We start from the raw sequence: 70,473 nt of genomic DNA on the forward strand, positions 1-70,473 counted from the left end.
TCCTAGTTGTTGGGAGGGAGCTCATGTCCTTAGCTTGTATCCAACACAAGAAATCTGACACAGAGAACAGCAATAAGCAATTGGCTTGGCCATAAAGGCAGACAATGATGTGTCCAGGGTAATGGATGTGAGCAACATTAGAAGGCAGAAAGGGGTTTTTAAAGCTGTGGACCCACTCACAAATATCAGATGGGTTTTCCATGAGTGCCCACCCAGGAAGCATCACCATAGCTTCTCTGGAGACAATCACAATTACAGTGCTCCCACTGAGCATCCACCCCGGCACAACAATTCTGCAGATGCCCCCAACCTCTTCCTTACTCCCTTCCCACCTTCCCATCCCAGTTCCATGCAACACGAGCAGCAGATCACCCTTCTCGGGGCTGTTTTCCCATTTTTTTCCCTGTGATGCTCTGTTCTGTCATAAGCCCCACATACATGCCACAATTCATCCCCTTGGGGATGCATGGCATGAGTGGTACCAATGGGTGACACCTGGATCCTGAAAAGGGATGTCCCTGAAATGCTCCTGGTGGCAGTCCCAGTTCTCTGCCACCCCTCCCACACTGGGAGGATCACAGGGAAGGGCAAAGCCAGGTTTGGCAAAGGTGGCTTCATTCCCTTCTTCCTTGCTGTGAGCACACACAATAGCTCCATGTCTGAGCCACCAAGGTGAGTGTGGATGCAGTACCCAGGTAAACGGACCCCGGAGGGGGATGAAAAGGCTCTGGAAGCCTTCAGAAACAGAGTGCTCCGGCTGGAAAACCCAAGTGCACCTCTGTGATGTCGGATGACAGACACATTAAAGGCATCTATTTCAGCTCCTTGGAGCCAGATGCCTCCTCCTTCCACTGCTGGGCAGAGAGCCGGCTCAGCATGGAGTTTTCTCTCCCATTTCCTAGGGATGTCAGTCAAAGCCAGGCTCTTGGAAGTTCAAGCGTGGCCAAAAGGAAGCAGATTTCAAAACACACCCCTCCCTCCATTCCCCCCTTCCTAGGCCTTTTGTTTCCAGTTCCCCCTCCTCCCATCAAAGAAAGGAACAAGAAAAGATTCTGGAGTCACCAAGCCATGATCTATCATTCTTTCGGGGGAGTTTCTGCTAATATTAATCAACACAAGCCTCTCTCCCCACCTCCCCTGCCCCAAGGGAGCAGTGGGCTTGGAAAGCTCAAGCTGGTTTCAGATGGGACTTGCGGCAAAATTCCTTAGTTCTCAGTTGGAGCAAGATGGTGTCGAGGCAGTTGCCAGGCTCGCTGTGATTCTTGGAAGATAAACGAGAGCCACTGCCTCTTGCCTAGTGCTGTGGAGGCACAGGACACCCAGAAACTCCACTGTTTGCGGCAATGCAACTGGTGGCTTCATCCTGTGAATTAGAGCCAAAGTTCCCACTTTGCTGCCATTATTCCTAGTGAAGGAGATGAGGCTCCAGCTGGGAGCTGATGCCACCTTCTCTGTTTTGCTTTTCAACCCTGGACTGGATTGCAGAAGCATAAAGTTTATATCCTACATATGTCAGCTGCTGACAGACCTCCAGGGGTGGCTTCCCAATGGCGCAGAGTGAGAGTACATTTTCTGAGGCCACTTTTTCCCCTTCGAATCCCTCCCCTTGGTCTCTTCAAGGGGTGGCAGCAGAATGGCACAGGAATGAGTAGTTCCCCCCCTGTGCCCAGTGGTGACAGCTTTGCACTGGGACATCAGGAAAATTCGGGCTGTTTGGAGGGTGCAAAGGGACTGAAGTGAGGAGGAGAATTTGCCTCATCCTGCAGTTTGTCCTACCAAAAGGCACGAATGCCTCTGGTGTTACACTGCAGATGAGCCAAAGAATGTCTTTAGTGGCTGCCAAGTGGGACACTCCTGTCCATGCAGTTCAAAATGCTGGCTGCTTCCCCCCAGGCCAGGGCTTGGGCCCCTTGATGGCAAGAGGCACATAAGGAGCTCCCAGCTCCTCCTTACCCAGAGGTAAAGCAGGTGTCCAGTCAATGTTTAATCTCCTGGGGAAGAAATAAGGACACTTTCAGGTTTCTGAGTAATACTAGAAGAGGCTCCTCTTCCTACCTCTGTACCTGGCTCCCATGTCACACTCTTGGCTGGGGATGGATTAGTTTTCTGCTGTTCCCACCACTGCTGTTTTGTTCTGTTTTGCAGAACATCATTTGAGAAACCTCACACCCATGCTGTTGATGTAATAGTAGCAATAGATTTACTCCAGTCCTTTAAAAGTACAGTGAAGGTGCTCTAATCTTTCATGAGTCCTTGCAGGCTCTGCTGAATTCATGGACCCTGCCCTCAATATCCCTTTGACTTTTCTTTTGTTATTTAGTTAATTTAAGCATCAACAGCTACTGAACAACTGTTTTACTAACCCTCCTGACAGCCTTAAAAGCACCAGACAAAAGGGAGAACAAAAAGGAGCCTTCCAAAACCCTGCATGGGAACCTGTGTGCCCATGTGTAAGTCAAAACAAGCCACAGCAGAAGAAAATGCTGAGGAAATAATGTGACCTCCTGAACACTTTGGTTAAGACGGCTAGTCAATCTGACAGATGATGATGGTGACCTGAACTTCCGCCACTACCAAGAGTAGGGACTGCCTCTAAGACATACCCATGTTAGGGCTCAAAATGACTTGCAGAAGTCTCCTCCTGATGGCAGATGACCTCCTAACAATGCCTTTGATATATGCTACCAGCAAAATAGCTGTCCTTTGTCAATCCTGATCTTGAAAACACTCTTACCATATTTAATTCATTTGCCATCTCAGTCTAAAGGATGTTCATTTCTTACTCCGTGATTTCTGATTTGGTGAGATACTGGCACAGGTTGCCCAAAGAAGTGGTAAATGCTCTATCCCTGGGAGTGTTCAAGGCCAGGTTGGACAGAGCCTTGGAGCAACCCGCTCTAGTGGAAGGCGTCCCTGTCTGTGAACTAGTTGAGCTTTAAGGTCCCTTCCAACCCAAACTATTCTATGATTCAATGATTTTCACTTTGATTGTTTAATTATTTAACCCTGCAGGCATTCTTTTCTTAATTTCTTTTCCTTTTTTTTAGCAAATATTCAACTAAAGAGTCATAAATACCGACAGGATGTTGAGGACCACGCTGGAATTGTAAGTAGCCCATTCTTCTCCCAGAGATCAGCACTGCCAAAGAAACGAGTGTAAAAAGGATAGTGAATATAACGTAGAAAGGAAAACAAAATGGTATTTTGAAATGCAGTGCATTTCCAGAACTGGAAACAGTATTTTTGTGAAACAAAAGCTTTTCAAGATGTCTGAAATGATCTTAAAATTCTGCTGCACTGAAAATCATAAACATATTAGTTTTCATTTTTAGTTTAGGCAGAAAGGCAACTCCTCGGTGACGACATCTCCTGTACGAGCAGCACTGGGAGGCCGAAGCAGCCCTGAGTTTGTGTCTTTAAGAAGGAGGGATGACAAGGGGCTGGCGTGCAGCGGCTGTTAGCATTTCCAAGATGCTTTGTATTATGGCAGGACAGAAGAGTTGACAGTCTCTTCTCAGTTCTGTGGTTAGCTGGCTACAGGCATGCAGTCATTACTTTATATTAATGTGAGATGTGAACATTGTTTTGCTGGTTATAATTATCCTCCGAGTGGTACAACCTTAAAAATTACAGCTTTGGAGGATCTCTTTCTCTGTAGTTCTTCCTGGGAGTCCCTGCCTGGGTCGGTTCCCAATAATGAGATTTTCTAAGGGGGCTGGGAACTGGATTGATTGATTTATTTGCTTTTGGATGCTAATTAACTTTGATGTTCTGCAGCCACGCTCCTGGCTGCCATACTGCATGCAGGGGAACAGCGGGGCTGGGCCTCCACTTAGGAGAAGGACCCCAGCGGGGGTCAGATGGGAGTGACTGTCGATGGTTTGTGTTGCGTTTTGCTCCTGAGCCAGAAGTAGAAACCTTTCTGAAGAGCTTTTCTATTCACAAGACACCCCAATGGACAGGAGGAGCGACATCCCTGCACACCAGGTGCTTCTAATATGGCCAAGGCAGATGGAGATGCCCCAGTGTGGGGCTGCCCTCCAGCACACTGGGAGTGGGAACTGCCCAGTCCCCCATAGAGAGCTGTGCCTTCTGGCAAAGGTTGTCCTGCAGCCGCCATGGCCCCTGGCTTCCACCCGGCCAAGAACAAAAGCAAGGCACAGACATCTGAAGCAATTGCTTAAGCAGTGATGAAAGGGATCAGCCTCCCTTTATCTCCAGAAAAGACACTGTGTCATCAGTCTTTGCACCATATTTCAGCACTATCCTCTTCACTGAGCCTGCCAGAGAGGGGCTGTGCAGCCGTACAAGCAGATGCGGTGATGGGTTCAGCACTGTTGAGTTGAAGGCTTGGATGGAGACCAAACTGCTCCTCTCACACAGGAAAGAGCCATCAGCAGCGATGACCTCTGGTAACACTCAGCTCTCAACGGGATCTTAACCAGAGCCTTCCCCTCTGTCACCAGAGCCCCTCAGTGCACATTGAAACAAGGTGCTAGAACGCTCGCAAGCACACCCAAGCCCTGCTTTGGGTTCATGCTCCTGTAGCACGCTGATCCTCAGGCCAGCAGAGGGAATTTAGGAAGGAAAATGGCTAATGGCATGCACTGATGTTCTCTCCTCAGCCCAATGGATTGTTAGCCATTTGCGAACATGGCAAAAGTGACTGGCCTTCATCTAGGGTCCAGAATGTGCTTCCAGGTCCAAGTGAGGCTGCAACACCCAAACTGTTTGAGTGCTGGAAGTGCAAACCCATCTTTTTCTCCTTTACTACTTCCCTCTTCTCTCTCTTTCTGTTTCGTCTCAGTGCACAGCAGGGCAAAGTGAGATAGGAACGGAGGGATAGACTCATTTCTTCTGGTAATAGAGAAGAGAGATGTTTTGCAGAGGAAACACAACCCTGTGCTTACAGAATGCCATTTTAAGAGCCCTACCATTAATGTTTACATGATTCTGCATCTACTGGAGTGACACATGTGATACCCGCATTTATGGTAGCAGCCTCCTCAGCCATCATTTTGCCACACACATCATAAGTCAGCGAGACCTCCTGCATGTTGCTCATGGAGCTTTGGCTTTGTGCATCTCCTCCAGCCAGTTTGTACCATACCCTGAGTATTTAGAAACTTGCCACAGTGCAGAGCCAGGACATAAATCCCTTATGAGGAGCCATGCTTTAAATGTCCACTTGGATCTCTACTCTGCCAGGATGAAGCAGGATGTCCCCTGAGGAAATCAGAAAGCAGCCCCTTCCCTATCCTGGTACTGGAATCACCCTTAGACTGGAAAGGACTAAGTGCCTACTGATGCTGCTTAGAAAGGATCTCTGTCTTGAGTATGGTGGTGCATTCAACCACAGGACACAACATGCTGCCTTTCATTTGTGTCCAAAACTCTACTTGGCCTCAGGTGACATAATAGGTTTGAGGTCTGAACACAGCTTGGTAGCTGCTTTATGATCTCACATCTAGAAGCCAATCTGTAAATGATGCCAAAGGAGAGGTGAGTGAGGAGAGCCCCAGTAAACCTGGGCAATTCACCCCTGAGTAGGATGCAGAGAGCCTCATTGAACTTACAGTGAGATGACAGCAACTCTACGCCACTAGGATGGATTTAGCACAGGTAGGTGGTCCAACAGAGCAAAGTCAAACTGTTTTCATGTTGCAGTGAGAGGTGGAAAGATGAGAACGGACAAGAAAACCCATGGGGACACCCATTCCTGCTCATAGCATGGAAGCAGCAGAGAGCTGATGCTGCTCATCAGCAGGGTGGATGCAAGTATCCCTCTAGACAGTAAGCAACACGGTGTAATCATTCACTCACAGCAAACTGAACGTTGGGCTCCTGCTCCCTCTCTCTTTCCAATCCAGGCCTCAGTCGCCCAGGATTACTCAAATATCTGACTCCTTTTTAAGCTGCCATGAACTGCACTAAAAATCCAGCTATTGGCCAACAGTCTGAACTGTCTGCGACAGATGACTGGGTGCTATGGGATCATTCTCCAAGCTCTCAGACAATGAAAAGACTGCATTTTTCCCAAAGCCTCCTCACTGACTGCCACATTTAATGAAGATACATATTGGGACAGTCAGCACCTTAGGTGGTGAGACCATCAGTTGTCTTCTGCAATGAAAGGGGCTCTTCTTTCACTCTTCTACTTACTGAAGCTTATTGAGAGAGACTGCAAGAGATGAATTATCCCAGCTGCAAAGTCTGGGCCTGCTAAGTCTCGTAGGGTGGCTAGCTGGGCAGTGCTATTGCAACACGAAGATGACTCAGCCACAGAGCATCTTCGTTGGCATCCCATTAGCTGCTGCGGAGACGGTTATTTCTCTATTGCTAAACAGAGTCTGTCAGTGGCTTGGGGCACTTCTGTAACAGAGGCGGAATAGTAATTCAAAACATGCCAGACCAGAAAGCTAGGGCTCATCATATCAGACTCCTTCTGCCTAAAAATCAACCAGTCCAGACTGTTCAGGGTGGGTGAACCCATGTCACAGATGCTTGCGACTTCAACCAGAAGCAGTGCATCCTTCCAGGAAAGCAGGATCCCCCTTCTCATGCAAAAGGCCTTGCAAATACAGAAGCAGAAGGGAGCAGAGAAATTCTCCAAGTGGGAGCTACATCAGCAGAACTGACTCAGGCGAGAAATTTTGCTTTCCCAAGTTTTCCATGGGGCGTCAGCTGCTCTTTTGGGTGAAGCGATGCTAGCAGGCAGCGTCCCAGTTACTTTCCCACTGTGGGAACCGAACCCTTTTAAAACTGTTTTGACTGTAACCAAGGAATTAGAGAGATGGATGAAGCCAGCCGAAAGTGTGACAATCTCCTAAAGGCACACAGATGGTGAGCAGACCCTGGAAACTGATTCACTTTGAACGATCACTTTCCTGAAGCACATTTTGGACAGTTTTCAACCTCTCTGAGGACCTGAGGAAACCCGTAACTTCTCCAAGGCAAAATGAGGGGCAGGAAGGGAGAAAGGGGAAAAAAAGCAACATGATTTTTCCTTGAAGCGCATATTCACACATAGTTAGTTATTTATGTGCCCTTTGACATTGAGAGAAGCTCATCTCTCAGAGAACGCTCACCCGTGGCTCAGCCCAGATGGAGGTGGGATACAAATCTCATTGCCAGGGCTAACCATGAAAAGATTTTTCTTGTTTTACCAGAAACCACAATCTCCCATAGTTCCCAGACTGCTCAAGTGATGTATAGCTTGGTAATTGTCCTGAAAGATAAGGGGAAGCCTCCTCTGTGGTTGCATTTGATATTGGCCTGATGTATGGGATCGCTCAGTGCTGGCTCGGTGGAGGGTGTCTAGAGACAGCGTGGAGGATGCCTCTCTGCCTTCTTCTCGCTGGGGAAACTCTGCTGGTGGCAAGCAGGATCCTGAGGGTTGCAAATTGCTTTCCCACATCTAACATCCCTTTCATAGCAGCCTTAGTCAGTTTTTGGCACGAGGAGGAGAATTAAAGGGTTGTTTATAGCTGCTCTGGAGCCTCCTCTGCAGCGTTGCCACCCCTGCGGTACCCCTGCACCAGGGACTGGAAGGAGCTGCTGAGGCAGCTCAAAAGGGTAGTAGGGAAATGGGGTATAGGCGGGGAATCTTGCAAGTGGAAGAGAGAGAAATAAAGGAGAAGAGGGAAATGAGGGAAAGCTTCACCCATGGCAAGCGGCAGAAGCTCCTTCTCTTGGGTTGGGGTTAATGATACTTGACAAACCCTTAAGCAATTGACTATTAGAAACATGGGTTGCGGTGAATCCTTCTAACAGACAGACCCTGACGCAGAGACCTTTCAGCTTGGTGCGGTATAGAAAAGATGGACCAATTCAGATTTTCAGATATGCAATGCTTAATTTTCTACTTTCCAGAAAGCAATGAGCATCGTGTTCAGAATCTGGGCCAAGGTTGTCCAAGCAATCAGGACAAGCAGCCACTAGATGGCACGTCCATCCTTGTCCGAACTCCATGAAAGTCCACGATTATCCCATGCAGGCACAGCAAAAGGATGAAATGTTATCTCAGCATCTGCTCTAAGAAAACGCTGGCACACTTTGCAGTTCTTTGGCATGGGGGATCTGCAATCTGATGAACATTCCACTGTGATTTTGAAAGGATTTAAAGCAAACTTGCTCTCACTGGTTTCAGGGGAGATGGACTAGGACTGCAAAGCGCATTTATGTGCAAAACAGCTCGTAAAAGGAAATATACAGTGCTTTGTTCTCCCACAGGAGGGCTAGTGAATTGTTTGGGTAGAACCCACAAGAAGTAAGAAGTTATTGGTAGATACAATTTTCCAGATCCTCAGCTGCTGTTATGTGGTATACTTCCCCGTTTATACTAGCTGAGAGTCTAGTCTCTAGGTCTCCAGATCAGAATGAAGCAAGACACCAAGAGGTCTTTGGAGAAAGCAGCTTTTATTTGAGGGGACTGCCAAACATGTTAGATTTGGACTACTTTCTCTCCCAGATTCAATCTCAGAGGAATGGCAAACCAGAAAAGGCCCCAAACCAGGAGTGAATCAAGCACATTAAGGCATTTTATACTGTAAACCACAGCGTTTTGCATGTGTAGCAGCAAGCATTTGAGGTCTTCCAAAGCAGAAAGTTCCAGTGCAGGTTTTGTCATTTAAAACTAGCTTGCACTATACAAAAATTGAAAAGGAAGCCACATTTATGGACTTCCCTACTGAGTCAGTCTTATGTACCATAAAGAAGTTGGATTCTGGTGCAAAAACGCTTAAATCACATCACCACCCATACATTTTTTCCACTATAATATGAAAAAGCATTAGAAGTGTTGTCCAAGGTTGTTTAAATTCTCCTCATCTTCTCTGTTTGTGCACAAGGACAAAGACTGTGCTTTGATTTAATGTTCCCTTTGAAAAATGCTATTATTTGAATTCACCAAAGAACACTTCGCGTTTCAATCTCATGCCTGTAAACTTCTCTAGTACTTCTTAGAGGGTGAATCAAACCAGCCCCAGCTGTTTGTAACAAGAATTAGACCAAGTTGGACAACAAAAGTGCTACTTTCATGGAAAAAAAAAAACAAACAGAATAAATATTTGATTTTCCTACACACATTTAAAACTGATGGGGTTTAAATCAGGGAGGGGAAGGAAAGGGTGGTTCACACTGTGAGTTCTCTGCGGTGCTAATCCCTATAGACTGGTGGTGCCCCACCTAAACTTTGGGATACTTCTATGATGCAAATAACAACCAACCATCCTCAGGAGAGCTACTCCGGGGATCCAGCCCCAGATTTGAGACTAAAGAGAGACACCAAGTGGAAGAAAGGGACATGACCGGCTGCAAGACATCGGAGGGCCTCAAGGGTTTAATTCCCACATGCGGTTCAATGCAGGTCTGTGTGCATTAATAGGCGATGTAGGGGCGCATTAGGGCACCTCACTGCTCATGTGGGCATGGAAATGTGCATTTGGGGGAGAAAGAGCAGGCAGACAAAGGTGCAAAAGAAACTGCTTTCAACGCAAGGTTTAAATTTGGCTCCTGGATGCCTTCATGAATGAATCTGAAGGGAGTTAAGTCTCTAAATACTTTCGTGGATCTGAGCTTATGTAAGAAGTATTAGTGTCATAGGATTGCTTATTCCACTCGCCTTGCTCCTTCAGGTAAATTGTGCCAGAGCTGCACACATTGCCCTGAGAAATATCCACTCTGCCAGTGCCAGCTCCTGAGTGCTTCCATTTACTTTGGCAGACCTTGAACTGGGTTCTCCTTCTCTGGGTTTTCTAAAGTGCCTCTGTTAACTGGTTTGGAAGGAATGACTCCTCATCAGCCTCCATGGCTGTGGGGCAAGGAATTAATGCTGCCCAAGCAATAGTATCTGTTCTGGCACATCCCCAGTGCAGAACTACAGGAAGTTTTCCTCATTGCTGGCTAATGCTCTTCTCAACCTGAAGTAACAGGCAGCTAAAAGAACTGTCAAGAAACAGTTGAGTGTTTCAACACACTTATTCAGCCTTGTATCACAGACAGAGCTTGTCTAAGTCAACATAGGTGCTAGAAGTGAATGAGATCAGTCCAGATGTGCCTGTGCTGTTGGAACTACATGATCTTAAGGTCCTTTCCAATCCTAAGTATTCTATGATTCCATGTTTCTCTGGTGCCAATTCTGTACTTCCTTTTTGAAAGGCAAAGGCAGATCCATGAAGCTTTGCATTCAAGTTATCATCTTAAGAGGAAAGTAGTCTTATGATCAGTGCTCTGGCTCTTTCTTCCAATGCATATACTCATCCAGGCAGCCTAACCTTGGAAACACTGTTATGGAAAGATATTATGCAAAATAGCTCAAAACTTGTGGGAGGGATCTCATTGTGCTTTGGCATTTCATAACCTCCTTATGGAAAGCTGGACTTAAATCCAGAATATCACTTCAATCTGTAAGAACTAGATCAAAACAAGGTTGTAAGTGGAACCTATTGTGCTCCAGCAGGCTGCCTTTAGAAACAAGACCCTACTTGGTTCCTGGAGGAACATCGGATATTCTTGCTGCCCTCTGAATAGAAGACTGTGATTCAACCAGAGACGTGTAAGGTCTTGCCTGCAAAAGGCACAAACAAGATGCCCTGTATTTCCAAGGAAAAAGAACACACTGGAAGAAGCATAATGCTCCTGTGTAAGAGGAAAAGAAAGATTTTGGTGTCTAACATGAAAGTCTCAGGAGTAAGATCAAATTCCCCAGGTGTTCATCCATACCTACAAAAGGTAGGTTCCTAAAAGGACTGACCCTGAATGCTGCCTCTTTAGAATCAGTTTCTGGTTGCCAAAGATAACTGCAAAAGGCACAAATTGATTAGAAAATTGGGATAAAGCCAAGTTCCACAAAGTCACACTATGGATGTTAGCCCAGGTACTGAATAGAGCTCAGCAACACAAGCAACGCCTCCTTAGTAACTGGGATGCTTTATTGAAACACATTTGGCTTTTTCTGCCTTATATGACTCAAATGAGCAAGCCCATGGCAACAGTCATGGTCTCTTCTCAATCTGGAGATGTCTGTGACCTGCTCACGCTCTGCGGAAGGCCTTTAGATACTTGTTTGCATGAGGATTTAAAAAAGGGACAGCAAATCATGATTTCCAGCAGATTTCCTAACCCAAAGGTCAGACAGACATCAAACTCAGGAGGGAAAATGCTCCCATACTTGCTAATGCTCAATAGATCACGAAAGCTTAGAGTTCAGAAGTCCCAGAGTTAGTGCCTAGAAGACACATTCCCATGCGCTGTGTTTTCCAGCACCCTTCAAAGTGGGAGCAATATTTCCTTGCAAAATACTGAGTTTGGGAGTGCAGTCACCTCTGTAACAGTCAGCTGTGAGGGACTCCTACCCGGGTCCAAAATAATCAAGCAACAGAGGAATCTGCTTCCCAGTTACGTGGTACCTCTGGCAGAACAGTTTATCCTTTGGCTTCTGTTAAGTCTGCTGCTGGAGAATCCCAATTGCCTGCATTTCTCATTGCAACCAGGGGAGGGCAACTGGTCATCAGGAAAATGAGCTCAGTTTACTAAGGCTGACTTACCAGGTCACAAAACACAGAATTAGTCGTGAAAAAAAAAAAACCCCACCAGACTAAAAACATACCTTTTGGTAAGCATTTCTTTTCCTAATGGAAGTTAAAATAGACAAGAGGAGCACTGCAACCCCTGCATTTTCATTGCTGTTCCCTCTAACCGTTACTCTTTGTATATGATTAATCTGCTAGTAAATCACAGCTTTTGGCAAATAAAAGAGGATTCCACTTACAGTGCCATGAAAGCACTTCTGTTAAATTAGGCTTGACAAAATCTGTAATTTTAAACCATGCATTGCGTTCTATTTTATACTGTTTTATTAAACAGACACTAAGTGTGAACAGAAATACAGCAATTCTTTGCTCTCTTTTTGAAGTCTTTCCTCCTTATAACAGGGATTGGAAGTATTTTTCTCAAAGGCAGTTTGTATTGATATATTACAGCACTTATCACCACAACGCTTCAATGTTTTGGCCCTGTCAGTGCAGAAATCCTTCCCCCCTTCAGTCACAGAAACGTGTGGCCAATTCAAGGACTTTTTTAAGGGAAAGAAATATGCAAACGTTATAAATCCACGTCTTCCTTTTTCTCAGTTATCCCTAATGCCAAGCACTCATTTCCTGCTCCTGATGTATGTAAAGCTGTGCAGCAACCTGTGTCAGCTGAACCTTAGACTCCTTCTCAGAGATGCTCTGAGCTTAGAGAAAAGCAGTTTGGTCCCTCCCACTCTGCAGCTTGCTGCAGAACAACCCTGAGACCTTCCATCCCTGCTTCACAGCGAGATGTAAAGTGCTGCCTGTACTTAAAATGGTGGGAACTTGCCTGCTTGCATCCCACTGCTCCAGGATGGCTCTTACCAGCCAGGCATGGTTTTACCAACAGAGGATGAGGGAGTTGTAGCTCCCTCCATCATTAGAAACTACCTATCATTAGTAGTAGCTGTGTTTTTCATTGCAAAGCAGTGGGGCTCTGAGGACTGTGCAGCTTCTGGCAATCGAGAGCAAGGCTGCAAACGGCTGTAGAGGTGCAGCACAGCCAGCTCTGTGCAGGGCATTAGTATTCCCCTGCGCCCGAAGGAGACAGAGCTTGTGTACAAATGAAGCAGGACCTGTACGAGGCTGGATCGCAGGGACTTGGACTCGTGCACAGACTTCTCATGTTTATCCACAGAATAGGCCAGGACTTGATTGGGTAAAGAGATTAATTCCATCTCAAAAGAAAGTATTCATTTGACAGGGAATGGTTGCTGTGTTTGAAATGAAGATGGCCCAAGGCAAAAACAGATTGCTTGGCTGAGTGACCTATTGGCTGGTTTCTGACTGCCTTTGAAATGGTATTCGGTCTTCAGCTTTACATGCCACATAATGGTGGGTTTCTCCAGCCTGAGTGTTTTCTTACAAGCACTTTTGTCTAATCACTAGCTGAGAATCCAGCCTACTGTGTATGTTGTAAAAGATGCTGTTTATATTCGGGCTTTTAGTTTACCATCTGTGCACAGCTCAGCTGCAACATCTCTGCAGATCTGTTTCTCCTCTGCTGCCAAGTCCCTGTTGCAAGCCCTCAGAAGAGCATGATTCACTTCAGACTTCTAATAAAATTCAGGCTCTTTGGAAGCTGTCTTTAAAACCCTACCCCTTGTTCTCAGCAAATGCAGTGCTATAGATTTAATGCTTTTCTACAGGCTCACTGATTCATATCCGAGTGGCACCGAAGCATAACCAGTTATACATGCAACCACTCATGCATATATACCTCCACACTGCCCTGCCTAAAGTGTATCCCATTCTCAAAGCCATTGACACAAATTCATTCAGGCACCGGAGCTGCTGGCACATACACAATCCATTTGCACTGCACCTTGTAATCACTTTTCATTCTAAATCCATTTTCTTTATGAAACAGCCTTTGCACTAATCCTCAGGGGGAATATTTTGAGCCCAGGCTTCCTTCCTCAAAGTAGGACACTTTCTGTAAGAATCAGAAACAAGCTACATGCTCAGTACCTATAGGCTTGGATACTCTCTCAGTGCACAGATGACACAGACTGAACATAAGGACAGGTAGACACAACTTCACTGTCCCACAGAGCCTTGCATCTTTACAGGTAAGCATTCTGGCTTACAGACTATGGGCATAAGCCTGCCCAGATGTTTAAATTAATACCAAAGCCTGCCCAGATGTTTAAATTAATACCAAAGCCTATTACAGAGAGAGAAAGAGGGAAGAAAAAGTACTTCCAATATTCAGTTTGAGAATAGGAGTGTTATAGTTAGTGTTAACTGAAGGTTAATTCTACTTCAAAAAGAGATGCTGGGGGGCTACTGATTTCCAGAGAGAAACAACTCCAAGACTGGTTGTAAATGAGTTTTCAGATGCTGCCTCCAGTAACTCTGATGCACAATTTGTCCTCATTGTAGACACTAACAACTGACCTTACAGCTCTTTAGGTAAGAGAGAGAAGCCTGGGCAAAGTCAGGTTTATCAGACAGTTTGTAGGCCATGGTATTGACATGGGCAGCTGCAGAAACAGGATTGGTGAAAGCACAAGTGCAAAAGCCCCTGTGCAGAATGAGTCATGGCACTTCCACATTACGGTCCCTGTTCTGCTTCAGCACCTGCATTTCAACCACCTCTCCCTGGCCAAGCCCACATGGCAGCTGCCGCTGATGAGCCTGTAGTTAGCTGCTGTTGGCATCCTTGCTCTTATTATGTCTTTAAACTGAAAGAGGGTAGATTTAGGTTCAATACGAGGCAGATTTAGATTAGATAGACAGAAGAGGCTCTTCCCTGTGAGGGTGCTGAGGCGCTGGCACAGGGTGCCCAGAGAAGCTGTGGCTGCCCCATCCCTGGCGTGTTCAAGGCCAGGTTGGACACAGGGGCTTGGAGCAAGCTGCTCTAGTGGAAGGTGTCCCTGCCCGTGGCAGGGGTTGGAACTGGATGTGCTTTAAGGTCCCTTCCAACACAAACCATTCTATGGCCTTGTGTACCTGAGGGTGTTGCATGCAATTTGTGGCACTCGGTGAGTGGTACCTGCTCTCCAAGTGCAGCCCCCTCCCATAGCCCCTCCTGTCTCATGCTATCCAAGATGCACAAAGGAGGACTTGTTATTTGGCCACTGTTCACCCATTACACGAACACATGCTCATCCTGCCCACACTATGAGATGTCTGTAGGATAATACACAGGCTAGAGGGAAAGCTGATGAGCACCGCTGCCGCAAAATGGGAGAAGGATGTGTTTAATCCTGGTAGCAGAGAATGATGTTCCTCAGAAGGGTGAGGGACCTCCTGACCTTCCTTCATTTTAGAATAGGCTTGTCTGGTTTGTTTTTAGTACCTTTGGAATGGGGATTTAAAGAGGATCACATTATTATTACTATCAGATTGCCTTATTGCGATTATTTTTATCTCTGTTCTGCCAGGAAAGAAGAGGCAGGATCCCATTGTGCTGGTTTATGCCACAAGCCAAGAACAAAGAACCGGTGCTGTGAGCTTGCTGCCCGCTGCGCGGAGCGGATACACTACACAAAGCAGGGAAGCCTGGGGAAACAATGCAATCGCATCGGTCAGCAGTCACCCAGAGCCTCACCGTCCTCTTGTTGCTGTAATCAGTGGGGCAAACAAGAGCTTAATCATAGAATCATAGAACCATAGAAACAGCCAGGCTGGAAAAGCCCTTCAAGCTCATCCAGCCCAACCGTTCCCCAGCACTGCCAAGGCCACCACTGACCCATGGCACTGAGGCCTCGTCTCCACGGTGTGTGAGCACTTGCAGGGATGGTGCCTGCAGCCCTGCCCTGGGCAGCCTGTTCCAATGCCTGAGCACCCTCTGGGGCAGGAATTGTTCCTCAGCTCCATCTAAACCTGCCCTGGTGCAGCTTGAGGCCGGTTCCTCTTGCCCCATCCCTTGTTCCTTGGGAGCAGAGCCCAGCCCCTCCTGGCTCCATCCTCCTGTCAGGCAGTTGTAGGGAGCGATCAGGTCCCCCCTGAGCCTTCTCTTCTCCACCTGAACCCCCAGGTCCCTCAGCCGTTCCCCATCGCCCCTGTGCTCCAGGCCCTGCACCAGCTCCATTCCCTTCCCCGGCCCCGCTCCAGCCCCTCAAGGTCTCTCTTGCAGTGAGGGGCCCGGAGCAGAGCACAGGATTGGGGTACAATCGGGTGTGCGCAGTGCACACTGCAGCAGCCCTGCTGCTGTTTACAGGGTTCACCGGGGCAGCCCCGTTGGAACAGCGCTGGAGTGGGTCATCCGGCTTGCTTTCATCTGGCAGAAAGGCACGGTGCACACCTCACAGGAGCAGTCTTAAACACCAAGTTCATTAACCCCATGGCAAAGGGGTCGGAACCGGATGATGTTACGGTCCTTCCCAACCCAAACCATTCTATGATTCGAAGTTGATGGGCTTCAAAGGCAAGAAGAGCTTTAGGTGAGGCAAACACAACAAATGCAAACGGCCCCGGAGCAGGGCCGGGTGAAGTGACCCGGGACTGCAGCGATGAGGTGGGCAAGGCGAGGGGCCGTGAGGAGCCCAGCGCTGACGGGGAGTGCAAACCGTGTCATTCGCTTTACGGGGCGAGTACGAAGGGGCCATAGCGGGAAGCAGCAGCAGCCCCCGGCCGGCAGCGCAGGCACGCACCCAGCCCGCCCGGCCACTGGCGAGGTTCCTCCGCTCCGCAACCAACCCAGCGGGGGCCGGTGCCAGCCGCCCGCGGCCCGCCCCAGGGCTGGCTTAGCGCAGCCGCCAGCTCCGCCCCGCGGGGTTGGGAGCAGAGCCGGGGCCACATCGGCGAAGGGAGGGAGGGAGGCAGCGGGAGGCTCGGCGAGCGGAGCCGGACGGAGCAGGTAGGCGCTGCGGCTGCCCGCGGTGCGGGCTTGGCCTGGCCTCCTTCTGCTGGGCCTGGAGGCTCCGCTCCGCTCGGCACGGGGGGCTCGGCGGTGCGGTGCAGGGCGCTGGAGCCGATCCCGGTCAGGGTCTGGGCTGCGGGGTCTTCCGAGGGGCTTTCCGCCGAGGTTCTGCCGCGGTTGGGGCAGCCGATCTGTGGGCAGCACCGGGAGACCCCCGGCTCCTCTCCTCTCCCTTCCCCTTCTTTCCGTTCCCCTTTGCTCTCCTGCCGGGGGGTGGCTGTTGCCAGGGCCGCGGGCAGCCTCTCTGGGGCCATGTCCCCCTTGCTCACACGTATGCCCGTTCAGAGTGAAGCTGGTGGTGAGTTTTGACCCTCTTGTGTAGCTGGTGTATGGCCTAAAAGGAGCGAAGTAATCATTGCCAGGTGCAGCACACCTGGGGCAGGATGAGCCCCGCAAGCAGGGTGCCATATCGCTGTAAAGGGCTTTCGGCAGGCTGTGTGTGCCTTAGACCGGGCAGTGCTGCTGCCTTCATCAGGACTCTGCCTTCACTGATGCTAAGATGTTTATTAGATGCTTCTGTAGCAGTCTCACGCTTGTTGCAGCTATAGAAAGCTGGTACTTGCCCATCCTGCTCTGTACCTCCGCTTTTTTCTCCCTCCCTTCTGAGATGCTGGGGAAGAGAAGAGTTCAGAGTAGTGTTCCCATTTCAACAGCTGGGTAGGTGCTGGCTGTGGATTGCCTTGCAGTGTGACTGCTGAATCTGTTGATACAGGGATAACAGCTTGTTAAACCCAGGCATGCTGTTTCTGCCCCAGAGCATAACAGCTCTGCTGTGTATGCTTTAATGTGCAATTGAGCATTCACTACGAAAAAGCGGTGGGGGGGGGAGGAAAAGAGCAACCATCCTGGAATCTAAATGTTGTCTTCAGTAAACTGTGAAGCTGGTTGAGGATGAAGTGTTCCTACGTCTTGGACCAGCTCTAGCATTTCCATCTTGTGCATGAGATGAGAGTTTGAAGCTAACTTACTGGCTGTGCAAGGGAGGGACAGGCTGTCCTGCTGCGGTGCTTTGGGAGCTGGTGGCTAGGGAGAAGAGCAGCTCCTGGAGATGTTTGTGCTGCTGCTGTAAAGGCTTGCAGGGATATAACCCATCCCCAGTGCTAGTGAAGCCTCACCAGTGTGATTCTGCGCAAGCAAGGATGCACAGCTGGAGAGTGCGGTCTCGGCATCTGACATCAGTGATACTTCCTCTTTGCAAAAGATGGTTTTTTAAACCCAGGACAGACTTTCTCAGGCACCTTGGGCTTGAGAAAAGCCCTCTTCAAAGCCTGACGTGTGAGCCTGCTGCTGTGAAGCTTGCTCGCTGTGTGATAACCAATAAGCAGAAGCATGTGGCTAGGATCCTTTTGGCGAGCCACAAGGTCCAAGAGTAAAAACATTGCTCTGAAAGTCTAGTGAGAGGAGCAGTCTTGATGGTGTGCTGACGTCAAGCATATGACAAGCTGTAAAAATGACACATTACTTGGATCTTACGAAATACTTCACAAGAACTAGGTGGGAAGAAAGTGTTAATGGGGGAGAAGGGCACTGTTGGTGCAGTCAGTGACCTCTTCTGCAGTGTTGCTGCATGAGTAGTGGCAGTCCTGCCAGTGTCCCATCACCAGACCTCTTTGTGGTTGGTACAGTGGGGTGGTTTTTAACATTCACACTTGTTTCTGGTCATTTGGCTGCAGCAAGAACTCCCACACATACAGTTGTGCTGCTTTTAAAAAGAAAAAGAATCCATTGCTCATACTGGGCTGCCGCATGAGTAAAAAGGACCTTTGCCAACTGCTCTGCAAGCCAATGTGTGGATTTGGAGTGGTTTAGGGAAGTGAGTAGGTTCTCCTCATTTTATGTCCCTTCGTTTAACACTCCTTTCATAGAAGGATCTTGCTTCCAATATAGCTTTACTCAGTGGAGCCTCTCTGGGCTTGAAACCCTCTTGGCCTGGGTTTCTCCATCCTTGCTGAGGGCTCTGGGAATGGCTGGGGCAACATCTGTATCCCTGTGCTGCAGGGCAGGGGTGGCTCGGTGACGCCTTGCAGCATTTGCTCAGCTTCTTACCTGCCTGTGACAGAAATAGAGCAAGATGCAAGCTCAGTGCCTGGAGAAAGCTCTCCCCCTGGGCAATCTCTGTCTTGCTGCATGGAAGCTCCTCCCTTAAGAGGATTTAGCAGCTTTAATGGTGCAGCTCATCTGGACTCTCTTCATTCCTGTTATTGTCTCTATTTTAGTTCTCAGGGGGGACAGGCAGGTGTAGTGTGACCTACAACCGTAAGCTGGTGCAGGAGATGCTCTAACAAGGCCTTCCTACAGCTCCATGGAGGTTTCCTACCCCCAAGACAATCTCTGCTTCAAACTCCATGAAGTGTTTGTGTGTATGATCATATGAAATTCCTTATCTGACTGTAGCGGAGGAAAGGTTTTATCCCACTCCTGTATCTCCGTGTCCTTGTGTCACAGCTGTAAGGCAGCAGGGGACCATCCAGGACTGCAGACGTTCATCCAGGAGATATTTAAATCGGAGAGATGTAGGTGGGAGTTTTGCAGACCTCTGGTAACCACAGACCCTGAGGTGCTTTCCCCAAACCATGGCTGTGGGTCCTGGTGCCCCCTGGCACTGTTACAGCAGGAAGCACACAGCAGAGGCTAAAAGGCACCGCTGCAAAAACCTTGGGCAGCGATGACACAGGATCTGTTACAGGAAAGCCAGGGTGATGCTGGGAGGTGGACCATGCCCCATGCTATCTGAAGTGCTAATTACTGCTTCACTTCAATGGTGTGGGTGGTGTGTCAGCCACTTTCTTCCTGGTTTCCTTTTTGTTTCTGCTTACTGGTGAATGGGAGGACTCAGGCCAAGGCTGAGTGGCTTGGAAAGCTGGAGGAGGTAGCAATGCTTCAGCAAGGGATGACCGGAGCCTCAGTTCTTCACTTCTTCAGTTTCCTCTTTGGAAAAACTTGTGTGCATCAAAACTAACTTCTTATTGCCAGGAACTCTGGCCCTCAACCAGGGTGCTTTAACTTCACCTCTCTAAAATAGGAGCATGACATCTGCATCCCCTTCTTTTCCTTCATTGCCTTCATTTGTTTCTGAATATGGATCATGACATCCTGGGATCTGGGGTCCTTATACACGGTAAAGGATGAGCTGGGGCCCATTAACCTTGCCCCCTTCCCACAGTTGTCGGCTTTGGTGGCCTAAGAAATAAACTGTGCTCTTGTACTGATGATTCTGTGGGAAGAATGTGGGATTGGAGCTTTCCGTGGACAAATGATTAATGACATGTGCATGAAGGTAGTGAGCTGCAGTGGTTACCTAACCCCTTCTGTCTCTTCCTGGCTCATCTGTATTCTTTTAAAGAATGAAATGGAGGAAAGCCTAAAAATCGCAGGCTCCCTTGGCATGGCAAAAGGAATAGCACAGGAGATGTAGCCAGTGCCAGCAGTTCCTCGATGGTTGGTCAGAGCCTGTTTGCTGAAAGCCCTCTGGTTCATCAGGGATTGGAGATGCTGAAGCAGTTAATGGCCGACTTGAACCTAGACAGGGTAATATGTGAAGCACAAGGAGCTGCACGCTGGAGAGTGCTTAAATCACTGCTTGCCTGCTCTGACAGATTCAGAGCAAGCCGATTTTCTGGAAGAAAGATGAAGCGTTACTGTGGGCAGCTCTGAAAGGGACTGCCTGGTAGGTGACAGCAGAAAAAGGGAATAAGACAGGAGCCTGTTGGGATGGGGACAGGGAGCAGATACCGCCAGCTCATTGCCCAAGCCCGTGTCCTCTTGGACACAGTAGGGGAAGGGAGGCTGAGTGGTTCGGAGCTCATTCAATATACGGAGGAGAAAGGGAAGGAGACTGGGCTGAAGGCAGGCTTTCTCCTGCGGGAAGAGGCACATACACGGGCTGTCTGGCTGACTGCTCTAGTTCTTTTATCTCCTTGATGGAGCTTTAGAACTGGGACAACACCATTAAAAGCAAGTTAAATCAAAGCGTGGTGTGCGTGCTTAATTTCCAAGGCTTGCTGCTGAGACAGGAGCTCAGGAGCCGGGAACATCTGTCTCTCCTGTGCCACCAGGAGCCCTGCACATAGGCAGGAGACTGGTGCATAAGGATGCTTCTGGACTGCAGCTTTAGTTTCTCTGCAGCACAGTGTGAGCAAATAGGTGCATCACAAAAACGCTTTACCTTTTACTGCAAAATTGCTGCTGGGCTGGAAGCACATCACTGATCTCTTCCAGTATGATGATAATCCCAGGCCATGTGTACTTGGGAGATGCTGGTCTGGGGCAAGTTATCCACGTTAAGATATCCAGTAGCCTGGAGATTTGAAATTATATAATGGAGAGTTCCCCTTGTAGGCAACCCTCATTCTGCTTCAGGGAGATTTCCTGTATGCCAGCAAGGGAAGGGATGAGGCATCGGCACTGCAGCTGTGGACCTGGAGCCAAGCTGAGCTGCCCATCACTGGAGTCAGGGACATGGTCATTTCTGCTGCTGCTCCCATCCATGCCAGGTTGGGAAAGAGGAGGGAGAGGACCTAGCTTACAGGGATTTGCATAGCAAGGCCCAAATTTGCTGTGAAGTAGCTTTACCTGTTGGGAACAAAGGAGACCATTTCCATGAGCTACCCTGGAGAAGCACTTACAGTCACTGGATGTGCCTTTGTCCTCCACCAGCAGCTTCCTTTGGCCACTACCTCTGTGATCCATGAAGTTTATGTGCCCTCACTGTTACGGGGTCGAGGGGCCACATGGACGCTCTATGCCCTCAGCTCCTGCTGTCTGTCTGGTTTGAAAAGCAACCCACTCCAGGACCTTGCTTGTGCTTGGGCTGCCATGGCCCAGGTTCCAGTGAGGTTCCTCTACGTGTTTTCTGCATCAGGATCATCGCCTGTGCTGCATTGGTGCAGGGCTTCAGGAGCAGCACGTTGAGCATGTGTGGAAGTGGCATCCTACCACTTGGCTGGGACTGCAAGGGCTGCTGCCATCATTGCCTAATATGAGAATATGCACAGCCTGGAGCTGGCATGTCTCCTGTGGTAGATGATTAGCAGTTTGGTTGGGAATCAGTTGCGGAGTCTTAACTAGAGGAGCTCCACTGTTGCACGGAATGGCTCAGTGCTCTGGTTAGACCTTTCCAGGGAAGTTTCTCTACCTTCCGTGGTATTTCAGTTTCTAGGTACTCGAGTCTTAGATGCTAAAATATCTATGTTGGGAATGCCTTACTCCCTTTCTACTAGATTTTTGTTCCCATTTTCTCCTTGGTCCTGCAAATGGCTTCTTTAACTTGGAATATATATGGAATATATATGGACAGAAATTGAAGAGAGGTTCTGTATTCAGCAGTGTCAGGATCATGTGATTTTTTGGACTTTGGACCCCAGAGCTAACGTGCCTACTTTTGAAAGGCACCATGTGGACTGCTTTGCTCCTCTCCTTTTTGCTTGTAATCAATTTGTAGAGTATTCTGCCATTCTGTCTCGTGTGATGATAGAACATCACCTCTCAGTTATAATCATGCATTGGTTCTGGAGCTTGTTTCATGCTGGTGGTGTGGTGCAATCAGAGCATCCTGTGAAGCTGGTCATGTGTCTGTATGTGTGTCAGCCTGGACTGAAGCTGCTGGTGATGAGTCAGTCTTGAGTGGCTTCGCTGGAACGTCCTCAACTTCCCAGTGTGCTTTACTGAGTAAACTCTTGTCTCCTTTCCCCTCGCTCCCACTCTTCTGTGTCTTGTGATCACAGAGCTCGGCTCCCTGGTCATACAGAAGTGTTGATCCAGAGTGCTGTGCTTGGCTTGGACTGAGGACACTGCTGATTATCAAGGCTGTTTCCTCTCTGCTGTTGCCTCAAGTTTTGCATTGCCCAAGCAGAGATTGGGAACTATTTTGCATCATCTGTACGCTTGAAGGAACTGGGGCTTAAAAGGCAGGCAGCAGTTCTATTTATGCTCATCTCTGAAGTCTCTCGGAGGGTGGGGGGAATGAAATCCACCCAGACAAAACCCAGCTGTCTGGATTGAATATGCTTTCCCAACAGTCTAAGAAACTGCTGGGCTCTTCTTTGCATTCAGGTCCCTTTCTAATGCAGGCTTGCAGAGACACTACACATGGAATAACTGAAGAGCCCTCTGAGTCGTGCAGTAAATCTGCCTATTCCCGAAGGAAGCTCTTTTAATTAGAGAAGACTTCTGCTCCACAGCTGCTGTGCAAGACAGTGCTGGACCACTGCTGTGTGTGAGAAAAGGTAAAGGCACACAAGGGGTTGCTCCCAAAGGGTTTGCTGCACTTCCCTTCGGACAGGAGTGGAAGGGGAGGCTGCAGGTATAACAGAGGTCCTTAGAGGCTGGTGATGAGGTAGGAAACCCCAAGCATCCTGCTTGCAAGCCCCATCCCCTCTGTGGGACTTTCTATAGGAGATGGCTGCTCCCTGACACCAGAGCTGATAACACCTTGCCTGAGGGCAGCTAAAACAGGGGTGGTTGTGTCTGCTCCCAAGGGGTGGGAGGTGATACCAGTACCTGATGTGAGGGGAGTCAGAGTTTCCTCTTGCCCCTGCTCCCTGGGGGTGGTGTTGTGACTTGTGGCTTCCTGGAACAAACCCGAGGTGGCCAAAATGCTGCTGCTGAAACCACATGGGAATTCATGTCAAAGCTGCATCGAACAACCTCAGCAGAAAAGGCTATTTCAAGGGAGGGCTATTTTGAGGAACAGCAAGCTGCTTTAATGGCCAAGACCTCAGAGGCTCCTTTGCTTTGATGCTGCAGTCCTGCTGGTGGTCTCAGAGCCTGGGTGTCTGCATTCATTTCCAATCCATCATGCTACAGCTTCAGAGGCTGCTGTGGCGGTGGTAAAGCAGTAAGTTCCTGCTTTGCATAGCTTCAGGCAGATGGGAAACCTCTTCCTAGCCCAGCTGTCAGCTACAAGCAAGACCTACCAGCGTGTATGCAAGTGGATGGCCATGCACCCGGTGTTGTCCCATGGGAACCTAAACAGTTGCTCCTTGTTTGCCCAGAAGAGAGACAGCTTTCTCCATGGGGTGTTTGCTGTTAGGAGGAACAGCCTGTGTGGCAGTGTGAGCTGAGCCAGGTCAGCACTTGTGTTACTGCAGTGCTGGCTGATGGCTACTCCTGTGCCCAGGGTCTCATGAGACCTTCAGTGTGTGGCTGTCTACACGGCATCCATCCATCAGAGGAGGAGCAGGCAGTGGGTCTTTGCAGGGCTGGGCTTCAAGCTGCTGCATAAGGGGGTGAGCACGCATCCTTAGGGTCAAAGGAACCCTTGTGTCTCAGCCATAACCTGCTGAGGTAGGATGCATGAGATCCCTTGCTGTAATTTGATGTCATTAGTAAATATGGCTTCATTAAAACTTGTAGAACTGATGTGATGTAGAAATGGTCTCTGGAGGAGAGGGCTGTGAGGGGAAAGAGCACAATGTGGTGGGACAGAGAAAGGAAAAAGAAGTGTCTGCAGCCCTGTTAAGTAATCTTAGCTTGAATCGTGATTTACTGATTAAAGGTGATACAGCCCTGCTCTATTTCCTCTCTGAAATGGCAGCATTTATCTCTGCACTGAGGCCTATCTTTGTAAATCAGTTACTCCGGCTAAAAGTTCTTTCTTATTAAAACAAATACCTCTGAACTACTCCATTGCCATCTCATTCTTCTAACATCGCTCCATCAAACAGTCCCCTGCAATATTCGTGCTCCAAGGTTAGAAAAGGAGACCCTTTCAAGAAGGTAGAAGAGGCCACCCAGCCTGTTTGGTCCATGTTCAGCAGAACCCATCCTCCAGACCACTGTGCGTAAGTCTCTAGGCTCCAAGGAGACCTCTCCTGTTCCCAAAACAGACCCAGCTTTTCAAAGTCTTGCTGTCTGTTTTAACTGCCAGATTCCTGGGGAATGGATCCCATATGTCTGTTCCTCTTGGCTCGAAGCAGCCCTGTCCATACCCTCTGCATGTGGTGCTTGGAAGGATGGATCGATTGTTTTCCTCTTTTTTTGGATGGTGGTTGGTGGAGGGGGGATCTTTACTGCAGATGGCAGGTCTATAAGTGACTAATGTTATCCCATTGCTCCAATTAAACCTGCTGGGATTACCTCCACTGGTAATGGGGCAAGTAGCAGTCTGCCTTGGCCTCCTCCTCTTCACAACAAGGAAACCGGAAGGTTTGGAACTTCTCTTCCAGCCGGATAAGTGTTTTCTAGAGGGACCTTTTGTTTTCCAGCTTTGTCGGCTGAGATTGTGAATGGGAAGGAAGCTGGGAATGAAGTGGCTTTGCTGTAGCTTCTGTAGCAGCTTGTGCTGTGTTATTCCTGCTCCTCGCAGTGCTGCCCTTTACTGCTGTACAATGCAGCTTTATTTTCTTCCTCCTGTAGGAAGAGGTTGGAGTAAGGAGACTGCTCAGCGAAGGTGGAAGGAAAAGGTGCTAGACAGTGCTGTCATACATCTCTTAGACTGTACAGCAGCTCTGTCTGGGATTGACTATTCCAGAGGAAAGCGTGTAATTGCTTTTGAGTTGCATCCTCATGGTGCTCAGACCAGCAAGGGATTTGGCTGTTGTGGCCAGGTCCTGCCAATCAGCAACCTGGTCTAGTGGAAGGTGTCCCTGCCCATGGTCTTGGAATCCGATGAGCTTTAAAGTCCTTTCCAAACCAAACCAAGGTATGATTCTGTGATATTGGAGGGGGAAGATGTGGTTGCAGGTGGGTGGTTTTTAGTAGAAAGGAATGACTCAAAACATCTGTGCTCGAAACTCTTGTACTTAAGGGCTTTTCTTCCCCTTCTGCCCTCTCTATGTCATCATTTTGAAAAGAGAGGCTGCTTGAGAACAGAGTCTGTTTCTCTGAAGCTTTTTATAGCTCTGGCTTTCCCTTTTCATTCATGCCCACTGGTAGAGTCAAGTGGTAACTGTGGTGTGAAACTCAGGATGTTGTGAAATGCTCATCCTCAGACTGTGACAGTGCTCATCATGCCAGCGAGCAGACCAGGCTCCAGTGGAACCCGGGGATGGTCTGATGGGAAGTAAAGCTTCTCCTAGGGCAGAGGTTGGGTCCGACAGTAACCTTTCGTGGCTGTGGCACTGCTTAGTGTGTGAATGGCTCCTTACCATGGAGTACATTGGGTTTGGAGACCCCTGGCTTAGCCATCCCCATCTACTTGTAGCAAATGGGTTTGCTGAGTTGCTTTCCTTGTCTTCTGTGATATTTGTGTCTGAGAGAGACTCTGAGATGCTTTGTGTGAGGATGTTGCAGGAATCCTGTACTTCTGACTCCGGGTACTGGCAGATTGTAGAGCGAAGGGCCCATGGTTATGGTAGGGCAGACCCTGTTGAAGAGAGGTCCCTTCCAACCCTAACAATTCTGTGGTTATTACAGCTGCTGATCTGTGGTCTTTGCTCCAGAATTCCATGTAACAGTGCCAGCATACTAGCAGGGGAACAGCAGTGGTTCAGTAGCCACAGGCATACAGACAGCTGGTAAACGGCGAGGGGGCTGCAATAAGCAAATGCTGTATTTGGCAAAAACAAGATTCCTGGGATCACAAATAGTAAAGGGGCTGTTTCTGTGAGCTGGCCAAAAGGTGCATCCCTTTATGGGCTGAGGCATTATTCTGTGCCAGAAGGACTTCTGTGACTTCCCAATCATGCTGGGTCTGCAGTAGTCTTCCAGCTCTGCTTGATCTATGGGGCTAAAGGGTCGAAGCCTCTGCTTCTTGAGATCAGTGCCTTGTTATCAGCAAAGGAACTGATGCAAAGCATGATTAAAGTAGACAAACGGCCTGTCTAGTCTATTGTTTGAGAAAGCAGACTGAAGTCTACATCTTCACAACCATTTGGAGTTACAAACCAGAGGTGTCTGCTTTGTGGTGTGAGTTGTGGGTTGTTTAGTTTATTGGTTTTCCTGTTGCTTTTCTTCCTTTCTGCCACTTAAAATCCTGTCGATGGTCCCTAGGGGGAACAGGCCTTGGAAGGAGCCCTGCTGCCAGAAGACACTTCCATTCTGCAGTGGGCTGGTGCCCAGCATCGTGGGACTCCAGTGCTCTGGTGGGCACTTGGCTTGGTGTCTGCGTCCAAAGGCTTCTGGGAAGCATGAGGGAATGCTCGTCCTCTGATGCTCTTCTGGCTAAAGGGATCTCTAGCACTTGGCTTCTAGCAGTGTCTAGCTTCAGCTGTGAACTACCGGAGATCCTGCTATTGCTGGGAATGGTGGTGGATAAGCCTAGTTGGGTTTGGCTTCTTTCCCTTGCTGTTTGCTGGCGCCTGTGATCTGCTAGGCCCCATCTACGTATCTCTGGAGAAGGGTGTGAATTCCTGGAAAGAATCAAAAAGGAATAGGAAACTTCGTTTCCCGGTTCAGGCAGATGCTGTGACTTTCAGAAACACGTTTGGCATGGGCGTGGTGAAGCTGAACGCCCACTGGTGACGTGCTGTAGCATCCGAGAAAATGAAAGTAACTGAAAACCAGTTTGTTTTGAAAGGGAACTTTGCAGGTGAAATTCCTCGACCTTGACCCCTGGTATCTCGTGGGAGGAGGAGATGGAAAAGATAAAAGAGATAAAAGTCAGTTATACTACCTAGTTCCTACCTCACTCTGGCAATCTCTGATGCTGTCTCATAAGATGGAAAATCCCCTTGTGTTAAGGCTTGCTTCCTGCCTGGATTGTGATAACCTTTGGGTACTTTGGCGGGGGGGGGGGGAGGCTGCTGGGCCTCGGGGAGGTATCTCCAAGCCCAGTGGCATTGGGAGGGTTATTGTGCAACTCCTTGGAGGAGATTTGTTGACCTCCAAGGCATTGCTTGCATGAGAGGCTTGGGAGCCCATCCTGTGCGTGTACTTGTACTGTGATTTCCAGGCTGATGAGTCTGATAGCAGTGACAAAGGCTTAGTAGCATCCTCTGCGCACTGCAGAGAAGCTTACCTGAGTGCAAGCAGGGTGCTGCTAGTCTGTGCTGGCCACCCTGCTGCAGTTTGGGGTGCAGGTCCTGCCTCATGGGCTTTGCTCCTCCATGGGGAGGTGCTGGGGACTGCCTTTGACACACAGGCAGGGAGGAATCCATCTCAGAGGTTATGTTTACAGCCCAGCAGCTCTAAGAGCAGAAAACAAAGCTGAACCAGTCTCATTTTTGGAGCCATTAAAGAGCCAGCGTAGTCAAGTGACAAGAGTTGCCCAACCAGTTTTGTGAAAACTATGCATTTTTACTGAGCTGGGTGCTGGTTTTAGGCAGTGTGGAGACTTCCTTCTGGACCCTACCTGCACAAATAACATTCTAGTAGTACGTGGTAATCCAAAAGACAAAAAGTCCACTAAACTGTACTTTTGGCTCTTTCTTCTGTCTGCTATTTCTGGTAAGTTGTGTGTTGTGGGTTTGTTTTTCTTTAGGGGGAGAGGAGACACAAATGGCTCTGGGATAGGTTGTGGGGTGCTTGTGGGTTTTTCTTCCAGGTTTTCCGTTGGCAGAGCTGTACCTCTGGTCTTGCTGCATGGAAAGAATTGCTTAAATGGGAGAAATACTGTCCTGCAATGCTGCCATGCTGTGCAAGTATGAGTGTACAGACTGAAAACAGCCAAGAACTCTCTCAGTTTGCCAGTGGTAAGGACTAAAGACCTACTTAAATGTCGGCTTCCAAACTGAAGTGTGAAGTCCAGATGTTCTTCTGATTGCAAATATAGAGATGGCGACAGGCCCTTCCAGAAGCCATGCTGCTCTTTGCTGCTGAACAGTGAGTTGGTTTCTTTTCAGCAGTAGGATAATGGTTTATAAATACCTAATCAGTTCCCCTCGAGCATCAGAAATACGCTTTTAAGATGTATTTCCAATTGGACAGCATGTGGTTGCTGTGGTAAAACATGCTGAAAACCCTCTTCCATTGTAGACAGTCCTATGGGTGCTTTCTAATCTAGCCTCTCACCAGCTGACGCTGTTGCATTCAAGCTCTTCACAGAACAGTATACTAAAACCAGGAGTCAAACGGAAAAGCTTCATGTCTTACCAGGTACACCGTAAATAAACCTACCTTTGCCTTGTGAGCTGATGAGTTTTATCAGAAGCTTATCTAGTTCCTTGAGAAATCTTAGTCTTTCCCATGGTGTTTCTGCAGTACTTGCTGCCAAATGATGCCTTGCTGCAAGTCTGCTCCCCTTACTCTAAAGATAGCAAATGTGCGTTCTTGAGCTTGCATCTTGTAGTTGCTAATGTTGGGGTGTCACTATAGCTGTATTCCATGGCACATCAAGGTTTGTTGACTGTGCTGTGGTTTGCAAGCTGATGTAGCTGTACTGCTATCTCTGCACTTAGCACTCAAACCATCTCCTTTAGCTTGAAAGCAATTGCTTCTACTTAAGATAAGAAGCAACTATCTCTAGAGTAGATGGAATAAGAGATAGTCGGTTCTGAGCACCTTCTTTTCTTTCCTCTGTTTCCAGATTTGTATTATGCACAAATAAGTTTTCTACCTTGCCCTGACACTTCTCTTCAAAAAGAAACTGTATCTGAATCAGTGACGTATGCACACACACACACACATATATATATATATATATATACATAAATATGTAAGAAATCACTGCATCCGCCAGTGTGGCCTGTTTCAGAGGGTAACCCTAACCAGCAGCCTTACTATTTAGGATCCAGCTTCCCCCTCAATGCCTCCATTGTAACTTTTGAAGAGATGCTGGTTGGAAAATCCCCACAACAAACATGATCTTGTTTGTCTTTTCAAGGTCATTACGCCACTGGTATTATCTCAGTGGAGCTTAACGGAAAGTTCAGTGAATTCAGACCTGAGTCTTTCATTAGCTCTGTGGTTATTTACTTACCAGAGACAAGATGTACTTCCCAGGTGTACTAAGAGTCCAATGCCTTTGAGTATTAATGTCAACAGGATGACCTGCTTAGGATAGTCTTTGTATGTTAATGTGGCTGAAACTTGTAGTCTCTGCCCTGAGAGCCCTGCTGTTAACAGGAGACTCAGTAACTCTCTGGTTGTTCGTTAACTAGTACTGCTGTGTGAAGCTGTCCTGTCTCATCACTCTGATTGCCAAGTGCTTGTTCTTCATGTGCATGGATAGAGAAGCGTTCCCAGCAGCTGGCCTTTGTGGTGCAAGGGCTCAGAACTCAATAAAAGATGATCTGTTTCCTCCCCTGCCATTAAAGATCATGTCTTTCTAGGCTGTCCCTACCCTGCAGGTGTATGGCTAGGAGCTGGAAGGAGAAGTAAGCATAAAGTGAGCAATTTCTGATCCCCAGCTGGCTTCTGTGGGTCTCTAAGCTCAGATCAGCTATGCCTGATCTGGTTCTGGTTTTTGAATTGGGATAATACTGCAAAAAGTAACCTGTTGTGGTAGGGAGAAAACTAACTCTATCCCAGCCAAACCCAGGACATAACTGCACTAACCTTCAGAATAGCCTTAACCTTGTGCAAATTAGGGTGCAGAACCTTAGTTCGCAATTCTTTGTAGCTGTCCAGTTGAAATTTTCCCCTTCAGCAAGAGGAACAGCAGAAATGAGCTGGTATGCAGCTGTAGAGGGCATTCAAGGTGTTTGTGTGGGCAAAGGGAACTGGAAAAACACAGTTCTGGTGCTGGTTTGACCTCATCCTAGCTTGGCAAAAGCTAGTACAAGCACATCCTGTAGGGTCTGCCTTTGTTTCACATGCCCTGGCGTTAGAGCTTGAGGGCTGGTGGTAGGGAGCAACTGGCCAAAGTACATAGGAACAACCCGCAGCTTCTTTGTAACCCATTTCCTTTCCTTATGGAAGAGGGCCTGGGGGAGAGAGGACAGCATCTTCCAGGCTATGTAGATGCATTCAGATGTGAACCCTCTTGGAGCATTGGGGCTGACCTTCAGAGCTCATTGCTCTTGGGTTCCCCTTGAGGGTTTGTGGGAGCTTTGCACTTGGCTGTGAATGTCCCAAGGCGGTGATTTCCACGCTGAGCTCCTGTGGTTTGTGCTGAGGCTGTTCCTGCTTGTCTGCTGCGCTCTCACCGCTCCCATAAATGAGCCCCTTATTTGTGCTGTACAATAAGTTGGCAGCTGAGGTGCTTCAGCTGCCAGGACTCATCAGGAAGATACCTGCACTGCAAGAGCGAGGGTGGTGCTGCGGAGGAAGGCTGAGCTCTTACCAGCAGAGCTGCACAGCACAGGCATGTACAGTGCTGGCCTGAGCCAAGAGTCATAAACTTCAGCGAGCACCAAGTATGCAGTGCTGGCTGGGTGGAGGAAGTGCAGGATCTAATCCATAGGATCCCAGACTGGTTTGGGGTGGAAGGGACCTTAAATCTCTTCCAGTTCCAACCCCTGCCACGAGCAGGAACACCTTCCACTTGAGCAGGTTGCTCCAAGCCCCTGTGTCCAACCTGGCCTTGAGCACTGCCAGGGATGGGGCAGCCACAGCTTCTCTGGGCACCCTGTGCCAGCGTCTCAGCACCCTCACAGGGAAGAGCTTCTGCCTAAGAGCTCATCTCAGTCTCCCCTCTGGCAGGTTCAAGCCATTCCCCTTGGCCTGTCCCTACAGGCCCTTGTCCAAAGCCCCTCTCCAGGTTTCCTGTAGCCCCTTTAGGCACTGGAGCTGCTCTAAGGTCTCCCCTTAAGGAGCCTTCTCTTCTCCAGGCTGCCCCAGCCCAGCTCTCTCAGCCTGGCTCCAGAGCAGAGCTGCTCCAGCCCTTGCAGCGTCTCCATGGCCTCCTCTGGACTCACTCCAACAGCTCCACATCCCTCTTGTGCTGTTGCCTTAGAGCTGGATGCAGACTCCAAGAGAATGCCGTTCAAGAGAGCAGGATTGTGTTTATTCATTAACTTACCCTCTCTACCCTTTGGCTGCTGTGGTCGTAACATCCCTGCATGAGTGTTCCTGCTCCTGTGCTGCTGGCTGGTGGGAAGCAGAGGTGTTTGGCTCTCCCCATACCGCCTGTCCTTCACTGCAGTCACCTTCTGCAGGAGGGTGGCTGTGACAAAAATAAGCTAATCTCTGAGCTGTGATGGGACTCCTCTGCTGTCTCTAACAAAGCTGGCCTCTGTCTGCCTCTCCTCAGACACGTGTCCTGGATTTTGTGCTCCATATACCAGTGTTGCTGTCATCGCTGTTGCTGGGAAAGCATCAGGCCTGGGAGCTGGAGGTGGTGGAACGGGCCAGAAGCCATCCCCTGATGCTGGTTTAGCCTGTGTGGAGTTGTCCCGTTTCTCCCCCATAGGAAACGCTGGGGTCCTGGATCACTTGATGCCTTGTGAAGTTCTTCCTTCAAGTTCAGGTGCTGAAGCTGGTCTAAGAAAGACCCATGATCAGCTACACTGAAGCTGACCAGGCTGTGTTGGCCACCAAGTTTTCACGGCAGTGATGCCTCAAAGCAGCAGTCTGATAGATGAGCGTAAATAATCCTGCATATCTTTACGGGCTTGGAAATGAGAGGGTGGGAGAAACACCCCTCTGCAAGCTGACAGTACAGTCTCTTATGAAATCCTCTGCAGAGTTGGCATCCGTCTGGAGAATGACAGGGAAAACTTGGAGGCATATGGGCAGGATTATTGAAAAGAGTAGGTGCGGCTGCTTGGGAAGGAAAACTTGAGTGGTCAGAGCAGCTGGGGTAGAGAGGGAGAGGAGGAAACAAACAGTTGCAGGCAGTACTTCATGTATGAAACCTTTGCGTGCATTGCCGCAGGCTTAAAGTTGACCAGCTTCAAAAGGCAAATGGTGACTGCCAGAGTCCACAGGCAGGCAAGACTCCGAAGTCAGCCCTACACTGCCAATTGGATGTGGATATGCTGTTTTGTGGTAACTCCAAGCGCATCTGCTTCCAAACCTGATCCATCTCAAATTTGGTTGAGCTGCTCCTTCTACTGTATGGCAGCGTTGCTAGTTTTGTGACTGCTTGTGCAACATCAGAAGGAAGGGGTTTAGAATCGTAGAAGGGTTTGGGTTGGAAGGGACCCTAAAGCTCATCCAGTTCCAACCACTGCCAAGGGCAGGGGCACCTTCCACTGGAGCAGGTTGCTCCAAGCCCCTGTGTCCAACCTGGCCTTGAACACTGCCAGGAATGATGCATTTACCACTTCTTTGGGCAACCTGTTCCAGTGCCTCAGCACCCTCACAGTAAAGAACTTCTTCCTTATATCTAACCTGAACTTCCCTATGTCTAACCTGAAAAGGAGTTTCATTAATGTAATGAACAAAAGTGAGTTTAATTTCTTAAGGATAGCAGAACAATTGGAAGATCTCTTATATTTTTTTTAGTGTGGATCCCTTAACTATCTCAAAAACTCAAAGCAAACCCCTAAAAACCTGGTTTTCTTTTGGCTTGAAAACTATACTTTGAATTACTTTATTGCTAAGAGCTATGAAAGAGTTATATCTCCTTGTGGCAAGAGAAGAACAATGTGTAATGCTGTAATGCACAGTCTGAGGTTGTTTTCTTTAATAAACATTGAAGACAGTCTGCCTTTAACAAATAGCTAGAAGAGCCTTGAAAGCAATCTGTCGCCTCAGGCAGGTCTTCTTCCACACCAGCTCTTCTCAACTTGTTTGATGACTTAATTATCTTAGATAACTCTTGTAAAGATCCTAACAGCTCTGCAAATCTCTGCTTTCCTAACTCATCAAAGTAGTGTGGACAGAGTTGGAAACAGGCAGCACATGGCTGTTTAGTGCTAGGAAGCAAATCAGCAGCTGCTGGGAGTTGCATCTCCAGCTTGAAAATAAGGAGGATTACACCAGGGACCAGACATCTTAAGGTAAGAAGTCCAGTGCCTTGTGCATGACTTAGTTTTTGGCTATGTTGAAGAGTAGGAAAATGCTTGTATCCCCCACAACAGACAGACATCATTGCCTGGGGACCTGGCTGCCTCAATGTTCTGGTTAGACTGCCAGGCTCCAGTTTGCAATGCTATTAAGAGGAGATGTGTTCATGGTGAAGCCAGTAAGCGAGCCAGCTGGATGGGGAAACTTCATTATCCTCTCCAAGTGCAGTCTTTAGGTGTTGGTGCCTGCCAGGATTAACAGTCTGAGAGAACGTTCCTCCTACAAAGGAAAGGAGAGAGCACAGAGTTTTAAGGAAGCAACATTAGTGCTCTCCTTACTCGAATACTCACCCCTTTTCTTAGATACTATTAAAAGATATGGTAGTCTTTGGGTTACACCTCTTCTGTGACAGCAAACTGGCATATCAGCTGTAGCAGAACTGCTCTGAAATGAGCAAGGCTTGTTGACTAAACTTGCTGTCCCTAACCAAAGGTGAAAATCTGCTAACAGAGAGGCTTCACTTGCTTATAGGTTGGTAATGATGCATCTGTCATATAGTGCATCTGTGCTGGAACAGAACCAGCTCATAGCCAATGGCTGCATTGGAATGGGAATGCTGTGATTTGATACCTTGTGTAAGTATGGACCAAAAACCATTACAGGAGCCTTCCCTGGCTATTTTGAAAGACCTGCTTTTGAGTGCTGCTTTATGGCCTCCGACCTGAGGAGTTAATTGAATAGAAGAGACTGAGATGGTGCTAACCCGAGTGTGCGGTAGGAGCTCGCTAGGTGCAATATATATCAGTATATCGTGGAATTTTTAAGAGCTCATCTGGCTGAGACTGTTTCTTGTGCTGCTTGCCCATCTCAGTAGCACCTTGCTAGGTGTGGTGCAGCAATGGGCTTAGCACAGCTTCTAGCTATGGTGCCCCTTGAAACCACAGCACTGTTTTCTTCAGCCACAGAGTTCAGACTTGTGCTCTCTTGTGATAGTTGGAGGGTGACCATTGCTTGGTAGGAAGACTAGAATGCCCATGTACCAGTTTAGCTCCAGAGTTAACCTAAATATTTAATAGGATTAAGCAAAAGCCTTTGATTGAAACAAAAGAGCATACTAGGCTCTAGTGACCCTCGGTACACCCAGATTGGCCCAGGGAACCCTGCTGACCTTGCTCTCTGCTGGGACTGGCTCCTCCCAAGCCACACTGGTGACCCCAGCCTAGCATTGCTCTTCCTTTGGCTGATGCTTCTTAAATCAGCATGGTCTATTTTGAGCAAGGAACTTGCTAGAGCAAATTTTAAGGAACCTAAAAGATCTCCAGTGCCTCTGCAGGAAACCTAACTGAGCACAGGGGAGGAAGGAGAGGCAGCAAAGCTGACCTCTGAGATGTTCTCCCACCAGTCCTCATGTGTTACTTGGTTGTGCTGTTTCCCCAGGAGGAGGCTCACTGCACTACTGCACTAGTGGAGAGGGTCTGTGGGACTGTTTTCTAGCATCTGAACTCTTTGCTGTCAGACAAGTGGGAATGGAAGTAGCTTGCAATAATAGAGATCCATTTACTCCCTGGGTCTTACAGCATGAAGACCTCATATCCATTCCTGATAAGCTGCCTAATTTGCAGTGTTGAGGGCAACCTTGTCATCTCTTCTCATGCTTTACATAGGCTTCAGCCATGGTAGTCAAGGAGAGTTAACTTCTGATATAGTAAAATACCTTCTCTCTGTGGTGAAGACCTGCACTGAAGGTGGTCTCTTGCCCTCTTTGTATTGTGTGCTAGTCACCCCATGGATATGTGTAGTTTGTGTGGCTGGTACCAACAAACTAAAACCAGCATCCTGTCTTATCGGTGCTCCCACACTGCCTCCAACTTGTGGGGTTGGCTTTGGAAACTGGGACTTGTTGAAATCCTGCCTGTCTTGATCTTGCAGCAGGATTGGTTGTATGTAACTGTGGAGTTGACTCGCTGGTCCTCATGTGTCTTCAAAGCATCAGGTGCCAAGTTGCATTCAGGAAGCTTGATTTAGTGCTGCCTTTCAATTTGACCCCTTGGCCTTGCTCTTTATTGTCCCTTCAGTTGCTTAGGAGTCATGAGGAGATGAGATTATCTGGGGAAGGGAGCTGGCCTTGTGAGTTCCTTCCTCAGATATGTGCATCCCTTTTCTCTGCTGGGAAGTAGTAGTTAGAGGTGATGCTTTGGGTTGATACTATTAATGCAAAGTCTGTATAAATGGTGATGGAACTACCAGTGTATTTGTGATTACGTGTCTTCTGTAACTGCCTATAGTCCTCTGTCACTCTCCAGGAGGTCTTGGCAGCAGTGGCTGTATTTGTAGTGATGGTGATGTCCTGTTTTGCTGCTCTGAGAAGGCAGCTCAGGTAGTCTATGGAGCACATGCATGCTGGGTATCTGCTCTGAGCTCTGCCAGATGATCCAGAGCTCTGCACAGGGTAAGGGTGTTGCTCTGAAGTTGCCTGGATGACCTGTCACTAACATAACCGATTTCCTGTTTACTTTCCCCTTAGGTCTTATAAGTGAAAGAAGATGGGGTCTGGCTGCCTGAAAGTCACCAAGTACTTCCTCTTCCTCTTCAATCTCCTCTTCCTTGTAAGTATCATGGGCATCTTTCTCCTCAGTCTCCTCTTCCTTGTAAGTATCATGGGCATCTTTCTCCTCAGTCTCCTCTTCCTTGTAAGTATCATGGGCATCTTCCTCTTCAGTCTCCTCTTCCTTGTAAGTATCATGGGCATCTTCCTCTTCAATCTCCTCTTCCTCGTAAGTATCATGGGTATCTGCAGAGTAGAAAGGAAGGCCTGTACTAAAGTAAGCTGGAAAGCTGTTTGTTTCTGGATGTTGGCCCAGTGTGTTCATTAAATAAAATGGTCAGTTTTGGAAGGAAGGAGGGAATCCCTGAAGCTGCAGGTCATCAGAGCTGCTGTGTGACTCCCAGGTATGTTCTGCTCCCAGTACCCACTTGCTGTCTCCAATCCACATAGCTCCTTTCCTGTGGTAGGGAGGAATGGGAAGGGAAAACAGGAGCTATGGGTCTGTTCTGGAAGGACAGTGCTTGTAACTACTTTCTCTGCCACATCTGGAGCAGCAGCTGAGCTGCCCCTGAGCAACAAAGTACAAAACCTGCCAAGTAATGGCATTGCCCTCCTAAATAGGCCAGGCAGGCTGCAAAGAACAACTCTAATTTTGTTTGAGTCCCAGCGGCTGGTTTTGGTTTTTAACAAGATGAATTAGTCCAAGTCCCCTGTTTGAAATAGAATTGGGAAATGGGGAACACTGGGGGAGGTTTGCCTGGGGAAATGAAGCAGCCCACTGGGTACAGTTACTTTCAAGTGTAAGGCTTAGCAAAAGGTAAGCTCTTCTTTGGATCAGAGTGGGCCTGGGAGTGCCACACACCCCCTTGCATGCATCCTTTTGTGAAGCTTGGATATTGTGTGCCATGGGGATGCTGTTGGTGCTGCCCTCCTGCAGTGGCATGGTGTAGTGGGAAGCATAAGGTTTCAGCCTTCCACATGCTGGCAAGAAAAGGGCCTGTCTGATGTTATTCTTTGCGGAGCATGTAAGGGGAAGGAAGGGCTGGGCAGGGAGGGAAATGGAGCATGGTAAGGTGAACACTGCTTTCTGGTCTCTGTCGCTGCAGAGAGCTTTACTCTTGCTTCCTTCATGGCTGCTCTGTGCTGCTGCACATGGGTTTGAGCCTGAAGCACATCTGGATCTGATTTCCCTTGGCTTGCCCTGCTGGATCTTTCCTCTCCGCTTCTTGCTTCCATCCTAAGAGTAGTTAGCCTGGTCTAAGGGCTGAAAGTCAGGGATGCTGAAAGCATCCATGGGGAAGGCTCTTGGTAGGAAAGGGAGAGGAGAAGTTTTTCAAGTGCCACTAGATCTTTTGGAATGCGATTTGGTTCACTTTAAGGGTAGGAAAAATCTAGCTGGGTCCAGGCATTTCTTCCTAGCAGTGCAGGACTCCTCTGAATGCATTAGCATCCAGGCTATCTCTTCTTTTGAAGAGGTGATACTTTTAAAGCAGCATATAACGTAACTTAAGGTGCAGCTTAACTTAAGGTGCAGCTTAACTTAAGGTGCAGCTTAAGTGCAACTTAAGGTGCAGCTTAAGGTGCAATTTAACGTGCAACTTAACGTGCAACTTAACGTGCAACTTAAATGCAGCTCTGCTTCTCAGGAGACACTGGTTAAGGCAGTATTTGGGTTTTGCTGAAGCCCAGTGCCCGGCCACTGTCTAATCTTCCTTTATCCTTGAGCCTGGGTCCAGGCACTGAATCCCTCTGTGGGTCCTGGGGAGGCTTGAGCACTCCTGTCTGGATTGGAAGCGATGGGAAGCAGCTCTTCTTTGTTTTGTGCACACCCGGCTCCAAACCAACTCCTCTGGTGTAGCAGCCAGCCCCTCTCCCTCTTGGGGAAGGCTCATCTGATGCACTGAGCTGGTCCTGTAGAGTTAAGAGTTTTAAGGTGGGGTGTGAGGCGGTCTGTGCTGACCAAAGGGAGAAGCTGCTTTCATGAGCTCTTTGCTAAGCCCACTGTGCAGCGCAGCCACTGTTGAGTTGCTGCGAGCTCCCAACACAGGCAGGTTTTATATATCTCATCCTGGTTTCCTGGAGCTGCTGAGTTTTGGTGAGGAGAGTGCATGCACAAATGTGAACATTAATGCTGGTGATGGAGCTCCACGTCTGCTCTGAACCTTGAGCTGAGCCTCTGTGATCACATCCTGTGCTGCCCTTGCTGTCTGAAGTGCCTTCTCCAGCCCTGCTTGGAGCTGATGAATTAAGCCTTTAGTCACATGCTAGGGACTCTTTTAGAGTTCAGTCAGTCATTGAAATAGCACTTCCACAGCGCGAGGCCTGTGAGGAGGTCCCTTGCTGTAGCTGAAGTAGTTCAGGGACTTTGTGGTATTTTGCAGGCATGAAGGCTCACTTCAGGGAAGGGTTTGACCTGCTTTGATCAAAGTTATATGGACTGCTTGCCTACTTGCTGCAAAAGGTAGCAAAACCATAAGCTTGGAGTATGAGCTTAGTTTCTCTAATTAAAACTTAACACATCTCTACCTTCTTGGGTAGCAGACACAGGCCATAGCAGATGCTTCTCCTTAAAGGGAAAACAGTTCTGTGAGACAAGTTCAACAGTCTCTGGAAGCTATTTGTTTAGAATATATAACTGTCTGTCCTACTTCTAACCCTTCTGTAAATGGAACAGAAGGCTGCTACCTAAAACAAAGCCTGGAGTTTAAGAGCCTTTCCCTGTGCCCGGCTCAATGTTGCCTCATGCAGTCTGAGTGGGAAGGGAAGGATGGCTGGGGACTCCAGAAAGGTATCAGCTGCATCACAGCTTAGCTCATCCGTGCTCTTCTTCACTGGGCTCTGCTTTGGCAAACTGTTGGCACTGCCTTGAGGGAGCTGCATCCTTCTGGCTTGGCTGTGGAATAGGATCCTGCTGAAATCAGGGATGAAATCTCCATCCCAAGGGTTCAGGGGAAACATCCTTCCCCTACTGTGGGAGTTTAAAGCAGTGGAGCAGAGGAATTAAGCCCTATGGAAGGCGAATATGATTTCTTCTGTGGGGGTTCTGAAGCCAAGCCAGTGGCAGAAGCAGCCTCACCATGCTATGCAAGCTTCTGAAGATGCTGAGCAGAGATGCTGTCCTGCTAGGAGTTAAATACACTGTGGTTAATAGCACTGCATTTTCTCCCTGCCTTCCCCTTTTACTTTTTTCCACAGCAGCTGCTGGCAAACACACAAGTTGTGGACTAGAGCAAAGATCAGAGTGAAAACAGGCCTCGGATAATCTGAGCACCTCATAACAAAGAACTTCCCAGGAACTCAGCTCAGCAGCTGTGCTGTGTTTTGTCAGCAACAGCAAAACTTAGGTGACGTTTCAGGGTCAGCGAGCCAAGAGGGATGTCACACACAGCCCGGTTTGTGTCTTTGCTAAGACAAATATTTTAGTAAGACTATAGTTAAAGTGTGAGGCTGCCTCAAAACTGTCAGTTCAGCAGTTCTTGGCAATACCAAGCTTGAGAGGGATTTTATAGGCACCACATCTGTTGCATGTGCAAGGGGCCTTTCTAGTCTGATCAGCGGATTGGGCAAGGGGAATCTTGTTACTGCCATCTTACATCATCATCGTCATCATCATCATCATCATTATTATTATTATGTTTTTCTGCGATACAAAGGCTACATCTTTTCTGCAGCAGAATCAGTCATCTTCAACCATCTTCCTAGATGAGGAACTTGCTTGGTGACTTTCTACTCCTGTCCCCAGAGCTATCTACATGTTCTGTCTTCTGCCAAGCTAGGAAAGCTTGGAAGCTGCTTATTTCAGACTGTTGCTTTATCTTTGCTCAGAAAAGCTTCTTTGTATGAGGAGCTGAAGCATAGTGTAAACTTTCAAGATGTGGAGCCAGTGTGTGTCCATACAGCCCTCTCTGCCAGCTGTATTCGGGTGGTGGTTTGGCTTTTCCTTTGGCTCCCAAATATCCCAACATTCTCTAGTGAAGCATAGAGTTGCAGTCTCTTTTTCAGCCCTGTTGGTTTATTCAGTATTTCACTTTATCCTGTCTTGAAATCCTGCTGATGTAAGAGCTGCTGCTTGCAGTTCACATCCTCTGAAAGCATCTCACGTGCATTCCTTGTCCTTCCCTTGTTTCTTCAGTGCCTGTTTTAGGTCTTTGCATGAGAAGTGATTTCCAGCTTTTGCTGCTGCTTGTTGGCTGAACAGTACAAGTTTCAGCTCCTTATCAAACCTGCAGATTTAAAGGCTTCTCAGCTTAGTTACATTATTATGGGTGTAATGGTGCTCTCATCCTAATTTGGGAGTCAGGATCATCTACTTGCAAACACCTCACAGTGTAGTGTAAGGCATGGTGATACCTAGAAGCTAAAACAGAGCACACTTCCCCTCTATTGCCCCTTCAAAATAATATGGGAAAAACTGTATGTCTTTTGCCTTCTCAATTCAGTGTCTGGAATCAGCTGAATCCTCACAGGGACATACTGCTCTATTAATCCTTGCCCTGGATAAGGCTATGGTGAGCAAGGCTGAGGCCATGGCTGATGTTTCATAATGCTTGACTCTCTTGGTGGCAAGATGTGTTGACTAGGGGGCCTGGGGTATTGTGCTATAAAGTAGTGACCAAACCAAACTGCCTAATCTTGGCTTTGGAAGGGGAAAAGCACTCAAGGGAATCTGCATGCAAAGTGAATGCTGCTGGTTTATTGCATTTGTGGGTTGCAGCTATACTGTTAAAACAGAGCCTGACAAGAGAGATTTCCTTCCTGGGAAGGTTCCAGCTGCCAGATATCTAATCCTTTGGCAGCTGGCTTGAAGCCTGGTCCCATAGGGTCAGGGATTTCTGTCTTCCAAAAACATCTTTAAAATCAGATGCTAGATGTGTTTGTCCTTCCTTGGTTCTTCACAGCAGCATTATGCTTACCTTCTGCTTCTGAAAACAAGGTTCTAGCAGCAGGGAGGCCCTTCCTCAGGCAGTTTCAAACAGTTATCCAGTACAGCATCATGTACTACTGCAGCATGGTGTGAAGGGCTGCCAAGCAGCACCTGGGGCTCCTGTGCAGTTGGCTGAGGTGATCTTCCTGGAGTCATGCTAATCCTGTTTACTCTGGGAGGATAGCATGGAGAAGATGGGATGGGAACAGCAAAGGAATGGTTGCGTTCACTCTGGAAGTATGGAGAATGGCAACTGCTGCGTCTTCTTTGTCTAAAATAATAAGTCAGTTAATGTGTTTTGTTCTTACTCTTTCAGATCCTGGGTGCTGTGATCCTGGGTTTTGGGATATGGATTCTGGCCGACAAAACCAGTTTCATTGCAGTTCTACGTAAGACCATCTTTCTTCATCTTATCTAGTTCCAACCCCCCTGCCATGGACAGGGACACCTCTCACTAAACCATCCAACACAAGGCTTCATCCAACCTGGCCTTGAACACCGCCAGGGATGGAGCACTCACAACCTCTCTGGGCAACCGATTCCAGTGTCTCACCACCCTAACAGGAAAGAATTTCCTCCTTATATCCAATCTAAACTTCCCCTGTTTAAGTTTTAACCCATTACCCCTTTGTCCTGTCACTACAGTCCCTGACAAAGAGTCCCTCCCCAGCATCCCTATAGGCATGGCAGGGGGGTTGGAACTAGATGGTCTTGAGGTCCTTTCCAACCCTAACCATTCTATGATTCTATGATTCTATTTCTCCTTCTGAATTGACTCTGGTCCGGGGCTGTGCTTGACCATGGTGTAATCTAGGGACAGCAATACTTCTATGCACAGTCTGTGACCTGAGCAGTAGCATGGTGTATAGCACAGTGGGACCCTATCAGGGAAAGGGGGAAAGAGAACAACCCTGGAGACACAGCATTCCTCCTGGTCTTGTGGATTTCAACACCAGGGTCAGACTGAGACCATTGCCTCTTCACCCAACAATCCAAATCCATCATGTTAAACATAAGGGCTAGTATTTCATCCTGTCTTCACCGCATGCTCTGTGTTTCCACAACAGCTTTCTTATTACCATCACATGCAATGCCTTAATGTAGTTTCTCTGAGTCCCCCGTGCTCCCACTGCTTTCTGTAATGATCTGTTTCAATTTGACAATTTCAAATGCCAAAGAAAGTAAGTACCTGGTTTTATTGATGCTTAATATACATTGAAAGTAGACAGTATGTTTGTCCCTAAGCAGGAGAGGATGTAGATCGGGGCGGGGGGGGGATGGGGTGGGGGGTGTGTGTGTGAAAGATATGGGTCTTTTCTGCTCTGACTTCTAAAACATACTTGATTTATACACGCTTCATGAGGCTTAGCCTGGCCATCAGAAGTGGTTTGTGTTGCTGCAGGTGCAAGGTGCTAGCTTGCTTCCTTCCTCTAAGTCAGCCAAGAGCATCGACTTGAGTCTTAACAGAAAGTCTGCTTTCTGCAACAACCCAAAAAACCTGAGCTGGCTTACCAGAGCCTGGGCTTTGCAGAGCTGGAAGTGGAGCTTAATCACCAAATGAGCAGCTCAGCTTCATCCTTCACAAGCTCTGCTTCCTTCGGCTTTGTTCTAGAGGGGATATCAAACAACTGCTCTGCTTGGCTGGTCTGGTTACTTGGTGCAACTACCTCCAGCATTGCTGACTCTGGCACCAGTGTCAGATGCTGCAGGAGGGCTGCTTGCACACTGCAGTAATGGCATTCATTGCCCTGTTCCCAGCTCCACTGTAAAGGGTTTTATCCCCCAAATCCTGCTGAACACTCCAGCCTGGCTTTGGAAGGTGCTGGGTAGAAACAACACTCCCACTAATGCCATACACACAGATATTACTGCTGTTTGTTGTGCTGTAGCATCTGGCTTGCTCCTGCAATACTAGAAGGGCAAGAAGCACAACAAAGGGTGTTGATTAATAAAGTGGGGGCATGATTCTAATATAGGCAGCCAAAAAGGAGGCTTGGCTTGTCAGGGCTTGGCTATTTGCAGCACTCCTCACAGTCTGAGGCATGTTTAGTACCAGTGGGCCAGAGCTGTTTCCCTAGGCTGATGAGTGTTACTATCACTTGTGGAAGTAAGAAGTCCCTCAGCTTGGCCCTGCTTGTTCCCATTTTACCCAGAATCTCTGCTAAGGGAGCATTGAAGGATTTAGCTTCCTTCCTGGAGATTTCCAGTATCAGCTGTTTCTCCCTGCCCCCTTGCTTCCTTTCCCAGGCCTTGCCCCTCTTTCCCTCTGCTTTAGTAACCCAGGCACCAGGGAGGGAGCTCAGCGCAGCAGGGCACTCCAGCCCTGCCAAAGGAGCCTGTTGTACTTGCTTGGCCGCCTGCCCAGCACAGGGGAAAACATGGAGCAACAGCAAACAGAGCAGGAGTCATCCTGCCAGCAGAGCTTTTTCTTGCAAGACAAGATGTATTGGAGACGTATTGAGAAGAGGAGCAATGGCTCTGGTCCCTCTGCCACTTCTCTGAAGTTTTTTTGAGTGGGAAATGCCTTTTTCTCTTTCCTAAGTTGACTGAACAATTCCTTGCTAGCATTTTGGAGGTGCTGGCATACTTGTATGGTGGCTAAGCAGATTTTAGGAGAGGGAATAGTGTAGTCTGGTGAAGGCCACTCCTGCAAGGCTGCTACTTCAGTAAAGGCTTTGCAGTATCAGCACCTAGCCTGCACAGCAAGAGTCCCAAGTTGAGGAAGCAGGAGCAGGATCCTGGTTTCTGTGATGTGTGTCCAACCAGGGAGAGCCTGGCCTGGAAATGAACCAAGGCTGAAGTGTCCAAAGTGACCTGTGTGGCAAACAGCTCTGGTTCATTGTTTCTGGTAACTGATCTTTTTCTTCTGTTCAGTGTGTTCTAGGGAAACAGTTTGGTGCCTGGTGACTTGCACCAGGTATTACAAAGGAAGGGAGGAATGTGTTAGGTGGGAGAGCATTAGTCTGGATTCAGTTACTCTCTTTTAACCTATTTCAGGAGCTCAGAGGAAGCTTGCCTTCTGGGACTTCTGTCCAGGAAACTAAATGCTGAGCTCTAGGAACATTGTTTTCATTAATCACTGGACACCCAGAATTCCCGTACACTGCTCAGCTTGCAGGTTTAAGAATGTCTCTTAATGATAAATGAGGTTTCTGGTTACTATTTCTAGCCAGTGTCTCCTCAACTTGCATGCTGTAATGCTTGCTCCTACCAATCCTATCCTGCAAGAAACAGTCCTGTGACCAACCCAAATGTAAAAGCTTGTTTCTTTTGTTGCTTGCAGACTAAATGTTGGAGGGAGAGGACTGGCAGCACCAGCGCATTTGAAATAATAGTACCTACACTTGGTTGGAAACCTCTCTTGGGTGTTCAAGAGCACATTTATTGCAGACACAATAGCAGGATATGTAAAAGCAGCTAATTTTGGCATCATACCTGTTTTGATGCTAGAGGAATAGCCTCTATTTGCAGGTGGTCGTACACAAGTGCTGCAAGAGCCTTCAATGAGTGCCTGGCCACAAGACATTCAACACTGACTTGTCAAGTAACCTGTCACATCACCGATGCTCAACACTAGCTGTAGCTCTTGCTACATAGAGTTTGTGTGCTGACTGCAAGTGGATAAGTGAAACCAGAATGGCTGAAACAAGGACTAGTGCATTAAAGCAAAAAGCCAAACCAAAAAGAGGTTTTATGACTTGAAAAAACACTTCCCTGATGGGTAGCAAAAGGAATTGAAGCAAATAGGCAGTAGCTGTGGAATAGAACATGCTTTATCTTCCTCTCACTCAGAGTGCGTTCATGAGGGATTTAAAAATCCAGTCAGCATTAACTTTATCCAAACAAGGTTCATTTGTTTGGAATAACCTTGCGTCTCCCAGGCTCTGAGACTGAGATAATGGAGACCTGCAGTTGGCTTTGAAAGTCTTTCTTCATCAAAAGACACCCAGAAGCAGCTTTGTGTCTCCATGTCCAACATGCCTCTTTGCAGTCCCTTGGTAGAAGATGACAGACTACTACAAGTAGATAAAGAGGCAGTTCTCTATACAGTGATAGCAGATGTAGTTTTTATTCAGTAGCTAATGTTGTTCCCTCTCTTGGCCTCTACAGAGATGTCGTCTCCCTCCCTGAAGATCGGTGCATACATCCTCATTGGTGTTGGGGCTCTCACCATGCTGATGGGCTTCCTGGGCTGTCTTGGAGCAGTCAATGAAATCCGATGTCTCTTGGGTCTGGTGAGAGAATTCATGCTATGTTTTAGAGCCAACCTTTAATACCTGCAAACTCTCTGTTAGATTGCAGCTGGGGCTCAGGTGTCCTGGGGATGGTACCTGTGCTAGGTCAACTTAGATCTAGGTCTTAGTTTGCACACAGTAAATTCTCCAGCGGTCAACAGGCTGCAGCAGAGGTTTCTCAGATATTATTGATGGTTAGCTAAAACTCTGTGAAATGAGAGGGGATGTCACTGACACTTTGTGTGTCTTGGCTTGAGGATTGCCAGCTGAGGAGGTGACCCTGTACCTCATCTCATCATCCATCCATCCCCAGCTTCCCAGTTTGCATTGTGCTTTCAGTGGTGCAAGGAACAAGTATCAAGGGCAGTGAGAGAGAAGAGTGACAGTGTCCTGCTGTGCTGCAAAGTTCAGCTTGTATGGAAAGTGCAGGAGTCAAGAGAGACTTCACAGAATCACAGTATGGTTTGGGTTGGAAGGCACCTTAAAGCTCATCCAGTTCCAACCCCTGCCACAGGCAGGGACCCCTTCCACTAGAGCAGGTTGCTCCAAGCCCCTGTGTCCAACCTAGCTTGAACACTGCCAGGGATGAGGCAGCCACAGCTTCTCTGGACACCAACGCTGGCCCAGCACCTCAGCACACTCACAAGGAAGAATTTCTTCCTAAGATCTAATATAAATCTCCATCTTTCAGCTGAAAGCCATTTTCCCTTGACTAGGAATGTCATGTATGTTACGGCCTTTCTTCACATGGTTCATCTGTAGGACTTTTTCTGTCTATGGTGGATGGGATGACACTAGCTTCATATACCTCAGTGTGCTACTTGACTCCTGCTTATTCAGAGTATATATGTAGAGGAAACCAGGTATGGCCACATTGTGTGTCCTGATATTAGGAACATCTAATGTAATGGTAGTAGCCACCACTGTTTAACCTCAGATTATCAAGCTTTCCTTAAAATCCTTTTATTCCTTAAAATTTTCCTTAAAATTCCTTAAATTTAGATCCTTAAATTAAATAGCATTTTAAAAAGACAGTATAATAATAAATGGGTTCATAAAATTTACTTTTCTTGGTCTGGTGGCTTTGGGGCAGGCAGGATCCAACTGACTGAGGCCAGAGTGGTCTAGGAATGGGGCTGGAGGTGGGAGAGGGAGTATGGCACATGCAGAAGGTGCTTGTAAACCCTCTCCCTCCTGAAGTCTTCCTGTTGGCCTGATGAGAGAAATGCTGAAGTGCACTGGCCTGATGTAGACGCTTGTATTTAAGCCCTTTACTGGGGAGAGCACTGCTGATAGCAGAGCTTCTCTATTGACAAAGGTGTTGGCTCAATGTTGTGACTTCTCTTGTGTATGAAATCTTACTAAAACTGTTATGTACAGACCTTTCTAAAGGCTGATAGTGGTCATCTGTTTTTGTTTCCAGTACTTCACCTGCCTGATGATAATCCTCATAACTCAGGTTGCTGCTGGACTGGTCATCTACTTCCAGAAGGAAACAGTAAGTATTTCTTATTGTGCATGTTTTCCTCGGTCTTGGCTTGGGGGCACAGGAGACACTTGGAAATTCTTTCTTCTAAACTGGGCTATACCATTAGCAGGCATAGAATCACAGAATGGTGAGGGTTAGAAAGGATCTTAAGATCATCTAGTTCTAATAACTGGAGTCTCCTTACTTCTACTGCAGCCTAGCAGCTTTGCCGTACAGTTCTGTATCTCCCAGCCTCAGTAGTGCTACTTTCTCAAGGATTATGAAGCTCTGTCTGGTATGCAGACTTTATTTTTGGGTAGTGGAAACAGTAAAAAGAAATTCCTGAAAGGCTTTTGACCACACCTCCTCTTGATCCTGCTGTAGACTAGTGTTTAGGCATGTAGTAGCAGTGATTACTACTGTGTTGCCATCACTGGTGCCTTGAGCGGTTACCAGCCCGAGTGATTGCTTTTGATTGGCCTCCCTTCTTGTATCATCTTGTTCCATCCTTTCAGTCCTCCTGTCTCTGTATTAAAAGCTCTCCTTGGAAGAGCTGCCCTCTTTCCCCAAGAGCAAACCCAAGTATCTGACAGTTCCTGTACTACAGTTTGAGCTTGAAGCCAAGTGGTTTAACATTTTGAAGTGGATCTCTTTGTCAGGATTGCAGTTGCACAGTGTATGCTTCCAGAGCTCCAATAGGCTTTGTAGCATAAAGGGAATAACCTTTGAGCTACTCAAGTGCATTGCAACAGCCTTTCCTTGGCTATAGGTTTTCTGGCTAGGCAGTGCCCAGTCAGGCCTCCAGCTGTTTGACAGCTAAACTGGGAGCAAGTTATGACTGTGGGGTCCCTGTTGGCTTCTGTCCTGATGTGCCCATTGCTGTACCAGTTGTGGATAACCCTGTCCTCTGCCACATAGCTGTGTATCTATACCACTGCACTGCTGTGCTTGCTTCCTAAGCCAACCCTCCTGCTAGGTGATTGTACAAAGCAAGTGGTTGAGGAAGTTATGGATGAGGAGTGGGTGAAGGTCTGCCCCGATGTAGCTGATTATGAGTTTTGTACAAGGGGCTGTGTTGCCTGTGAGCAGTTGTTGGCTCTGTTCCTTGGCAATGTGAGCATAGCTTGCTCTCTGGGCTGGCTGGAGCTGCAGGCGAAACTCAGACATTGGCTAGCTGGTGTGTAAAGTTAGAGCGTTAAATGAGCTGCTGATTCTCAACACATAGCTCTGACTAATGCAGAGGAGGACGTGTGGGGACGGGCATTCCCCTGCAGTGGGGAAAAGTGACTATTGCAGACCATGAAATTCCGTGCCTCTGTTGGTATTTCTCTTCCAGCTGTCACTGCTCTAGAAAACTCCAGCTTTTGAGCTGTAGTTCTTCATTTGAACTTCAAACCAGGGAGAGAATGAAAGTGCTAGTGGGGGGTTTCTGTACAGCCCTTGGAGCTGGTGTGGCTGAGGTCATCGTTTGTATGGATCCACCAGAATGATGGGGGAAGATGGGTTTTGAACAGATGCTCAGTGAACAAAACTCATGGAAAAGCGCTTCTAGAGCCCTTCTATTTCAGAGATCCTCCTGAGTCCCTGCCTAGAGCACTAAGAAAAGCTGTTTCAGGAAGGTCTTGGCTGAAACCATACACTGCTCGGTGGCTGCGCTTCAGTGATGCTATGCATGTCGCTCTGCTTGACTTGATGTACGTCATCCCAGTACAGCAAAAAGCAAACTGTAAACTGCTCAAGATCCAGGTCCTGGATATCTATTGTGTTCTTTGTGTTTATTTCTTTTTAACGTCAGGAACTTGGTTAGATATAAAACAAGGAATAACAAGAGTGGAGGAAAGGATCATGGATCCAGAATATAGCAGGGTGATACTCATTCCTAGACTCCTTGTAACCAAAGTATTACTGCACTGCAGTAGACAGGATTATTGTTGTACTCCTCTCTACATGCCCTTTTCCTGCTTGGTTGCTACAGATTCACCTGATGGTTTTTTTTTGTTGTTGGAACATTTATTCCTTTTCATTGCCAAAATCCCCACCCCTACATATGAAAGCATGCTGAAATAGAGTTAATGTAACTGTAAAAGGCTGAGACTCTGACAGGAAGGCTGCTGCTTTGCCTGCCCCATGGGCATTGCTGCAGGAATGCCCCTTCAGACTGGAATTGCCCGGTACTACAGGGAGGATGTTGATGCAACACCCATTTCCCTACATCTGTTGGCAACTGAAACTCTGGGGTGGGGTTTTTTAGTGACAACAAAAATAGTAATGTCACAAATGGCTCTGTGCTTTGTGAGCTGAATGTTGATACTTAGCTACATCGAGTGGATCATAAGCCCTTATGCCTATGAGAGCCCTGGGCAAGGTCTCCCTTCAGAGTTCCCTGCAGCTTGGCTCTAAATGCCTTGACTAAAGCAGAGCAGTGGCCTTTTGGGAATTACCCTACTTGGTAGCTATTGTTTGAAGCAAACAGGCCCCCTGTGATTGTGTGAGTTGACTTGTCTGGGGCTCTGTGCATTAGTTTCAGAATCCAAAGTGACTGGGGGGATGAGAGCCCTCTCGTGTGTTTTTGAGCTTATTTAGATGTGCAGGCTAGATCTTAGTGAATGCTGGAGGAATGATGTAGCTTGAGTCCCAGACAGAGTGCATGATAGACAACTGGTGGTGTCTGATAGTGGAAGAAGCCTGCACAATTCATTCTGTGAGCAAGACTGGAACCAAAGTCCTGTGCTCTTGCCTCTGGTGTTCAGCTTTGCCCAGCTCCCTCTTCAGTAAGCCTGTGTGAAGGGAAGTCTGACAGCCTTGCTGCTGGCAGTGGTCTGTGGCTTTGGTGCCTTGGCTTTGAATGTCCCTGCTTTGGGGTGCTGGGGTCCTGCCTTCTGACACCAGGCTAGAGCTGGGAAGCAGCAGAAAGCAAGGGTAGCGATCGTGCTCCACACAGCACTGAGTCCTGCCAGGCCTTAAATGGGTGAAGATAGGGTACTGAAAGCTTGCCCAAGTGTTCTTTCTAGCTCATTGCTCTTTCAGTGACCAGCTGCAGGTCCCTGTGTTTCCCCTTTAGGCTGCTCTGCCAGGTAAGCCTGTGAATAAGCTGCCTGTGTGTGTGCTCTGCAGAGCTGGGCTATTGTTTTCACAACATTCCTCCTTTCTCCAGTTACTTCCTGAAACACCTAAGAAAGCCTGAGTTTAACTGGAATGCCTCACCCTTTGAAAGCAGAGTTGTTTGAAGACTTCTTGCTCATTCTTGTGTAAGAGTAGAGGAAGAGCAGGCATACCACTTCCTATGCAGCTGTGGTTGAGCGCATCTAATTCAGACCCTGTCTCTCTGCTTCTGGTGGGGTCCTGGTATGGAGAACAGAGGCACTGCCTGGATTCATGCAGAAGTGACACTAGCCTCCCTAACAGCTAAGGGGCTAGGTGGGCCCAGGGTAGAACAACAAGCCCAGCTCCCCTTGCCCCCCTCTACATGTGGAGCAGCAGTGTAAGGATGGGAACTCAGAGGTTCAGTAACTGATAAGGCTTATGGTAGCAGCCAAGGCCAATCTCATTAGTGAGAACCAGGTCAGGTTGCCTTGGTTCACAGGGAAGGAAAAGGGGAAGCGAAGTAATTAAAAGGGGAAGAGCTAGACATCATGAGAAGAAAGATCATGCAGCTCCCATCTGTCTGGCCTGACATAGCTGATCCCAGTGACCTGAGCTGCAGGTTTCCTCGGAAGAAGAGTTGCTGATACAAAGAAGCTTCTCTTAACAGTAGTCGCTGCTTCCTCTTGCTGGGTGTCTCTGGGTTTGCCATGGTCATTTGCAATGCTTAACAGAAGCAGGACAGGGAAAAACTGTTTCCACTGACCTGAAATATGCTGTAGCACCATAGACACAAAGGTAATACATGGGATGGGAGCATGCTAGTGCTCAGGGTGATGTAACTGTCCCATCCCTGAAGCAGTCTAATGATGCTTCTCTCCAACCTCTTGTGAGCTGGGTCTGACTTTAGTAGTAGCAGCTATCCTTGTGTACAGACTGGCTGAGAAGAGTTTCGGAGGGAGGTGGGAGGAAGAAGGTGAAGGAGTCTGCTGGGTGGTGGCTTGTACCTCTCTTCGGATTGTGTGGTGTGAATACAGTAAAGAATGGGTGTGAAGGGATGATTTGATACACCTGAGCTTTGGGAGGAGACTCAGTTTAGGCAGTTGTAGTACTTCCTGTCTTGGTACAGAAGCAGCAGTTGTAGCAGTATGGGGAGAGGCAGATCAATGCCTTGTGAAATGGGGAAGTTTCCATCAGCTGTGTGTCAAAACCCAGCTGCAGACAGGAGCACAGTGATTCAGACCTTCCCTGCGTGGTGGAGAAGAACTGCAGTGATTGAGATCCTGCGACAGAGTCTCCCTTGCAGTGCAAGGTTAGAAATAACATTACCTGTGAGTACTTAAGGCAGTGTTGCCCTTCAGCTTGAACTTAGCTTTCACCTCTGTCTCACCTGGGACTGGCAGCAGTTCTTCAGCCTCTGTCTTACCAGGATAACCATACCAAGATCTGTTTCCTTATTGCTCGTCGGGTTTGAAACTCTTTTCTGTGCCTGGATAAGGATTTGCTGGGAAATACTGGTTCTTTGGCTGTTGTGTTGCATAGCAAAGCTGCTGTCTTGCTCTCCCTTCATGACAGAGGCTGTATATACCACCTTATCTGTTACTTTTTGCAGTCTCCTGGTGTCAAATCACAACATGCAGTTAGCTTTAATGTATTTTTAGTGACCAAAGCTACATTATATATACCCTAAGCCCCAAAGAAAGGCTACAGGAATTGACTAGCTCTCCTGCCTATTTTCCTTGCCAGCTGAAAGAAGAGTTGTCTCGCATAGTTCGAAGTCTGATTGAAAAATACGACCCTTTGAATGATGATGAGAGGAACCTGCAAGATGCATGGGACTATGTGCAAACCCAGGTGAGTCTTGGGGGTCAGCAAGAGACAGATAATTCTCTTTGTCAGTATATGCTTTTAAAACTATACTGAGGACAGGAAACAGGTATTGCAAGAGGCAATACCATAGCGCATTGATGTGGCTGACCTACAAAGTTGCCTGTGAGGGTTGGTGCCTGCAGACTAGATAGCTGTCTTGTTTGCTATTGCAAGGTAAGACCCCAAAACATTCCTACATGCTGGCTGTTAGGACTAGCTAGTATTGACTGCATAGCCTAATATATCTGGCTTATCAGATGGCACCCCAACACTTCTCTTTGTCTGCAGGGCCTTCAGAATAGTAGCCTGTGTGAAAGCCACAGTGCATACTTACTGCCAGGCAAGTCAGCAGCACTTCCTGCCTTACTGCTTGGTGCATATCACTTACTTATTGTGATGGCTCTTCTGCAAGTGTCAGTGTTCTTGGGAGCCATCCAACTGCCTATGGTTTCTGTTTTAGCATCAGGGTCAGCAATTGAGCAGCCAGGTCAGTGTTCAGGCACACTAGAGTCATCATAGCTGTTGACTGCCAAACCACAAGCTTGAGAGCTGGCTGTTGTGCTTAAATACATGCCCAGCATGGGACTGATGTGTAGTAAGTACAAGTAAGAGAGTTTTGCTTATCTGTTCTTCAGTCTGCAAAACACTGACCTGCAGTTTCTCCTCCTTGGATGGGAAATGATTTATTTATGCTTTATTGGTATAGTTGCATCTATCACTGTAGTTGCTAGTGAACCCAAGAGAAGCCTAAGTCTACTGTGAACTATCATGCTTGAGCCTTTCATTTATGTGGGAACAGAAGAAGGAGGTTTTGTAGAGGTGGAGAAGTCAAGTGTTAGGAGCTTAGTTCCTCTCATACACTGGAGTCAGCATTTGAAAGGGGGTGGTTGTTCAGAGAACAGCTTGCAGTTAGAAGTCTAAACCTCTGTGAGGCAGAGGAAGCTCCTTCTAGAGGCTGGGTCTTCAACTCATGTTTAGAAACCAAGTGCTCATTCTGGTGTGGGTGTTCAGCTGTTTGTACATCCGCTCTCATGTCTCTTACGTCAGACTGAAACATTATTCTTCCTGCTGAGCAGAGAGGGATTTTCCCCTAAACTTCCACCTCAAGTTTAATAATCTTCTGCTCTGTTCCACCTTGCAAGCACTAGGATCCATGCTTAAGAACACAGACTCACAGACTGGTTTGGGGTGGAAGGGACCTTAAAGCTCATCCAGTTCCAACCCCCTGCCATGGGCAGGGACACTTTCCACTAGAGCAGGTTGCTCCAAGCCCCTGTGTCCAACCTGGCCTTGAACACTGCCAGGGATGGGGCAGCCACAGCTTCTCTGGGCACCCTGTGCCAGCGCCTCAGAACCCTCACAGGGAAGAGCTTCTGCCTAAGAGCTCATCTCAGTCTCTCCTCTGTCTGGTTTAACCCATTCCCTTTGTCCTGTCACTCCATGCTCTTGTAAAAAGCCCCTCTCCAAATTACTTGTGGCCCCTTCTAGGTATTGGAAGGCTGCCACTAGGTCCCCGGAGCTTTCTCTTTTCGAGGCTGAACAAGCCCAACTCCCAGAACTGTCGTTGCTGGACTTCCCAATGTGCTTTCCCCTCCAGCAACTGCAGTTTTATCACGTGGCTGTACAGGAATGTAAATGTTTCTTCGGATGGAAAATTCCCCTGGTCCCATCTTCCAGCCAGCCCCAGCTGCAGCCGTGTGGATGTAAACTCCTTGGGGCTCGGTGGCATGTTGACGCCATCGTGCGGTGGCTGTTGGTGTCCCCCCGGGGGTCACAGCTCACATCAGTGGTACCTTGAATTGGGAACCAGAACATGAAAATTCACCACTTAGTGTTTGATCAAAAGATGTGTGTTAGTGAAAGAAAAATCAAGTGTTGCCATTTAAACCTCTGGAAGTGGCATCGCAAGTGGAAGATGACTAAGTGGTAATTACAGAGTCATGGAATCAACCGGGTTGGAAATGACCTTCATGGTCATCCAGTCCAACCATTCCCTAGCACTGCCAAGGCCACCACTAATCCATGTCACTGAGGGCCTTGTCTCCACAGTGTGTGAACACTTGCAGGGACAGTGACTGCAGCCCTGTCCTGGGCAGCCTGTTCCAATGCCTGAGCACCCTCTGGGGCAGGAATTGTTCCTCAGCTCCATCTAAACCTGCCCTGGTGCAGCTTGAGGCCGTTTCCTCTTGCCCCATCCCTTGCTCCTTGGGAGCAGAGACCAGCCCCCTCCTGGCTCCATCCTTTTGAAGTGTCTTTGAATATATGTGACGTCAGCACGCTTGTCTCTTGCCTGCCTTGTGTCACCCTCACCATGCAATCTGCTGACAGTGAACTGGAGGGACTGAAAAATGCCTCTCAAACATATCACACAGGACAACTGCCCTCCTCCAGCCGACCCACCAGCAATGTCTGTTGTTCACTTTTACCTCTCTTCAACATTATCACCTGGAAATAAGATGAGGTTTGCTAGTATTTAGTCTGCAAAAGATTGCACTCTGTGGAATTGATGTCAAGCTGTATGGCCTGCTAAACTCTGACTATTTATGCCTCATGCAGTAAGGCTTGGAAAGGATTCATATTCTAGCATGACTGGTGTGCTAGAACTCTATGGATGGCCCATGTTTATTCTAGTTTACTAAGCTCAAAGGCTGCTAGAATCATAGAATCATAGAATAGTTAGGGTTGGAAAGGACCTCAAGATCATCTAGTTCCAAGCCCCCTGCCATGGGCAGGGACACCTCACACTAAACCATGTCACCCAAGGCTTCATCCAACCTGGCCTTGAACACTGCCAGGGATGGAGCACTCACAGCCTCCATGGGCAACCCATTCCAGTGCCTCACCACCCTAACAGGAAAGAATTTCCTCCTTATATCCAATCTAAACTTCCCCTGTTTAAGTTTTAACCCGTTACCCCTTGTCCTGTCACTACAGTCCCTGACGAAGAGTCCCACCCCAGCATCCCTATAGGCCCCCTTCAGGTACTGGAAGGCTGCTCTGAGGTCTCCACGCAGCCTTCTCTTCTCCAGGCTGAACAGCCCCAACTTCCTCAGCCTGTCTTCATATGGGAGGTACTCCAGTCCCCTGATCATCCTCGTGGCCTCCTCTGGACTTGTTCCAGCAGTTCCATGTCCTTTTTATGTTGAGGACACCAGAACTGCACACAGTGCTCCAGGTGAGGTCTCACGAGAGCAGAGCAGAGGGGCAGGATCACCTCCTTCGACCTGCTGGTCACGCTCCTTTTGATGCAGCCCAGGATACGGTTGGCTTTCTGGGCTGCGAGCGCACACTGAAGCCAGCTCATGTTCATTTTCTCATTGACCAGCACCCCCAAGTCCTTCTCTGCAGGGCCGCTCTGAATCTCTTCTCTGCCCAGTCTGTAGCTGTGCCTGGGATTGCTCTGACCCAGCTGTAGGACCTTGCACTTGTCATGGTTGAACTTCATAAGGTTGGCATCAGCCCACCTTACAAGCGTGTCAAGGTCCCTCTGGATGGCATCCCTTCCCTCCAGCGTATCAACCGGACCACACAGCTTGGTGTCATCAGCAAACTTGCTGAGGGCGCACTCAATCCCACTGTCCATGTCAGTGATGAAGATGTTAAACAAGACTGGTCCCAACACCGATCCCTGAGGGACGCCACTCGTTACTGGTCTCCAGCTGGACATCGAGCCATTGACCACAACTCTTTGTGTGCGGCCGTCCAGCCAGTTCTTTATCCACCGAGTGGTCCATCCATCAAATTGATATCTCTCCAATTTAGAGAGAAGGATGTTGTGTGGGACAGTGTCAAACGCTTTGCACAAGTCCAGGTAGATGACATCAACTGCTTTACCCTTGTCCATCAGTTCTGTAGAAGTGGCCTGTAAACTTGTCTTGCTAGCAGAGGAAATAAAGCCCCTGTCTTCTGGACAGTGCTGTGCATAGGTTATTGTCTGATAACCAGGGTGATGTTCTAACATAACTAATTCATGCAGACTGTATGGCCTGACTGTTGTTGTCACAGGGAGAGCTCCTGTATACTTGTACCTCCACTGCCTGTTTGTCTTCACATGCGGTATGTTACTAGTGCAAAGTGTAAGACCGTGATGATCTCTTTCTGCTTATCAGATCTCCTGCTGTGGCTGGACTGGAGCAAAGGACTGGGAAAACAATGAGATTCTTATCAACCAAAGCATGACTGCATATCCCTGCTCCTGCTCCAATAGCTCCAAGGACTTTCAGGTAGATACTGGCTTCTGTAATCTGGATGTCCCCATCAATGGCACCGCAACATATGCTGACTGGCCTGTTCATCAGCAGGTGAGTGTGTATGTCTTCCACTGAAGTCACCTTGTCTTTGTTCTTCTTAGTGTTGTTCCCATGTCAATATAGCTTAAAGTACTGGTGGAAATTGGGGGTGGAAGGCAGGGATACTGCCCATTCCTGCTAAAGCTACTGTGAAATTTAGTTTAGAAGTAAGTGGGAAAATCCCTGCATGGACAAGGAGATGTGTTATGGATAGCTTGAGATACTTTTATTCATATTTCCTTCCATTGTGACCATATTTTCTCCATAGGGATGTATGGATGGTGTAGAGCAGTGGTTGAAGGACAACCTTGGTGTCATTCTTGGGGTCTGCACTGGTGTTGCTGTTATAGAGGTAAGTCACTCCCTGATGTGGACCCATACTGTTTTACCATGGAGACTCTTTTAAAGGCAAAGCTGTTTATTCAGGTAATAGGCATCTAGTTTAATGGCAGTGCAGTTCTAGCTCTTGGCTGTGTCTGCCTGGGTAAATGTTTTGAACTGATGCTTCCAGGGTTTGGATTATAAACTGGACAAATCCCTGTGGTCTACTTGTGGTTCTTCTGCTGTGTCTGACACTTGGCAATTCACGGTATGCATAATCAGGAAGAACAAGACAAGCAACATCCCACTAGTGAGATCCCACTTCTTGCCTTAAATAGCTTATAACAGATTCCAGATGAAGGCACATCTTTTTGCATCAAAATATTATTGTTGTCCTGATTATTGCATATTTCTTGCATTGGGGACTAACTGTTCACCTTTGTGGTGTTATTAGAAGGAGACCACTGTATTCTGCTCCCCTTTATCACCCTTTCTTCCCACTTTATTATCTGTTTGGGTGCTGATTTCGTTTCCATTCTTCATTACTTATTCCAGCTGCTGGGGATGATCCTGTCCATCTCGCTTTGCAAGAACATACACAGTGAAGACTACACCAAAGTGCCCAAGTCTTGAGTTGGCTGAAACCAGAGCTACAGCCCCGCAGAGAAAGGAGCAAACAGAACATTCCTGCCTCATACCCAGACTGTCCAACCGTTGACCATTACTCCTGTGACATCCCATTTCTCATACCACTCTGCTAAGAACTGTTAGAGCTGCAATACAGCCTGATCTTCTGGCAATAGGGCCCTTGGACCACCTGCATCCTGCCTCTGGATTATTTTTACTTCAAGAAGCAGAACTTAACTGTCTCGTATCACGTGAGACACGGATTAACCTGAGGGGACAATGCTTTTTCTGCCTGCTCCATGTTAAACAATACTACTCATGTCCCCATTCTGCAACCCACTGGGCCTAATACACAACAACTCCTCTCCAACCTTGTTCTCTTTCCACACATCTTCCCCCCTACCCTCAGAAGTCCCATCTCTTTGTCTCTTGAGCCAGGATTGCTGTTGAGATTACAGTGCTTTGGTAGCTTCACCTACTTCACTGACATGTGGTGGTAACTACTTGTGCTTTATAGGCCTTCTCCTCCTCCCTTGCAGTTAACGTGATTCAGCTCTTCCTATGCATTTTCCAGCCTAGGCTCTCATCTGAACTATCAAGTGCTATCCTCATCCTCGCTTCTCTTGCTTCTGGAGTCAGCTATGCCTTGCCTTCAGTGGAGTTCTTCCCTTTGACTGTGATGAGGAGCCAACAGGAGGGCGCCAAGCCTACCTATTCCTAGTGTGTCCTGGCAGATCGTGGTGGTGGTGCTCAGCTGCTTCTGGAATGGGTTCCTTGGGTTCTGGATTTGGCACTTCCATGTTTCTCCCACTTGCCTCTTTTCCTCTTTCCCCCAGCACTGCTTTGCTGGCTCTTGTCAGCTTGGAGGCACTTCAGAGACTGCGGCAGAGCGTGGGTTCAGCCCCAGGCTGGCTCTGCTGGTTGCATTCTTGGGTTGCCAACTTTTATAGAGGTTATGATTAACTTGATTCTTCCCCTGCCCCCTTTATGAACATAAAGTTCATTAGCTGTGGTTTTGTAACTATGAGTATGGAGGGATCTGACTGCCATTGCTAATGCTGTATATTAGAGAGAACACCACTGCCAGTGCCCAGTTTAGGTTCTGGAATGCAAGGATAAGTTACTCTTACTCAGTTATCCTGTCTTCTGACTGTGCTTTGGAGCTGTGGCTGCATCCTGAGCTCTCTCTCGAGTCTAAGCATTGCAGGAGTTATAGGTAGTTCCGCAATTGTGCAGGCTGGGTGGTTTCTGTACTTAATGGCTGGGCTGTTGGCTCTGTTCAGCCAGTGGCCAACAGCAAAGAGTGTTGTAGAGCAGCGGAAGGTATGAAAGGTATGTGAAAACCAGCCCCAGCTTCTTAGATAAGGGAGGTGGGTGCTCATCCTCAGTCTTACGGGTGGCTTGGGCACAAACCTTTTTCCACAGTTCCATGTGTGTGCAATGACAGGCAGCAGGAGGGGGAAGTGGATGGTCCATGCCTGAGACCTGATATGAGGTACTTGGTGAGGGAGCCTTTGCCTTACAGAGGTGGTCCCAGGTCTGTCTCTTGTCAGGGTTGGGTTGTAGACATAACCCTAATTGTGGTTCCAAGGGATGGCTTCACCACCTGCTCAGTGTTCCTTCTCGGAGGAAAGGCTCCTCCTGCAAGGGGTCAGGGCCCTACAGTGGGTCCCTGCTTTGTCCTTGCCTCTGGACACAGGAGTGACTGGGGAGAGGAGGTGTGACTGGGCAACTGTGTTTTATGGAGGTCTGATAAGGCTTTGCTATTTTGAGACAGCTGCCCCATCCTGCACAGATCCTTCAAGCTGACCTTTGCTATAGCAGAAGGCACCCTTCTCGGCAGTAAAGCTTGCTAGCTTTTGTAGCACAAAGTCTGCTCTCTACTGTGTTCTCATTTGTAAGATTCTTGTTCAGTTACAGATGCCAATGTTGAGCTGCAAGTAAAAGGGAGCCCATGCTGGGTTTCCTTTTTGTTTTTTGTCTGTTTTTAGCAACATCTTCCTACTGGAAGAAATGCATGTACAGATATTAAAGTCTAGAGGGTGAATATTTCTGTAATAAAGACTTTGCTAAAAAACCCTTATCTTTGCTTGTGACTTGTGCATTGCAGTGGTTTCCCCTTGCTTCCCCTCCACCCCTTTCTGCTTTGTGTCCAAATCACTGACACCTTGTTTGTTGGTAGCAAAGGGGCCTGTCAAGAGCTGTTTGAAGCCAATGTGTGGACTGTTAAGATCTGCCCAGCAGACAGAGGTGACCATTTTCCTTGGCTATGTTCTATAGTAAACTTTGCCTTGTTTTATGGAATATATCTGTCCTAGGGTGAGCTGAGTGCTAGCTCCTTTGTATTACCTGCTGTCTCCTAAGCTAAGTGATCTCTGTTTGAGTGCTCTGTACAGTTCTGGTGTCTTCAACATAAGAAGGACATGGAGCTTTTGGAGCAAGTCCAGAGGAGGCCACGAGGATGATCAGGGGACTGGAGCAACTCCCATGTGAAGACAGGCTGAGAAAGTTGGGGCTGTTCAGCCTGGAGAAGAGAAGGCTGCATGGAGACCTCAGAGCAGCTTCCAGTGTCTGAAGGGGGCCTATAGAGATGCTGGGGAGGGACTCTTCATTAGGGACTGTAGTGGCAGGACAAGGGATAATGGGTTTAAACTGAAACAGGGGAAGTTCAGGTTAGATATAAGGCAGAAGTTCTTCCCTGTGAGGGTGCTGAGGTGCAGGCACAGGTTGCCCAGAGAAGCTGTGGCTGCTCCATGCCTGGCAGTGCTCAAGGCCAGCTTGGACAGAGCCTTGGGAGACATGGTTTAGTGTGAGGTGTCCCTGCCCATGGCAGGGGGTTGGAACTGGATGATCTTGAGGCCCTTTCAAGCCCAAACCATTCTATGTTGCTTCAAGTCTCTACAGACTATATGAAGACATAAGCCGCGGGGACAAACTGACAAAACATAAGCTTGCTGCTGTGCCCATGGTATGTAATTGCTAAATCAGCTTTATCATTTTTTCTCTTCCTACTCACCCTCAGGAGGCTCCTGCCTGCAGGCTGCTATTTTTATAGGAGATTCTCTGCCACTGTGAGAATGGAGAAAGCTGAAGTAGCCATTTTTGTAGGTTATGCCACCACATATGGGCTTGACTGTTGGGAAAGCTATTGAGAAGTAGATAGAGCAAGAATTCCTTCAGATCCTGCCTATTGTGGTGTTTCTGACCATTTAGAGTTCTTAGAAGGACCTACATTAGTGTCCTGATGGAGCTGGTGCCTTAGGAAGTAAGCATGACCGAAATCCTCATACATGTTGGAAGCAGCAGAGTGAAGCTTGTAGAGAAGAAGATACTGGGGTGCTACCAACAAACAGTGGTGGCAACTGGTCTAAAGTCAAGACTTCAGTTACCCTGACCCAGGTGAGTGAGAAGCAAGAGGTGCTTAAATGCATCCTGGACCCACAATAGGGTGCCAATGATCTGTCTGATCTATGAGTATATCTTGTTCCTTTAGGATGTGCTAGAGGAGAGCTTGGTTCTTGCTCATATGGACTCTCCCCTCCTCTATGGCTGGGTTCCCACAATGGCAATGCTTTCGCAGGCCAAAGGACTGTGCTTCATGACAAAGCTGCCAAGCCTGACCGGATGGATGCTAGGTGAGGAATGCACTCCTGGTTCCCCTTCGGCCTGGTGCGGAGCTGGAAGGAGAAAGGAGGGAAGGGGAGTACTGCTGCTGCCCCGGTGTGGGTCCCCAACTGCTCTACGGAAACCACTTGCCTTTGGCCACTGGAGGGAGGTGTTCCACCAAGAAAACACGATCCTGGTGCTGCTCTATCAGCAGCATCGCCTGGTCCCTGGGGAGCAAGATGATGACACTGATCGCTTCCTTCTGCTCCTAGTTACTCCTGGCAGCAGGGTAGCTAAAATCACTTGTAATTACAAATGTATTCTCCTTGTAAACGATTTGTGCTGCATGCTTGGCATTTTCAGGGATAATTTTCCCTTCCATTCCTTGGAGCAGCACACAGTTGGATATTTCATTGCATGTTTTCCCACTACTGTATATGGGTTGTGCTTGTTTCTCAGGTTTCTGCCCCAAGTAGCTCTGGGAGTTGAAGATAGCATGAGGAGCTTCTGCTGCTTCTTTTCTTAGAGAGTCATAGAATGGTTTGGGTTGGAAGGCGCCTTTAAGATCATATAGTTCTAACCCCCCTTTTTTTCCTGTTTCCCTCCATCATCAGTTCTGTTGTATGGGGGGAAATAGGGGGCATTTGATGCTTCTGAACCTGATCTAAGAAAGGATTCCAGGAAGAAAGCTCTCAGCTCTTCAGAGAGCAAGAAACCTGCTCCTTGTGCCAGGCTCCCAGCTCATCTCAGTAGAGGCTTGCTGCTGGAGCCAGGAATCAGAATAGCACTCAGACTTCTTGGGAAGTCAAGTGTTTGTCTAGCAAAACCCACAGCGCCAGCCTCTGCAGTAGCTCAGCACATGGAACCGTTTTGTGTGTAACCAGTGAGCTGCTCCAGAGCTGTCCCAGGCCAGCCATTATTATTGCAAGAGTATGGTTGTGACCTCCCTGTGGCCTGAAGCGAGGCCCCTGGTAATGAACTGGTGATGTTCCTCATTCAGTGTGCTCATGAGGAGCTCAGGCGCTGCTTTAATTCTCCCCATGAGGTGCTTCTTTCCCTTCTGGAATTACATCAGTTAGAGTGGGTATGTGTAAGTTGCAACGCATCCTCTGATGGTTTCTGCATGGCACATACTCAAATCTAACACTTGGAGGCTGCTCTTTGTATCTCCAAAGTGTGGTGGTGCGGCTGAGGAGCTGGGTGAACCTCAGCTCATTTCTGGCTGCTGAAGGACAGATGGCGAATGGTGGTGTCTGACTCCATGGCTTGGTTGGGGAAGGTGAGGGAGAGCAGCCACAGGGACTCATTGCTGAAAAGCCGGAGGACTTTGGGATTCCCACAAATGCCTTTTCACAGCCAGCTGCTGCCACTCAGTGCCATAAACGGAGAACATACCCTCAATTATTCATGCTCTGGCTCTAGCCCATTAGCCTCTGAGACTCTTGGCTCTGGTCTTGGCCTTCTATTAGAGAGGATAAAGCTTATTTAGCAGCCAGGATTTCTCAATGACATCTTAAGCCAGGTTGACATAAATTGTCAGTGTAAAATCTACTAACGTGGAAGCCTCCAAATACTTGCGAGCTGGCAAAAGGTCCTTAGCAAAAACTATGCCGTTAGTGAACCAAAGCTATTAGTAACACAGTGCTACTAGTACCAAGGATGCTCTAACCATCACAAACAGCTTCCAGCAGGCGTGTGCTGGGAGAGCACATCGTTTCTTGCCTTGTGGCAAGAATCTCCTTTGCCAAACATAGGAAATTACCTTCTCCTAAGTAGATTGTGTAACCCTGCCCCTACATTCCTTCTCATGGGTATGGATTGTCAGGTTCTAATAATGCAATTGGCTGGGCTGTGTGTGCTGCTTGGTTTTCGTGGGAAGGGATTAGGGCAATACTAGATGCTCTGTATCTGGAGAAATGGTATTCTCAGTTCTCCAGGCAAAGGTATTATCCCCATTTAAAATAGGCTCCAGGTAGTATGTGGATGTTCTAAGATGCATGGAATCCAAGAGGGAAAATCCTGCTTTAGCCCCTAAGGATGGTATTTGCATACACTTGACTTAAATTTCTCTCTGGTGTCTTCTTTCCTATAGCTCTCCCACTGCCAAAAGGCACCACGAGGTGACTGGTCTGTCCACAGCAATGCAGGGCTGACAGAAACCTACTTCGGTAACCACAATAGGCCCTGTCTGTAGGAAACTGCAGAGCATTTCCCTTCCCTCCTATAGCCTCCAGGTGTTAGTAACCCCCATGCCTTCACAATGGCGCTTTGAGCAGTGGCAGCAGCTCAGGGGTTACCTGAGCTCAGGGGTTAGGAAGTATTGCTTTTGATTCTACTGGTATTCGTCTTATTTTGTGGCTTGTTAAGAGTTAAGGTCTTGGTCTTGTGATTTTGGTGTTGGTGACAGGATGTTATAACTGTGTTATTAACTGCTGTTTGTTTGAACTTTAGTCTCTGTCTCAAGTGGTGTAACTGTGTGGAGTGGGTCTGTGGCATCCCGTGTGTGTGTGTGAATGTGAGATTGGTAATGGAAAATCAGCAGAGTGAAGAGATCTTCAAAAGGAGTCTTTCAGGGTGCATTGTGGCACACTGGAAAGAGCTTGGGGGGTCTCCTGGGGGCTCGGTAAATAAGAAAACATTGGTGAAATATTGTAACCGATGGTGGCCTTTGTGTATTTTGGAAGATCAGGAAAAATGGCCTAAAAATGGAACTCTGAACTATAATACATTGATACAATTACTGTTGTTTTGAGGGGGCAAGGAAAATGGGATGAAGTAATGTATCCAGGTATGTTTTTCACTTTCAGAAGCCACGTGGAGTGACAGACTGAATGCAAAATTAATATAGCTCCACCAGATCCCTTAATTTTGGCTTGAAAAGGACAGGGGAAAACTGGAAGTTAAGCTGGAATGATGCTGTTCAGCCTGCGATACTGGGGAAAGATGTTTAAAGTTAAAAACCAGTATAAATAACAGAATTCCAGAGAAATTGCTCTTTGTTCTGGGAGTGTTCACCAGGTCATGGCTGTTGGTTTACACTGATGTGAGGCCATCACGTTGCTCTCCAGACCTGTGTCAGATCTACACCTCCCTCAGGACCCCACATCCCCATCATGCCACCATAGTGGCAGACTGTGGCTCTTTCCAGCATTACCTACTTATAACTAAGCCTTCTCCGTGTGGTGTCATCTAATCCAAGCAATTTCCCTGGAATTCTGCAGTTCTTTCTGAATGTGGCTTCCTAGCATCAGGTGCCTTAACTCCAAACCTGCACTTGTGACAGTGCTGGCAATAGAGGAATATGCATCAGACTAACTTCTTCTTCTTTTTGCCCTGCTTAACATTACAGACTGGACATATGGAAGTTCTTCAGAGACAGCAAGGATCCCAGAGCATGTGATCATCCCAACTGCTTACCCTTGCATGCTTCCTGGGTATTTTCTACATAGTGCTTCTGGAAACCATTTAGGATTTACTAGGGTGGAAATGTGAGGTCATGTCAAGACCATGTTATAGCACAGGCATGTGCTTTGGGCACTGAAGGTACAAAATGATGTCAGAATAGTGTAACTCATGCAAGGATGTCTGCAGACAGCCTGGAACAATAACACAGCAGAGAGCAGACCTTTCGTTTTGGCAGAGGTTGTTTCATGATGTGTTGGAAACGGGGTTGTCCTTTTAATGCCATGTTGTAATTAACTCCGGTTAGCGCTGGCTGGGAATTCCTTTGGCAACACAGTTTTTTCCCTAGAGGGGGTAGGCTCCTATAAAACAAAGTGGGGTTTGTTTACCGGGTTTCTTTTTCCTTCTGCTTAAACAGGACTGATGGAGGGGATCCTTCTGCTTTCTTACTGGCTGCCTCAGAGTAAATGTTATGCAAAAGACCTGGAACTGGGCAAAACAGGATTGTAAACCCACGTTTTAAATACATGAACTAACAGCAGGGTGTATTGTTTGCCTGAGGTGGGATAGACTGGGGAGATGGGTGCAGTTTTAACATGTGGACAGTCAAGACTGCTGTGCAAGATGCTGCCAACATGGTGTGTTCAAAGAGGGATTGGACAAGATCATGGGGACAAAAACGTCTGAGTTGAGGACTATTAAATAGGGGTAGATGCAATGTCTGCTCGGGAAAGTCATCTTTAAAACCGTACCCTGTGTACCTGGTGCATGGAGTATGGAAGGAAGCAGTGTTAAGGTTTGAAAACTATGGATATAGCTGGGGAATTCCAGCCTGAAGTGAAATCTTGACGGGAAACCCCACCTGAGGTGATCCCAGCTGCATATGGCACAGTTTGAGTTGTTCCCTCTGCAGGAGTTGAACTGGATGTTTGCTTGGCTGGGGAAGGGAGCTCTGGTGAAATCGAACCTGAAATCATAGAATCACAGAATAGTTTGGGTTGGAAAGGACCTCGAGATCATCCAGTTCCAACCCCCCTGCCATGGGCAGGGACACCTCACACTAAACCATCTCACCCAAGGCTTCATCCACCCTGGCCTTGAACACCGCCAGGGATGGAGCACTCACAGCTTCCTTGGGCAACCCATTCCAGTGTCTCACCACCCTAACAGGAAAGAATTTCCTCCTTATATCCAATCTAAACTTCCTCTGTTTAAGTTTTAACCCGTTACCCCTTGTCCTGTCTCTGCAGGTCCTAATGAAGAGTCCCTCCCCAGCATCCCTATAGGCCCCCTTCAGGTACTGGAAGGCTGCTCTGAGGTCTCCACGCAGCCTCCTCTTCTCCAGGCTGAACAGCCCCAACTTACTCAGCCTGTCTTCATACGGGAGGTGCTCCCGTCCCCTGATCATCCTTGTGGCCTCCTCTGGACTTGTTCCAACAGTTCCATGTCCTTTTTATGTTGAGGACACCAGAACTGCACACAATGCTCCAGGTGAGGTCTCAAATGGTGATACTTGAGTGTTATGATGGGGATTTAAATGCACAAAAATCATATTGCTGTTCTTTTGGATTTGGTTGGGGTTTTCTTTTAATGCCCCTAGAAGTAGCATCTCCAGGCAGTGTGTAAAATGAGTAAATGGTACAACTGCATTGTAAGCTGCCAACATGCCTGCACTTCAGTGACTCTTCAGAGCAACATCCCAGCAACTTGTACATCTGACACGCTGATGACGATGTTCCATCAAGCTAGATTTACAGGGTTTGTGGGTTTTGTTGTTTGGGGTTATTTTGGGGGTCTTCCTTTCTTCTTAAGTGGCAATGTGCCAGCGTATGAGCTTGTGGAAGTGAGGTGGTGTGGAAGCATCTGGGAGCTTCTGGAAAGGGGCAGCAGTGGGAAAGAATGGTCTTGGCACATGGTCTGGCGTTGAGGGATGTGTCTGGAGCAGAAGGAGGCACCATGGGCTTTGCCCTGACAAGACTGAGCTGGAGCTGAGGGCAGGTCCCCTATAGTGAGCAGGGTGGGAATCACCAAATGGTCTGTGTTGGAAGTGACCTTAAAGCTCGTCCAGTTCCAACCGCCTGCCACTGGCCCGGAGTTCCCAATAAGAGCACAAATTACAGCTAAGCTCCTTTCCAAATAATAATTCAGATTTACAAGGGCAAATGGCTGTGGCTAAATACCCTTCATTTCATTACACATGAGGAAGAAATTCTTCACTATGAGGGTGAAGGTTGCCCAGAGAAGCTGTGGCTGCCCCATCCCTGGCAGTGTCCAAGGCCAGGTTGGATGGCGCTTGGAGCAAGCTGCTCTAGTGGAAGGTGTCCCTGCCCATGGCAGGAGGTTGGAACTGGATGAGCTTTAAGGTCCCTTCCAACCCAAACCATTCTGGGATCCTATGGAAGAGTTGCTCTCAGGACCATGAGGCAGGCAGCGTGGCAGGAGGCTGCCTTTCAGCTTTCCAGGTTTGCCACATCAGTTCTCCCCGGTGCTGTGAGAGCGATGGGCACAGCTCCCATACCCGAGCGGGAGCGCTCCGGTGTACGGCTGCTGTTGTGCAGACGGTCAGCAGGGAATGCAGACACCACAGCACCTTCATCCCTAAGCGCCTGCCGCCTTCCCATCAATCTCAGCATCAGCTTGGGACCAGTTGTTTATAAAACAATCCCCTGGGTTGCCAGAGTTGCCTTTCGAGTCCTCCCAAGCACTGGCGGGCTGACGATGGCTTCAGACAATCTCAGCGCAGACGTTACGAAAACCATCTCCTGCCTCCTGGTTTCAAACACCCCTGTTTAAACGCGCTTTCTCACGCCTGCTGGCTCTTCCTAAAGCCCCCAGCGACTCCTGCTTTGGCTGGTAAACTACCAAAGCTTCATAGGAAAGTTGGCCTGTGCTGTGGGTTTGCCTGTGCTGTGGGTTTGCCTGTGCTGGGGGTTTGCCTGTGCTGGGGGTTTGCCTGTGCTGGGGGTTTGCCTGTGCTGGGGGTTGCAGGCTCTTGGCTGTAAAGAACCCCTTTGCAATGGTGAGCTGTGAGCAGAAGGGAGATGCCCTAACAGCGACCAAGGCTTCCGAGTCTGCCATTTGGGAGCTCTCTCTTGTGTTCTCTTTGATTTCCCTCCACATCCCAGTGATCATTAGTGAGGAGCTTGCACTTTGCCAGCAAAGAAGCCGGTTACACCGGCTTTTACACTATGAGAAGATGCGGAGGGCACATCGCTGATCAGATGCCGATCATAAAGCTGGCAGTTTCATGCCCGGCTATAGTGCGAGCTAATTAGGCTGTCTCATCTGAGCAAGGCAACAGCACGAGTACATTGTCTGCCTATTAGGCAGTGATCTTGCCTGACATAAAATGAAATGTCTGGCGATTCTTGTAATTGCATTCAGCTATTTATTTTCACCACAGCGAGATTGTCTCACTCTTTAATAGGCAGCAAAATGGTAATGAGGCCTTGAATTCATCACAAGCCATGCTGAGGACTCCTGTGCTTCAACAGCAAAGAGGAGGGTAAAGCAGGAGTAGGGGGGAAGCAGTCTCTTTGTCTTTACCCTGCAATCAGCTTGGTAGGAAAGGGTGGTCTGATAGCTCCTGTCTTAATGGTGAAACCTCTAGGATAATCCATTCCCATTCAACCATTTATTCTCCCAAACTATGATAACATCCGTCATGAGCTCCTGCCAGTGCCACCAGGACCTTGTGAGAACATTGCAGGACTGCCAGCAGTTCTGTGCCATGTAAATGCCATGTCCTTAACGTGTCCATCCCTGCCTGCACTGCGTGTGTTCATGCTGGAATTCAACATTAAAACTAGCTAACCATTGTCTGCAGGGAGAGGGCTACAGCTGGGGATGGTTTTGGTTTATAATATGCAGAGATGTTTCCCAGAAGGATAAGAGCCAAAGACCTGTCCTAGAACCTAGGGCTAGGGCTGAGAGTATGGCATGGTTCATAAGAGGCTTGTAGAGGGGACCAGTGGGGCACGCTGTGTAAGGTCTAGGGTTATCCAGGATTTAGGCAGGAAGCTTTTGAAGAGCACAGTGTACAGTAATGTGGAGTTAGGTACAAGAACAGTGAGGGTTGGGGCAAAAAACATTAGAGCTGGATTTTTCCCAGTGCTCAGGAATGGTTGAGGCCTGGTGTTGATAGGATTCCTTGGCTTCAGTAACATCTTTTCATGGGAATGAAATGAGACATGAGTTAAGAATGAAGGATGCGTAGCTGTGTGAGAAGGTTCCAGTTAAGGAAGGCTTCTGGCACTGAAATTCTTATTGATACATGGCTAAATTTCGGGTTAGCTTTGGGATGGGAAAGGTTTCGTGGTTTAACCCCAGCTGGCAACAAAGCACCACAAAGACCTGCTCACTGTGTCGGGATGGGGGAGAGAACCGGGAACAGTAAGAGTGAGAAAACCCATCTGTTGAGATAAACAGTTTAATAGGTAAAGCAAAAGCCATGCACGCAAGCAAAGCAAACCAAGGAATTCAATCACCACTTCCCATGGGCAGGCAGCTGTTAAAGCCATCTCCAGGAGAGCAGGGCTCCATCATGTGTACTTGTTACTTGGGAAGATGAATGCCATCACTCCAAACATTCCCCTTTTCCTTCTTCCCCCAGCTTTACATGCTGAGCAAGGCACCTTATGGTGTGGAATGTCCCTCAGATCAGTTGGGTCCTGGCTGTGTCCCCTCCCACCCTCTTGTGCACCCCCAGCCTCCTCTCAGAGTTATTTCAAGACTAACTGCTGAAACCCTGTGTCTTCTAAATAGCACCATTGAGTGCTGCTGCTCCCTTGTTCTACCTCTGCAGGCCATGAGGCACTGGAATGGGTTGCCCAGGGAAGCTGTGAATGCTCCATCCCTGGCGGTGTTCAAGGCCAGGCTGGACAGAGCCTTGTGTGGGATGGTTCAGTGTGAGGTGTCCCTGCCCATGGCAAGGGTTTGGAACTGGATGATCTTGAGGTCCTTTCCAACCCAAACCATTCTATGACTCTATGATTCTATAATGACAGCTGGTCATGTCCCGTCCTTTTCCTAAAGCAGAGCCTAACCCCAGCTATACCTCCAGTGTTTAAGGTAGCTTGATGTTCCAGCCTCAGCCACATGTAAAGCACAGCCCTAGGAGCCTTAGCTGCAATAGTTCTTGTGTAAATTTCTGGGATCCATCAACAAAAGGAGCTCCCAGTTACTCGTTCTCTGTGATCCTAACTCTAATCAAAGGCTGCTGAGGCACTGTGTCCCTGAAAGCAATCACAGCTTGGAGGAGCCTTCTGGCACCCAGTCCCAGCTTTCTGTTGGAAACCTACATGTAGGAGACAGACTGAAATGCTGTGATTCTTGTATTATGGGGAAAAGAAGTATGAATCCAAACTTAGCACTGAAATTGGCCTCCCTGCAAGCTCAGCAGGAGCCACTGGGGCTCGGCCATAACATCCTCGTTCTGTCTGAAACCTTCTAGTATTGCAGGAAAAGCTGTTTATTACTACCTCCTAATGCTAGTCTAAACTGTGGTGTGGTAAAGCCCAACGGTCTCCAAGTGATGGTAGTTCCTAGGATGTCACTGGTGTCCATCCTTTGAGATATGTCTGTGAATGCAACTTGGTGTTGAGTAATTTTACTCCTAACTCTATCTTTCAGTGAGAGCACAGAGTCATAAGGCTGTGGGACCTTAAAGAGAGCTGCTTTGTGTGTTGGTACCAGAGCAAAGGCCAAGAATTGGGCTGTGATTAAGATCTATTGTTCTGTTCTGCCTTGCCTTGCCTTGCCTACAAGGCAAGAATAAGGACTGGTTCCAAGAAGGGCCAATTGATGTTTAAGTTCCAGTCAGGATAGTTCGAGTGTGAGGTAAGGTTTGGGCAGCACTGGGGAGAGCTGAGGAATAAAAGGGGGTTTAGTGATCTATTCATAGAATAGAATCACAGAATGGTTTGGGATGGAAAGCACCCTAAGATCATCCAGTTCCAACCTCCTGCCATGGGCAGGAATACCTCACGTTAGACCAGGTTGCCCAAGGCTCTGTCCAACCTGGCTTTGAACACTTGAGCACAGGGATGGAGCGTTTACCACTTCTTTGGGCAGCCTGTTACTCAGGGTTTGCAATATTGAGAGAAAGGCTGGTGAAGGTTTTGGCAAATACACGAGGCTTAATGTGGGAAGTGGTTCCTGGACTAGGTTTAAAACCGAGATGAATAAAGAATGATTAGGGATGGACTTATCAGTGAGCTCTGTAGGATGTGGTGTTCAGATGATGACTTGGACCAGAGCTACCCATGAGAGAGCAGACAGCCGGCAATATAGAGTCCTCATGAGACCTTCTTTGTGCTGTCATGAGCTTGAATGTTGCCTTTCCATAAACTTTATAGTGTTCAATTCCAGAAGGACCAAGATCTCAACTGAGTACTGCACTTTTACCACCTCATCCTAGAATCCCACACATTTCTCATCCCATATTTAACTACTAAAGAGCCTTTCCTGCCTGCTCCTACATGATTCCCATGAAACACTCACCAGAGCAAAGCTCGTCGTGATCAAAGTTTCCACCTCAGCCTCCAGCTGATCTGGTCTTTGTGTGGAAATCACACCAGAACAGCTTAGATGGGGAGCTGCAGAGTCATCAGCTGCTGTTCTTGCTGTCACCATTGCCCTACAGTTGGGACCTGAAGCTGGTCTTTTATGAGTCACAAAAGGTATCAAAGCGCTGATTCTACTCCTTGGAAATCAAAGAGGAAATCACGCTAGGTAATAGCTCACAGATGTATTTGATCTTGCGATCTTGCCTCATTCCAGTTATATTTTGGGATAAATCGGTTTTCAGGGTTTTAAAATGTCATTGAATTGTCTTTTAGCACTTTTTCTCCTTCCAGAAACTTCACTCCCTTCCTCGCCTCCCCCTGCCCTCACCCTTCTCAAAATAGGGACTTGAAAAAGGAGTGTGAAGGCAGTGTTGTTCTATGGGATAAAAT

At 48.0% G+C, this 70,473-nt stretch overlaps 1 protein-coding gene across 4 annotated transcripts; it reads left to right on the top strand.

Annotated features, from left to right (window-relative positions):
- The first annotated feature begins 16,270 nt into the window (after nucleotides 1-16,270).
- On the top strand, nucleotides 16,271-58,592 carry CD82 (CD82 molecule). 4 transcript variants are annotated; one of them, XM_065683470.1, is made up of 10 exons: nucleotides 16,277-16,377; nucleotides 22,509-22,664; nucleotides 35,675-35,756; nucleotides 40,936-41,008; nucleotides 44,730-44,854; nucleotides 46,278-46,352; nucleotides 51,150-51,257; nucleotides 55,382-55,573; nucleotides 55,830-55,913; nucleotides 56,438-58,592. In XM_065683470.1, the coding sequence occupies exons 3-10, from the start codon at nucleotides 35,694-35,696 to the stop codon at nucleotides 56,513-56,515; spliced, it is 798 nt and encodes a 265-aa protein (XP_065539542.1). In that variant the 5' UTR covers nucleotides 16,277-16,377; nucleotides 22,509-22,664; nucleotides 35,675-35,693; the 3' UTR covers nucleotides 56,516-58,592. The 4 variants fall into 4 exon arrangements, with proteins under 4 accessions (XP_065539541.1, XP_065539542.1, XP_065539543.1 ...); XM_065683471.1 differs by having other exon boundaries at nucleotides 16,334-16,377; nucleotides 22,492-22,664; XM_065683469.1 differs by lacking the exon at nucleotides 22,509-22,664 and having other exon boundaries at nucleotides 16,271-16,377.
- The last annotated feature ends 11,881 nt before the right edge of the window (nucleotides 58,593-70,473 follow it).

The sequence above is a fragment of the Lathamus discolor genome, chromosome 6, assembly GCF_037157495.1.
Source record: "Lathamus discolor isolate bLatDis1 chromosome 6, bLatDis1.hap1, whole genome shotgun sequence".
Lineage (NCBI taxonomy): Eukaryota > Metazoa > Chordata > Aves > Psittaciformes > Psittacidae > Lathamus > Lathamus discolor.

Bases quoted from the DNA above. Each gene is read 5' to 3' on its own strand.
- CD82 (XM_065683469.1), top strand. From the start codon at position 35,694: ATGGGGTCTGGCTGCCTGAAAGTCACCAAGTACTTCCTCTTCCTCTTC. The intron at 41,009-44,729 runs GTAAGACCATCT...TGGCCTCTACAG, and splicing joins CAGTTTCATTGCAGTTCTAC to AGATGTCGTCTCCCTCCCTG. The intron at 51,258-55,381 runs GTGAGTCTTGGG...TCTGCTTATCAG, and splicing joins GGGACTATGTGCAAACCCAG to ATCTCCTGCTGTGGCTGGAC.